General features: G+C 32.0%; 2 protein-coding genes and 2 long non-coding RNA genes across 9 annotated transcripts; 1 reads left to right on the top strand and 3 right to left on the bottom strand.

Moving 5' to 3' along the window:
- The first annotated feature begins 17,377 nt into the window (after positions 1–17,377).
- Positions 17,378–18,778, top strand: LOC110627544. The gene is made up of 2 exons (XM_043949161.1): positions 17,378–17,902; positions 18,010–18,778. The coding sequence occupies exons 1-2, from the start codon at positions 17,618–17,620 to the stop codon at positions 18,574–18,576; spliced, it is 852 nt and encodes a 283-aa protein (XP_043805096.1). The 5' UTR covers positions 17,378–17,617; the 3' UTR covers positions 18,577–18,778.
- A 2,788-nt stretch (positions 18,779–21,566) lies between these two features.
- LOC110628870 lies at positions 21,567–25,437 on the bottom strand. 6 transcript variants are annotated; one of them, XR_002490130.2, is made up of 7 exons: positions 24,999–25,437; positions 24,673–24,816; positions 23,496–24,590; positions 23,304–23,396; positions 22,322–22,423; positions 21,882–22,229; positions 21,567–21,752 (listed from the first exon to the last, which is right to left on the bottom strand). It is a non-coding gene; the product is annotated as an uncharacterized LOC110628870 (long non-coding RNA). The 6 variants fall into 6 exon arrangements; XR_006347900.1 differs by having other exon boundaries at positions 23,496–23,638; positions 23,812–24,590; positions 24,673–25,432; XR_006347903.1 differs by having other exon boundaries at positions 23,496–24,056; positions 24,566–24,580; positions 24,673–25,428.
- Positions 25,438–40,323: 14,886 nt separating this feature from the next.
- LOC110628128 (serine/arginine-rich splicing factor SR45a) lies at positions 40,324–51,836 on the bottom strand. Its single transcript, XM_021774635.2, has 6 exons — positions 51,679–51,836; positions 50,869–50,975; positions 50,677–50,785; positions 50,366–50,515; positions 41,272–41,335; positions 40,324–41,182 (listed from the first exon to the last, which is right to left on the bottom strand). The coding sequence occupies exons 1-6, from the start codon at positions 51,679–51,681 to the stop codon at positions 40,503–40,505; spliced, it is 1,113 nt and encodes a 370-aa protein (XP_021630327.1). The 5' UTR covers positions 51,682–51,836; the 3' UTR covers positions 40,324–40,502.
- LOC122721354 lies at positions 41,374–41,954 on the bottom strand. The gene is made up of 2 exons (XR_006347987.1): positions 41,812–41,954; positions 41,374–41,660 (listed from the first exon to the last, which is right to left on the bottom strand). It is a non-coding gene; the product is annotated as an uncharacterized LOC122721354 (long non-coding RNA).
- Positions 51,837–72,089: the final 20,253 nt, after the last annotated feature.

Genomic DNA, 72,089 nt, shown 5'->3' with positions numbered 1-72,089 from the left:
CTAAACTCTCAACAAGAACTCGAACCCTCTACAACCCCTCCTACGTACCCTACGAACCTGACAGGCTGACATCAAACCTCTAGGCATCCTACCCTGTCCTCTCTGAAGCCTACTTCAGATTCATCCTGAACTCTGCTCCTGGCTACCTTGCGCTGCAGACGCAAGTAGCACCAGCATCAAAAAGAGAAAACCAATCCATCCCCCGAATGACATCCAGACACTCAAGTCTAAGACCTCAAGATCAGGTGGAAAGTATCTATTCTCAAATGACACTGGACGGAAACTCAGCCACAGATGAATCCTACCCGGGTCTACTAACCCAGAGAGAACACTCTACACCCAGAAGCTATCAACTCAACCTCTCTACGGCTCCTAGAGCAACTACAGAAAGAGAAAAACACTAGGGTTCACAAAAACATACACATCAGAACATTCAAAAGTGAGCATACCTGGCACCACTGTGTTCGATGTGTCTGCCTCCTGCTGAGCTTGGGTGAAGATCCGAGCTGAAGCTGACGGACCTTCTCCACGGGAACCCTCAGAAGAAAAGGCTGACCCTCTTCCTCTGCCTCGACTACCAATCTGAAACATGGCTGGAGCTGCTGGCTGAGCTGTTCTTCCTGGAGCTGCTGGCTGGGACTGAGCCAACCTGGGCACAGTGGGACACTCACGTGCTATGTGCCCCTCCTGTCCGCACCTGTAACAAGCTGTAGTCCCCACCCGACAGACTCCTTTGTGTGGCCTTCCACACCTCATGCATCTTGAACTGCCTAAGCCAGAGCTTGAGCCACCAAAACCCAGACTAGCCTTCAAGTTCTGCCAAAACTTCTTCTTCGACCTTCTGAGGCCTCTGCCCCACTTCTTACTCTTCGTGGAGGCTGTACTCAAAGTGGAGGGATCAATCCCTCCTGAACCTGAAATCCTAGAATCCTGAGTCTGAGCATCCTCCTGAGAATCTCCCATGCCTTCCTCTGGCACTCTGATTCCCAAACTGAAATCTCTTCTCTGAACCTCCAACTCCACTTCCCTCATACTAGCTGACATCCTTCTTGGAGCCATTCCTTCTCTGCTTGCATCAAAAGACCTTCCAGGGTCCCTTGATGTTCCCCATCTGCTGACTCCCCACGACTGCGCTCTTGGCAGAGCAGGGGGAAAGGTGTCCATACCTTCCCTCTCAGATGGAACTCCAGTCGATTCCACAGATCGACGAGCACCTCGCATTCTGGCTCCTCTGAAGAACCACACACAAGCATACAATCAATCATTAGCATCATACGGTTCATATGAAAACACATGAACCTGCAACATTCATAGCCTACATACATACATAGCATAACATCATGGCATATCACATCATCATACACGACAGGACTCAACATCCTATCCTAGTGGACATGATTCTTCCTATTGTGCTTGCCCTTCTATGACCTCTAAACCAACCTCTTTCCGATGTGCAACACACCGTACTCTTGAGGCCCAAAGCTCTGATACCACTCTGTAACGACCCGAAAACCGATACCCCTCTGTAACGGCCTAAACCGCCACCGGCGCTAGGATCCAGATCGGCTTAAGGCCGCCGGGACCCGTAGCAAGCCAAACATACCTCCTATCACCTGGTCAAATCCCATACATGAACAAAACTTTAACATAAATACTGTAACATCTGATGTACAAACCGAGCCTGACCTGTATGCGACATAACTGAAAACATAAAAGGATCCCCTACTAGAGCCCTCAAAACTCTAGCTGGGTCAACATAACATACATCAAGCTGGGATACATCCAAAGAACTAGAACCTAACCTGTGCATGCATCAAACCACAAACCTAAGACCTCTACTAGGGTCCTCATCCATAACATAACGTGGTAAACAACACATGCTACAAGATTAGTTCAACACAACTCAACATCTAAAACATTACATACATCATGTATTGAACAGGGACTAACCAAGTCTCAGGGCCAAGCACAGTACTAATCCATAAACATAACTCTACTGTACTTGCATTACATTCTCTTACAAATCATTATCTCAATTATAATACATGTCCACACTAAAAGTGCTAATCTAAAACTATTACATAAGCTTAACCTCTGCTCTTGAGACTTCCCGATCAGCCTCAAACCTGCAACACTAGGGTTAGGGGAGAGGGGTGAGCTAAAAAGCCCAGTGAGTAGAAACAAGGAAAAACAATTCATTAATTACATGCTCTCATGAAATGCGTCATATCACAAAGAAATCACATAACTGTATCTGGTCCGTCTCGGGGCTCATGCAGATAAATATTCCCCACGGACTGTTTTTGAGAGTTTCTTTTTGCTAGCATCCTTTACTCTCAAGGATCGGACATGACCTCAAAATTCCCTCTGTCGGTGCCCGGCTCCCCCAAAGGAGCTCACACAGGACTTTCACATACATGACAGGGTACCTAGTCCACAGAGAGCGCACAGGGACTTTCCTATATGTACTTGTCTGGCTCTCAAAGGACTTACCCAAGACTCAATGACAGATATGGGCTATTGAAGTCGCCTTGGTCCAAACCTTCCTCCATCAACATGAAATAATGCAATGCGCCACCTTCGTGAACTAGTGCAAACAATCTACTACATATAATCATGATGCATGAACATGCTTTAGGCATTTGATTTTGTATATAAAAGATTAAGTGTTTAGTTCTACTCACCTCTGTAGCCGACGCTGACTGACTCGGCAACAGCTACCACTGATGGCCTCCTCGGTCCCTCGGGTCCGATCCTACACAGGTGGACTCGAATGAGGTGCCAACACACTTTAAACAACTCATAAACAACTCCCCAAAAACCCTCTAAAACATCACATAAACATGCATAGAAAACAACCAAGAAATGGCTGGACAGGGCACTTTCGGCGGCACCTTCGGCGGCCGAATCCTCCCTCCAGAGACGAAACTCGGGCACTTTCGGCGGCACCTTCGGCGGCCGAAAGTCCCACTCCAGAGACGAAAGTCAGGCACTTTCGGCGGCCGAATCCTTCCTTCGGCGGCCGAAAGTCTGCTTTCAAGCCAAAACTCAACTTTCGGGGGCAAGGTTAGGCGGCCAAACCATGCATCCAAAGACAGGTTCGGCGGCCGAAGCCACTTTCGGCGGCCGAACCTGAGTTCTTCCCAGAAGGGCAGAACTCAGCTCCACATGCATTCAAGCCTCCCAAACCTTCCAAACACCCCAAAACAAGCACCAAACTTCACTAAAACATGCATAAACCTTAACCATGCACAAAGGAGCTTAACAACTAGATTAAACTCCAAAAACAACATCAATACATACATAGATAGCTTATGACCCACATAGGCCAAAACCATCAAAACAACCCATAATCTCACATACTCTCTCCCCATCATGCATACTCACTCCCACAAGTATAAACTAGCTTAAAACTTCTTCATAACATCACATAAACATTCATTGGGCATAAAACCCACATAACTCCTAACATGCATATCTACCCATACTCAACCATTAAAACCTCTTAAAACTTACTTAAAACTTCATGAAACATAAAAGAAAGCATAGATCCGCACTTACCTCTTAAAGATCGAGGGCTGGTGTGACCCAAAGCTTGAGGTGTGGAGAATCCAAGCTCCAAAAGCTCCAAGCTCTCCAAACCTTGATCCAAGCTTTAAAACTATTCAAAATAACCATAAAACTCATGAAAACATGAAGGAGATGAAGAAAAACATGAAAACGGCCAAGGGAGGACAAAAACTCACCTGAGCTCGAGAATAGGGAGAAAACTCGCCCATTTCCGATCTGAGGGCCTTTTATAGGCGGCCAGCTAAACCTCCTTCGGCGGCCTAACGTGCCCCCTAAACTCATGCATGTTCGGCGGCCGAACTTGACTTTCGGCGGCCGAACCTTGGCTCGTTCAAACAAGACTTTCGGAGGCCAAAGGCGCTCCCGAAGCCTTTCCATGTTCGGCTGCCGAACTTCACTTTCGGTGGTCGAACCTGGCAAACGCCTCCTTGATCTTTTCTTTTCAAAACTCAATTCATTTTCATTTAAAACCATGAAATCATGTGAAAACATTTTAGAAAACACATTTTACCCCTCTAGAAACCTCTGGCATATTCAGAATTCTAGATTCCAACGGAGATTCCGCCGGAAGGTAGAGATTCCGATGCCGGAATCTAGCCGGGTATTACACCTGTAAACCTGTATAATCCCATACATGATCAACAACATGCATAAAAATTTTAAACTTTTCTTTCATACTTCCAACTCAACCTGAACATGCACTGCACATAAGCATAATCATAATCATGATCCCTCTGTGGGATCTCATCAATGCCCCAATGGGCGATACATCATAAGATGAGTTGGCTTACATCTGTATCATCAAATCTCTAAGATCATGCATCAACAAGGGATTACAATACTCATAGGGTCAAGCACATCTATAACCTCAATATACCTCATTACATAACATACTGTAATCTCTTACATTACATCATAGTACAATTGTCATGTCCACAATCTAACTATTCCATAAACATACTTCAAAACTCTGGCTAACCTCCTGGTCTACCCTGTACCTGCACAGCTGGGGTTAGGGGAGAGGGGTGAGCTACAAAGCCCAGTGAGCAAAATAGTGAAATCATATATTAAAATTTCATGCCATATGTAATGCAACACATCACAACAAATCACATCTCGGATGGTATTGTCACCAATAGTCCTCTACATAGTCCAACTGTGCCGGGACGTAGAATGGGTACAACCGGTCTTTCTCTTATCATAACATATCATAACATACCAATGTGCCAGGGACGTAGAATGGGTACAACATGGACTTTCTCTTACATCGTGCCAGGGACGTAGAATGGGTACAACCTGGACTTCCATACTATCTCATGCCGTGACATCATCATGCCATATGAGGACTAAAGGATCATCCAATAACCAATCCACATCAACATCATAAATGCAATGCAACATATTCGTGAATACTAATGCAAACAACCTACCGTATCTCATGGCATTCATGATGCATGGATCATGCTCAAAGTTCATATTTCATTTATTTTAAAACTTAAGGTTTATTCCACTCACCTCTGGCTAGCTCTGACAAACTCTGTAGCAGCTGGCTCACTGCTGGGGTCCTCAGTTCCTCGGGTCTGAACCTACACAGGTGGACTCCAATGAGGGACCAAACATACATAAACATAACTCTAATATACTCCCCAAAAACCCCCTAAAACATCAGGAAACAACTACATAAAAACATGCAAGAAAAGGCTGGACAGGGCACTTTCGGCGGCACCTTCGGCGGCCGAAAGTCCCTCCAGAGCCGAAAGTCAGGCAGGTTCGGCGGCACCTTCGGCGGCCGAAACTCCCAGACAGAGGCGAAACTCATGCATGTTCGGCGGCACCTTCGGCGGCCGAAAGTCCCAGACAGAGACGAAAGTCTCTTTTCGGGGGCAACTTCGGCAGCCGAAAGGCCTGCCTCCCCAGCCATGTTCGGCGGCCGAAAGTGCCTTCGGCTGCCGAACCTGGTTTCTGCCAAAGGGCAGAAACTTGGCTCCTTTATGCACATTTGCCTCCAAAACTAACCAATCATGCATAAACTTGTTCTAAAACATACATACAAGCTCCTAGGGGTCTCAAACTACCTTAAACCCCAACTACAACACACATACACAAGCATTTGCAAGCCACATTTGTATAAACTCAAAAAATCATCCATAACTCACTAAAAACCCACACATGCATTTCTACCCCATAGATCTTGCATAAAACTTATTTAAAACATATAATGAGTTTAAGATCGGCTCTTACCTCTTGAAGATCGAGAGAGAGACGACCTAAACTCGGAGATCCAAGCAAATGAGCTCCTGAGTTCCCAAAGCTCCAAAACTTGTCTTAAATGCTCAAAACTTGCAATGAGAGGTGAAAACTCAAGAAAAATGGAGGAGATTTGGAGAAAGAACACAAGATCTGGGGAGAGGGAGGTCGGAAGCTAGCTATGGCCGAAAATGGGAGAAAGCTGGCCCATTTCGGCTAAGTGACCCTTTTATAGTGGCTGGCCAGACCACGTTCGGGGGCCGAAAGTGCTTCCGCATGCATGCCATGTTCGGCGGCCGAACTTGGGTTTCGGCGGCCGAACCTGGACTTCCCTCACTCATGCTTTCGGGGGCCTAACGTGCCTCCAAAACGCATGCATGTTCGGCGGCCGAACTTGACTTTCGGCGGCTGAACCTGGGTTTTCCTCCAAAGACTTTTCATGCAAAAACTCATTAAATCTTCATACTTAAAACCATGAAATACCTTAAAACATTTTATGAAAACATGTTTCTACCCTACTAGAGGCTTTCGACATCCGAGATTCCACCGGACGGTAGGAATTCCGATACCGGAGTCTAGCCGGGTATTACATCAGCTGCCTTCTTTTGCCAGATAATTTTCACTAATATGTCGATTGCTTCATCCCATATAAAATATTTCTGTAAAAACATTGAAATATAATCAATAGTTATTTGATAATAAAAATACTTAAAAGATATATAATATTATTATTATCTTAAATTCTTCCCCATAGAAATCCTTAATGTCATTTGATACGATCTTTCATTAGTGACCTTCAGCCACCAATCGCTCTGTTATTATAAGAGTGATTCGATGACTACACAGCTCTGATGGATACAGCCTGTATTAATAAAAAATTAGTTTACTAACTATACTAATATATGGATACTTGAAAATTAAAAATTCATTATACTTACATATTATTATTAAGAGCAATAGTCTGTCAAAATGACTGTGTGCCTCCTAATGTAGTAGTGGAACCTACAGATCCTTTGATAGTTGGGTGGCCTACTGATGCAGAAGTTAGTGTAGAAGCTAGTGTAGAAGCTCATGTAGAAGCTAAGGTAGAAGCTCATGCAGAAGTTGGTGTAGAAGCTAGGGCAGAAGCTCGTGAAAAAGCTGATGCAAAAGCAGGTGTAGGAGCATATGCAGAAGTGTGCTGTTATGCACAGCAGCAGGTGCCTGCTGCTACTGTGCACATTAACAGGTGCCTAAAACTGCTACTGTGGCAGGTGCTTGCTGCTGATTTGTTGTTGTGGCAGGTGCCTGCAGCTGCTGGCCTCTACTGCAGCTTCTGTGTGCATAGCAGTAGGTGCCTGCTGCTGTTGTAGTGTGCTGTTGTGCACAACAGTATTCTAGTCACGCTATGCACAACAGCATAGCAGCATTCTAGTCATGTTTTTCATAGCAGCATTCCTTACATCAATTATAGTACATGTAAGCACAATTGTCTAAATACATTATTACAGCACATCTAGAAACTCAAGTCCAAATTACATGCCAAAATTGAACACACAAGTCCAGACTCAAGTCCAAACTCAATTCCTTAAAGATCTGGACACACAATTTAGGTACATCTAGAAACTCAAGTCCACATTACATGCTAAAATTGAAGCAATTACAACATATGTAAGCACAAAAAAAAAAGCAAAAGAAGCAACACTTATTGTCTAAATACGTTAACTACAGGAATGCAATTCAACTCAGTTGAAAGCTTAAATTTGCTAATGAAGCTGGATCTCATTGTTATTTTGATAAAAATCCCAATTTTGGATAAGAATCAATTATATTTAACAACCATTATGATTTCTCCAAATTATATAGTCCTGCAGTTTACTATGTAAAAACAATCAAAGGACAGACGATATATTTAAGCAGCAAAATTAACACAATATATTAACACAAACCTAGTTGAGCAGCAATATTAGCACAAAAAGGTTATCTGATCAATAGCAGGGTGATTGAGGAAATTACTTACTTCCGAGGAAAGGGAAGGACGTTGCCGAAGAGAGGAAATGAGAGGGAATGTGAACAATGTTGATGTGGTGATGGCAGCCAACCAGAGATAGACAAGCAAGTGATGTGATAAACGACCGCTATCATGAGTGAGATATTGAAAAGTTTGAAAGAACTTGCGCCTTCGAAAATTTGGGTTATGGACAGTGAGCTATCGTATGAACAATGCCGTTGATCAAGGTAGACAGTGATAGTGGTGATAGCAGCCGACCGAAGATACATAAGCAAGAGTTGCGACGGGTGACAACTATTGTTAGTGAGGAATCGATAAATTTGTAAGACAATTTTGGTTAGAAGCATAATGAAAGGCACCTTTGAAAATTTGGATTACAAGCCTATGAATGCAATCACCCAAATAAATTTGGGTAAAACAGATTTGGTTAGAATCAATCTGTTAGTTATTGGTATAATAATGGGATGTCAAAAATACTAACGGACATCAGTCTGTTAGTGATAGTAAGGAGAAAATGTCTGTCACTCATTTTGAAAATAAAAATACGACAATAACGGAATTTATAATAATAAAAAATCTGAATCTATGGTAGATACTAACATTAATTTATATATTCACTAATGATTTTTCTAATTGAAATTGAGTCTGTTAGTGTAAATAATATAATTTTAATTTTGTTAGCATTGCAATTATTATCATTAACGAAATACTTTCCGTTAATGATTTACGTTAGTAATTTTAGTCTTTTTTGTAGTGACAAGGGTTAAAGAAATTATAATTCAAATAAAAACCACATAAATAATTTTTTACCATAGGATATGATCTTTCCACTACAAGATTTTTCCGGATTAGTAACGGATTTTTCTGTTACTAATCAATGAAAAATCCGTTACTAACCAGTTTAGTAACGGATTAGTAACGGATTTACATCCGTTATTATGAACCTCGTTGCTAATGCAATAGTAACCGATTAGCAATCCGTTACTAATTTAGTAACGGATTTGTAATGAAATTTAGTAACGGATTTGAAATCCGTTACTAGTTTAATAAAAATTAAAAATATATAAATAAATTGCATCCGTTACTAAATTTAGTAACGGATAGAAATCCGTTACTAATCCGTTACTAATTTGATAAAATAAAAAATAAAAAAAATATATTAAATTTATATTTCGTTATTAAATCTATTGTTAATTTTAAAAAATATTTTAAATATTATATTAAATTATTAATTTATTTCATTTTTTTTGAAATGGAATTAATTTATTTCATTATATTTTACATTAGATAATAATTTAATTATGGTAAACTATTAATTTTTTCATTGTATTTTATATTAAATATTAACTTTAATATTTTAAATTTTATTAATTTTATGAGAAAATTATTATAAAATTACATGAGAAAATTTAAAAAAAGAAAAAATGTGAGAGAATAGAAAAAAATGAGATATAAAAGAGAAAATAACAAAAGAAAGAAAATAAAAGAAAATAATGATAAAAATGAAGGGCAAATAAGAAAAAAGGGAAAATTAAAAGAAATGAGAAAAAAGGAAGAAAAAATAGAAAAAAGAAAGAAAATGAAAGAAAGATGAAGAAAAAAATGAAGAAAAATAAAGAGAAAAATGGAGATATACAAAAGAATGTAAAAAAAAGGTTAGAGTATATATATGAGAGAAAAGAAAGTAAATGAATGAATAATGAAAGAAAAAGGAAGGGAAAATGATAGAAAGTGGAAGAGAAAATGAAAGAAAATAGAAGAAAATGAAAGAAAAAAATATGAGAGAAAATAAAACAAAAATCAAGTGATAAAAGGAAGATCAATAATGAAAGAAAATTGAAGGAAAAGAAAGAAAATTGAAGGAAAAGAAAGAAAATTGAAGAGAAAATTGAAGGAAATGAAAGAAAATTGAAGGAAATGAAAGAAAATGAAAAAAAATGGAGTTAATAATTAAGAAAAAAAATAAGATAAGGGAGAAATGAAGAAATGAGGAGAGGAGAGGAGAAAAAAATGAATGAAATGAAGGGAAATAAAATGGGGAGAAAGAAAATGAATGAAGTAAAGTGAGATAAAATGGGTGAGTGTATAAATACGCGAATTAGTAACGGATTTAGTAACGGATTTAATCTGTTACTAAATTAAAAAAAAAAGCGGGCAAACTAAAATAAAAAGGCGGCATTCTCCAAATTTTAGTAACGGATTTCTTAATCCGTTACTAATTTTTAGATTAGTAACGGATTTAGTAACGGATTAAATCCGTCACTAAATTTTAAAAAAAATTTGCGGGCGAACTAAAATAAAAAGGCGGTATTATTCTTCAAATTTTAGTAACGGATTTCTTAATCCGTTACTAATTTTAGATTAGTAACGGACTCAGGAACATATTTTTTCCGTTACTAAATTAGAAATAAAAATGTGGGAATTTAAAATAAAAGCGCGATATTTTATTTTCTAAAATTTAGTAACGGATTATAGAATCCGTTACTAATTTTCGAATCAGTAACGGATTTAGTGACAGATTATATCCGTTACTAACTTAAAAAGGAAATTAGGAATTTTAAAAAATAAAAAATCGATTTTTTTATTAAAAAAATAGTAACGGATTAAATCCGTTACTAAATCCGTTACTAATTATATAATAGATTGCATTTTGTTATTAAATCTGTTACTATTTTATTAATTTAATTTATTTATTTAATAACCGATTTAGTAACAAATTTATTAACGGATTGAGATCCGTTACTAATTTTTAGCTAATTTAGTAACGGTTTTATAACGGATCTCAAAATCCGTTATTAAATTTATAAATAATTTTATTAAGTAACAGATTTAGTAACGGATTGTTAATCCGTTACTAAATAATAAAAATTAGTAACGGAATATGAAATCCGTTACTAATCCGTTACTAATTTATAACGGATTTAAATCCGTTACTAATATCCGTTACTATTCCGACAGATTTTTATAGTGTTCACTCTAGCTTATAAAAAAAACTCCAAAATCTCTACACATATTTAAATTTAAATTACAAAAGTTTCGCATTTTCCTTAATATATATAAGATATTTTCAACATTAACAATATGAAAATGCCATATAATCCTACCATATTTTTGAGCTTTAAGCTGCAGTATTGGAGAGTCAAAATGCTATTCTATATTGTAATAGCAGATATAATAATTCTCAAATTATTATAATTAATATATAATTATAGTATATATATATATATATATCACGGTAATTTGCAGTTTGTTGTTTCTGATTATTAGCAGTAACAGTTAGACTAAGATAAGATAGATTAATTCAAAGTGTATTTGTATTTTGTAGATTTCTTAGAATCAGGAGCTTCTCTCTGTATTTAAATACTGTACACATTCATATCAAGATATACAAAATATACTCATCTTCCTTCCTAAGTTAATTTGGTATCAGAGCCATAGGAAAGAAAAAAAAAAGGCTTCAGATTCATCAACACCTTCCGATGTTTCTCATTCTTCTCCCCTTCAATCTTCGAATTTATTTTCTACCCCACCACACGCCCAACTTTCTTTTTCCTTGAAACTAAAGGAAACCAATTATTTAGCATGGAAGACACAATTTCTTCCTATCATCAAGTGTTATAATTTGAACCGACACATTGATGGAATTCCTGAACCAACACCAATTATCACAAATTCCACTACTTCTCAACCAGAGCCAAATCCAGAGTATCTCAAATGGATTCAGGAAGATCAGCTCCTTCTTAGCTGGATCTGTTCCTCTCTTACGGAGGAGGTGATGCCATATGTTATCGGTCTTGAGAGTGCTTTTGATGCCTGGAATTCTTTATCTGAAGCTTTTGGTACGAGTAATAGTGCGAAGAGGGTTCAATTACATATTGCCCTTCAGAATCTATCTCTAGGTGACAAACCTATATCTCTATTTTTGCGAGAAGGAAAAGTTATTGCAGATGAGTTGGCAGCGGCTGGTACTCCCATTTCCACCGATGAGTTCAATGCAACAATTTTCCGGTTACTGCCTTCTGACTATCATCCAGTCATTGCTACTCTATCTGCTAGCAAAACGAAGGTACCATTCTCTGACCTGTCTGCTCAGTTGATGTCTCATGAGATTCTCTTGCAAAGTAGCAATCGTTCGACCGCCACTACGCCTATTCTTGCGAATTTCTCTCGCCAAACTCAGTCTGGATCACGATCTAATCAGCGTGGTCCGAATGCAAGAGGTTCAGGTTCTAACTCTAAAGGGTCAAAGCGATGGTTTCCAAACCCTTGTCAGATTTGTGGCTTGAACAACCATCAAGCGAAATGGTGCCGCAAGCGCTATGATCAGGATTCTACTCCGATTACTGCCAATACAGCTACTACTATGACATCTGCTGATTCCACAACTTGGTTTGCAAACTCCGCTGCCTCACATCATATGACTCCCGATCTCTCTGCTCTTGAGATCACTGATGAGTATAAGGGACCGGACAAGGTTACTTTAGGTAATGGATCGGATTTGGATATTCAGCATATTGGTAATCATATTATTCAAACTCCTGCTGCAAAACTTCATTTGAATAATCTTTTACATGTGCCTACACTGCAATCTCATTTACTATCTGTTAATAAGTTTGCCAAAGATAATGATTGCACCTTTAAATTTGACTCTTGCGGCTTTGTTGTGAAGCACAAACCAAGTAAGCGGGTTTTGATTACTGGTCCAGCCGAGGATGGTATTTACAAGTTCAGATTTCCACCTCCTGTTTCGCATCCTACAGCTATGGTTTCTGCGAGGACTACGCAACCAGATTGGCATTCAAGACTTGGTCATCCTCAACACTCAACAATATCTTTTCTTATTTCAAAGTTTAATTTGCCGCATTCTTCAATAAAACAGTCATCCAACAGCCTTTGTGAAGCTTGCTGTTTGGGGAAGAGTAAACAACTTACTTTGCCTTTGACTGGAACTATTGCAAATAAACCATTAGCCTTGGTTCATGGTGATGTCTGGGGTCCTGCCCCCGAATTCTCGTTTTATGGCGATCGATATTTTTGTCATTTTTGTAGACGATTTTTCACGATATTGTTGGTTATTTCCTATTAAGAAGAAAAGTGATGTTTGTTCTGTTTTCATAAATTTTCATAAACTTGTTGAAAGACAGTTTCAAACTCCACTGCTTGAATTTCAATCGGATTGGGGAGGGGAGTTTCGCACTGTCCATAATTATTTGAAGGAACAGGGTGTTCATCATCGTATTACATGTCCGCACACTCATCAACAGAATGGTACAGTTGAGCGGAAAATTCGACATGTTGTTGACACTTGTCTTGCATTACTTGCTCACTCCTCGGTTCCCAAACGATTTTGGAATTTTGCAATGTCTACTGCTGTGTTCTTGATAAATCGGTTGCCAACTTCAGTTTTACAAAATATTTCACCATATCAGAGGTTATTTTGTAAAGCTCCGGCTTATCAGTTTCTACGGGTCTTTGGTTGTACGGTTTATCCATTACTTAGGCCCTACAATCAGCATAAGTTTTCATACAGAACTGTTGCTTGTCTTTTTCTTGGCTATTCTAATGATCATTTGGGATATCTTTGTTTTAATCCTAATGATAACAAGTTGTATGCCAGCAGACATATTCAATTTGATGAGTCCCGATTTTTATACAAGGAAACTCTTTCCACTGGTGCTTCGATTCTTGGTAAACCACATTCAGAAATAGATTCTGTTCCATGGCTCACACTTTCAGTGCCGACTTCTAAGCCAATTAATTCAGAAAAGCAACCAGCTACTGGACAAGTAGACACGCCATCTTCTGCTGGTCAGGAGAATCTTCTGCTATCGACAACTGATTCTGGATCAAACCCATGCTTGCCGCAGCATATTCAGTCTTCAGATAGTTCTCTACCGCAACAATCATCTGGAATAGGACTTGAACTTGCGTTGGTTTCTGAATCCAACATTGCACCAACTACTTCTTTGCCGTCAGAACAGCCACTTGATCCGATTTCTGCACCCACACCCCGTCCACATCCTACAATGGTCTTGAGACCCAATCCTAAGAAGAAAACATTTGCTTACACTACAACTGTAAGTTCCCACTCCTCGCCTATGGAACCTTCTTATTTTAGTAAAGCAATAAAAATACCCATTTGGAGAGACGCAATGAGTAGTGAAATTACTGCTCTAATTCAACATCAGACTTGGGAATTGGTTCCTAAACCTTGGAATATTAATGTTGTGAGATGTAAGTGGGTCTTTAAAGTTAAACGGCATCCAGACGGTAGTGTTGAACGATGCAAAGCTCGGTTGGTTGCCAAGGGTTATAATCAAGTTGAAGGGCTTGACTATGCTGCCACTTTTAGTCCAGTGATCAAACCACCAACAATCCGTGTTGTTTTATCTCTAGCTGTTATGCAAGGATGGGATTTGCGGCATTTGGACATTTCCAATGCATTTCTGAATGGGTTTTTGGAAGAAACTGTATATATGACCCAACCTCCTGGGTTTACTGATTCCCGATGTCCTACATATGTTTGTAAATTGAACAAATCCATTTATGGCCTTAAGCAGGCTCCTCGGGCGTGGTTTCAGAGATTAAGTTCTTCTCTATATGGCCTTGGTTTCTCCGGATCACACACTGATTCTTCTCTTTTTATTAAAGAAGCCAACGGAGCTGTTTTATATATTCTTTTATATGTCGATGACATTGTCATCATTGGTAGTTCTTCTACTATGATTCAAGATTGTATACAGCAGATTGCTCATGAGTTTAAATTGCGCGATCTTGGCAAATTAAGTTACTTTCTTGGAATAGAAGTCCATCATCACAAAAATGGAATTCTTCTTTCTCAACACAAGTATCTTCAAGATTTGCTTCAGCACACTAAAATGGAACATGCAGTGGCTGTAAAAACGCCTATGGCTACCAATTGTCAATTACATCTTGAAGATGGTGAACCCATGGCTGAACCAGATTTGTATAGACGAACGGTAGGTGCTTTGCAATATGCTTGTTTGACACGACCTGATTTGGCATTTTCTGTCAACAAACTTTGTCAATTTCTCTCGAAGCCAACGATGACTCACTGGACAGCATGTAAGAGAGTCCTTCGCTATGTCAAGGATACAATTCAACAAGGGTTATTTATTACACCATCTACTAATAGCAGACTACAAGCCTTCTGTGATGCTGACTGGGCAGGCAGTTTGCAAGATCGTCGATCTACCGGTGGCTTTGCCATCTATTTTGGGACAAATTTAATTTCTTGGTCTGCTAAGAAACGACCTACCGTTGCAAGATCTTCCACAGAGACCGAATATAGAGCTGTTGCGAATACGACAGCTGAACTGATTTGGCTTCGGTCTTTACTTAAGGAATTGCGACAACCTTTGCTTAACCCCATAATCATTTGGTGTGATAATATTGGCGCTTCATATTTAGCTGTCAATCCATGTTTTAAAGCCCGAATGAAACACATAGAAGTAGATTTTCACTTTGTTACGGGAGCAAGTCAAGGAAGGAAATATCAGTGTACAGTTTATTTCATCGGTTGATCAATTAGCCAATATTTTTACAAAACCCCTTAGCACCAGTCGATTTCAGCAGCATAAAAACAAGCTTCGACTTCTCACCCGAGATTCTAAGCTTGAGAGGGGGTATTAGCAATAACAGTTAGACTAAAATAAGATAGATTAATTCAAAGTGTATTTGTATTTTGTAGATTCCTTAGAATCAGGAGCTTCTCTCTGTATTTAAACACTGTACACATTCATATCAAGATATACAAAATATACTCATCTTCCTTCCTAAGTTAATTATGATCCATTACGTGATTGTATAAGTAATTGATTAATTGCAACACAAAGTCAATTTATTATGTTTTCATTATATTATATCGATAGTGATCAACCAATATATTATTTTAATATTTAAAATATATTTTACTTTTAATATTACATTGTGAGGTAGAGATTTATTATTTAAGAAACTTTTTTTTTTACTAAAGAAAACCTATATTTTTAACTTCACTTATTATACATAGTGTTTTTTTATAATCTGTAATATATATATATATATATTATAAGTGAAAAAGGCGGAAATAATGGAATTATTAAAAATATTTATTATTAAATTATTTAACCATAACAAAATACTCTCTAATTTAGTTAGCAATTTATTTTAACTTAATTCATGCTATTTTTATATTAATTATTATCTTTTAAAAAAGATTTTAATTAGTTTGAAAATTTATTATTTTTTAGTTAAAATTTATTGATTAATTAATGCAATTTTTTGGGAAAATTATTTATGAAGAAAATTAAATATCGACATGTACGAGCAATGTTTAATAAAATTACCTTTGAGGAGACAAAACTTATCATTTACCAGGCGTTGATCCGGTATAGGTATCGGTTTGAAAAATTGAAATTTTAGTATTTATAAAGTTAAATTGAATTAATTTTAATTAAAAATTAAATTAAATCGAATCGATCTGATTTGATTCGATTTATTTTGATTTAATTAATTTAAATTTTTAATATTTTTTTATTTTTTATATTTTATTTTTTATATTTTAAAATTTAGTTAAAATATTTTAATTTTAATATAATTTAATTTCTCGATATTATTAAAAATTATATATTATTATTACTAATCGATTTTATTTAATTTTTTTATTAAAATCATATCAAATTAAAATAATTAAAATTTTTAAAATTAAAAATTAAAACGAATCAAAATAAATAAAAAATTAAATTAAAATTGTACTGAAATAAATCATCACCTTTAATCAAGTTAGTATGAAAATTGGGCTGAAATAAATCAAATTTAAACCGGTTAAACTTGTGATTAATTTAAATCATCATTACATCGCACTGAATCCAAAGAAAAACTATTTTCTTTCATTTAAAAAAGATAAAAACAGTGAACCATCTAATTAAATTAAATCATTATCAAATTGGATTGAAACGAAACTAAAAGTTCAGTTGAAATCAAAATAAGAAATTTAAGGATTTTATGGGTCTGTTCAAGTTCTTGCTCCCACGAGTCACTAGTTCTATTTGTTTCATGAAATATATATATATATATTCATTTTATGGCACTTGACATAATTAAAAATTATTAAAATAAAATATATTATTCTAATTAAAGCCAAAATTAAATCATTTTAAAAGAAAATTGTTTCTTTCAAAAGAAAAGGTAACTCTTTTTTGTTATAAAATTAATTTTCTGTATATAAAAATAAAATCAAAACCATTAAACTTTATACATATATAAAAATTGGTTAATTACATTCTATACTTTTTAACATTACAACTAGAAAATAAAAATAAATTCTATTTAAAACTACTTTTTTTATAAATAAATGATTTTTTTCATAAAACAAACGGAATGAATTAATCAGTATTACAAAAACAATTCCTAAACTGAAGCAAAAATAAACAATAAAATAAAACAACACGAAATCTTTTGGACGGCAAGTTTAGATCCTGTCAAAATCGTGATCGTTAAACCCATTTAACAACATCATAAGACGCAACCAACCCATGAAAAGAAAAGTTGTCACTTCTCATTTCTCAGCTGTCCCTCACGGGCAACACAACACCTTCCAACCTTCTCCAACTCCAAAAACCAAATCTATTTCAAGAGAGGGAGAAAAAGATTGATTCTCTAATGTAGAAATAGTCCCATCTATGCCGGCCTTTCACTTCCAAAACAAGACAGGATCCTCTCATACATTTCTGAGTATATGTACATTGGAGCCCTTTAGCTTTCTTTGTCCATTACCCTTCAGGCTTTAGCTTCCTTTGACGTTAAATTATGAAAGACGTTTCAAAAAACAAGTTTATGCTATGTTTCCGACCAGTTGTCAACGTGGATGAAGTAGTGCCCGGTTCCAAAGCTGATGATAAGTGCTCCAACGATCAGCCTTTAGCATGTGTTGGCGTTGATAAGGGAAAGAATGTGAAGGAGCATTTGAAGTCCAATTCATTGATTTTGGATTATAGATTCTCAAAATGCTCAGGGAATTCATTGATAATTCATTCTGCAAGAAAGACATCCTTCTTCCAATCATTCAAATCTATCTTTTTTCTTTATTCACTGGTTAGTTTTATCAGATTTCTATTACCCATTTTGTCACCTTTGAAAATCTTTGTAATGATCATATATATTTGTATATTTATTATATTGATGTTCTCTTGTTTTCTCAGCCCAAACGGGTTCGTGATGGAAAAGGTTTGACCCCAGATTCTGACGGCTCAAAACTTGATTCCTCTTCGTCGAAAAGCACAAAATCTTTGGAAACAAGTGACGGTGACTCGGTTGACATGAATAATGCCCAAGTGATGAAAACGAAGTTGGTGTCTTCTTGTACTTCATCTTCATCAAAATTTTCACGCGGAGCTTGTTTAACTTCAACATCAGAACCAAATAATCTCTTAACATCTTTATCAAAAACGACGGATAATTCAAGGTCAAACAAAGAACGTAAATCCAGGTCAAAAACCAAGGGGAGCTTCGTGATATATCTGATGCTTTTTAGCCTGGCAGTGACTGTTTTCTGGGGAAAGGTCTGTGCAATACTTTTCACATCGATTTCGTTATATATTATGCAATATGTTTCGGACAATATTAGACCATCAGAAAATGCCACAAGTTTGCCAAAGAGAAGAGAGTGTAAAGAGTACAAGAAAAGGATCATAATGGAAGGGCTGCTTGAAAGGAACCGCCGCCATGTACCAGAGTCACAGAGGCGGATAGTTAAATTTCTGACATGAATATTCTTTTGTTATCTGCTAAACCAACCAAATGACGAAGTTTTAGCAGAGCAGAATACACAAATCACACCATTTGCTTGTAATGTTGCCTTTGGCCAAATTGTATCCAAACATTAATTTGAACAGGACATCAAGACGATCAATACATTTTAAGAATTCTTCTTATACACAACCTACCATAAACCCAAAGAAAAGAAATGAAACACATACGCAAAACAAATAAATGGAATCATATATTTTACATGTTAGATAGGACTTGTCAAGATTTTAGATAATGTAATATCTCTGATTAGTGTATAACCCTAAGATGCCAATTCAGATTGGCAAGCCATGTTTATATTGACACGATTTTCATAAAAACATGATCAATAATTAACACGAACACGATATAATTAATGAATTGTTACAAAAAAATTTAATATTTATATGATCTTTTTATTATATATTTTAAATTATTAAATTGTATTAAATTAACATCACGTGGTATGACTCATCTAATAAGATTTTATACGAATAAATCTATTTAACACATATGATTTGAAATGTTGTAACACTATATTAGTATACGATATATTTTGATAAATTTAATATTTTTAATATTTATCAAATAACATGTTATTGGAAATTTATATGAAGTTTACCATGCAAAATTTAATAGTATATAAAAATAGAAAAAAACTTAATTATTTAATATTAAACAAAGTGATATTTTAATATTTAACTAATTAATATGTTAAAAAAATTAGAAATCAATATGATAGTGTTTAACTTGATATAGATATATAAATTAAATAGATTTTAATAAAATATAAAACTAAATATTATAAAATAATAAAATATCTACTCGTGGATTTACCGTGATAGTTTAACACGTAATATGAATAATAAACTTTATTATAAATGTATCAAATCGAATTAATGTATCAACTCATAGCACAATAAAGTTATTAAGATACCATAATCGGATTGATATGATTTTGATGCGAGCACGAATAAGTCTAACCATGATCCTTTATTTTTCATGTTGTTTTTTGAATTCAATTCAAAATTACTAAAGAAAAAATTATTGATTTATTATATAGAAATAGAAGACTATTCTTAAATATCTTTTTAATTGTCAATTAAGCTCTTAAAAAGTTTGGAGTTAATATTTCTTAAGAAAATATTAGGAAGAGGGAGACAATATGAAAATACACTATATTATAAGTAATAAAAACACTCCTATAAAAACTTCACTCTTCACCTAAACACATATCATAGAGGTATTTATAGACACTCTTCAACGCTCTTAGACTCTTAACATTCTATATGACTCTTCACATTTCTAATGACTCTTGATATTTCATGAAATTAACTATATTTATGACACACATTAATAGTTAGATATAATGAATTTAGTCAAACACTAGTTTAAATTCATGCATCTAGAAATTACAAATTATTTATTATTTAACAAAAGCTGGAAATTGAGTATTGAGAATTGGAAAAAATGAAAAAGAAAGAGAAAGAAAATTTTTCTTTGCTTATGTTCTATTTTCTTTAATGAAATTTGAAGTTGATTTTCTCTCCATCTTTTTCTCTCTTTTGTTGTGCTTCTTTAAATTTAATCTTTTTCTCTTTTTAGTTGTACTATTTTTAAACTTTGATTATGTGTGTTTGTTAAAGTTGAAGTTCTAATTTTTAATTTTTGATTTTATTGCTAGACAGTTGATATTTTTTATTCTAAAATTTGTATGCTTTTTTTTTTCTAAGTTGATATATTCTTCATTTTTAGTTAGCTATTTTCTATTTTAGCTAACTATTTTTTCTTCTATTTCAAACAATAGTATCAGTTTATTTTAATTTTTTTAATATGTTATCAGAGCCCAAATGACCTTCAAGGGGATTCTTTAAAAAATATTTTAATTTTTTTTATTGAAGTGAAGTTTGTTTTTATCAAATTTATCATTTTTATCCTCTATATTCAAATTTTAAAAGAACTATGAGAGCTTATTTTCTTTTTGGTTGGGAGATTTTTTTTAAAATTTATGAGGGGATTAATATATTCAAAAACTGTAAAAACACTTATTTGAAGAGATCAACAAATTCATAGACTATAGAGCTACAGATTGACATATCTCACTACAACATTATCTATATCTTGTCACAAAATAAATTGTAGCTAAAAATAGAATTTTGGTAGCTAGATGCTTTTGCCACAATATATTTTTTCCGTGACATGCCGTAGCTAGAAGTGGCGTAACTAAAGTTTAGTTACAGGATTTACCTGTATTGTGGCTAAAATAAATATTTATAGTCACGCTTTTTATTTAAATGAAGCAAAAATATTGCCATTAAAAATAAATATTGTGGCTAGTTATTAGCCACAAGAATGGAATATTTATAACCACATTTTCTTTTTTGCCACAACAACTTTTTTTTGTAAGTGATTTTGCTATAATTCTGTTATAAAAAATAATAATGTGGCAATTTAAACTTATGTATAGTTACAAATTTAATTTTATGGCTAACATATCTAAATTTAGCCATAAACTTAATTGTATGACAAAAAATATTTACTATTAGCCACATTTAAATAATTATAAGGCAAGAATAAAATTTATAGCCACAAAAATAAGAAAGTGACAAGTTCTAGTATAATTGTTACACTTAATTTTATTTTATAACTATTGAATAAAGTCACAAAATTATTAAATTAGAAGCTATTCTAAATATAGTGCATACGGCTACTATTAATTATTTGTAACTAAAATGTAATATTTATTTAATTTATTATTATTTAATGGGATTATATTATAATTTACTATTACATATGTTATTTATCTATTAATAATTTTGGTAAAATTTATAATAGAATATAAAATTTATATAAAAAATTTAGCTAAAATTTAAATTTATAAAATAATTATATATTAATATTAAGACTCAATCAGAATGACAATTATAAAATAACAATAAATTTAATCCAAAATAACTAATATCCAAAATAAACTAATTTAAGTCATAAAGCAATCACACTAAAAATACTTGAAATTATAATACTATACTAACACTAATATTAATATCTAAAATTTCTAAAAGTAGTATTATAAGGCTGCTGGCTGCTTCAAAATACAAAACTTCAAATATACTGCAAATCATCCTCCAATTTCATCATCTTGGGAATCCTCCATAGGCTGTATAAAATTTTATTTGAAAATATTAATAACAAAATTATATAAAATAGATAAGGTTCATACTAGTTATATAGCTTACAAAAATTCTTATATTAGAAAAAAAATGAGACTTAGTTTTTAATCACTTACTGATGCAATATTATTGTTTTTCTCCAAAAGCATCTTGAATTTCTGCTCTCATATTCTATTCATCTCTGCAAGTTTCTCATCCATTTGCTTCTTAACATCATTTACTTGTTCACTTGCTTCTTTTTGAATTTGTTGGACACGCTTTGCTTCTCTTCTTGAAGTATCAAATTGTCTAAGTAGTTTTATCTTTGTAGGTCTAGCACCAAAATATTCCGTGACATTTTTTCCAGGACCATAAGCATGTACATAACCATTTTTTTCTGGCCCAAGTACATCAGCAAACATAGCATCATCATCCAGTGAAATTTGTCATTCTTCTCGTTGTTTCTTTAGTTGCTGAAACTTTTCCTATAGAGATATTTATATTTATTGATATTAAAAAATTAAAATATAGCATAAAATACATAACAAATAAATAAAACATATGTAAAAAATATTACAATGGCTTCTTGTGATATTGGATCAATTTCTTTGCCTTGCTTTCTCTTTCTGGATTCAAGAAAAAGCTCTAAGCGAGAAGGTGTTTTTCCATTTTTTTTCTTCTGTTCAAATAAATATAACAATTAGTATTAGTTTATCATAGATCTATATCAATAAAAATTTGAGTTCAAGCAAAACTAAACTTTCCGTAAAAGAGTCAATTGACTTAACTACAAATATACTGCAGATAAACAAAACTTGTATAAAAGAGCTAACATTTTTACAACTAATGATATCAATTCAAGCGTTAAAATTCATAATATTGTTGATTATTATTTACTCTACAAGTTTGGATACTCATAGGGTTGACCAATCATAATTCATTCCTATATTTAGAATATTAAACATGGTCAAATTCCACCATTAAATGAGTGAGTTATTAATGGTGTTTGCTGTCTAATCTAATACTACTAAAAAATTGACATATTTAACTTTAATGAGCATAAAGAAAAAGGGGATTTGTTTTGATGTGGGAAATGAAGGTTAATAACGGCAGTCTGAGTCTAATTAGACATTTATAGAAAGAATAGTAAATGGCATATCAAAAAGTTCTAACAATCATATGAACTTCAAAAGGCATTATTATTTATTTGTTTTTGATAAAAATAACTTTTATTAGAACTTTGAGAGTTATAGCAGAATACAAAGAATAACAAGCAGCTAGCTTATACCATTACAGGTTGACCAGTTATTGATTGTTGAGCTACTAAAAAGAATTTGGATTAAGAAATAAGGAAAGCTAGGCACATCTTAAACCAAACAAAAGATCCATAAAAGATCAAATCATAAACTTTCTCAAGCTCTAAACTAGAATTATCAAATACTATTTTGTTTCTTTCTAGCCATAGTCCACAAAATGACAGCAGTAAAAAGGGATTATTTATGTATCATTTAATTAATAAAAAACACTATAATACTAATAAAATAAAAACAAACTCATACCATATGATCTCTCAGCCGAGCAAAGCTTTTTGTCCCCGTGTATGGCGGCATAGAACGCTTGCATCTATTTGTCTTATTTTTGTTGCTTCTCTCCTAAAGAAAAACAATGAAAAATTTTCAGAATTTATGTTAGCTAACAGAAACTGAATTCATATAAAATAAATTATTAAATTTTACACGAATTTTTAATACCTGAAATGCATTTTCTGTCCAAAGATTAACCAAATACTTCCAATCTTTTACATCCATATATATCCTTAGGCTTGTTTTGGAGACGAAGTGAATAAGTTGCCTTTGAATCAAAGTACTTCTTCTTCAACTTATGCCTATAATACCTATATAATGCATTCATATGACCGAAAATTGCTCCATTTCTTGCATCAGAATACTCAAAAGTGAACTTTTCCTTTTAGCAAAGAAGTAAGAAACAAAGTGTCTCTATACTTAATAGAACTAAAAAAATTATAATCATTTTATAATGGATGTAATTTAATATAAATTTTTGTACCAATATGGTAGACCACATGTGGTCGAGCTTATCATCGGTAATCTTATTCCATTGTTTCACTTGCAATGGACAACACGACACACTTCTAATAGTTTGTCCTAAAAACCAAACAAATGCAGTAGCATTATCACCAATAGCTTGATCATCTTCATCAGATTCTACTGGCAATTTTTGCCCATTCTCCAATTATGTGATTTTCAAGCATCGTGTTGGTCCTCTAGTTTTTCTTTTAATTGTATTGGAACCTATTTCAAAACAAAAGTAAAACAATAATCATATAATAACAAGAATTTCTGTACATAGAACAAGTAAACATAATCAATTGTTTAAATAAAATTAAATGAGTAAACATGTTGCTGCAGTTGCATTTGGATTTTGAAGTTGATTAGAAGTGTGATCAATGGTAACTGCGGGTAGCTCGTCACCAAGTCCATTTGGTAAAATATCATAATCTCGAAATAGAGTGTATATATCAATGGGTTTCGAAGGGAACTTCTTATAACTATCCATCATATTTTTCACATCTGTATCATCTTTAACCTCTATCAATGCATCAAGATCACTAAGAGCTTTATCAGCCTTCAAGTAATAAAATTTATCTCCTTTTATAACATCAAATCCACAATCCTTTTTCAAGTCATCCAATATATCAAAAAATGAGATGAAATCAACATCAAAATTAGGTTTCTCCATAAACCTACCATTTTCATATATTCTATTTGGTGAAAATATAAAATGGCCTTCATAATGATACCTCATTGTCTTCTGACTAGTATTCCCTAAAAAAAAAAAATTGAAGTTATCCATCTAATTATTTACGAAAATAACTTAAAATTTATAAATCACATAAATATTATTTACCTTGAAAATTTGAAGCCTGATTTTGGTGTAACTCTTGAGTTTCTTGAAAGTTCTAGTTAACATTATTTTCAGTCTCATTTTCCAAGTTAATATTGATGGAATTCCCTTTCCGCAACTTGCATCGTCGAGCCATGATGTTTGCTTCTGCTTCATGGAAAAAATTGAATATTACACATAGAGGATAAATTAATATAAAAATAGTGAATCAAAGCTTTTTAACAGATGAAAAACGAATGAAAAGTAAATATCAGATGCCTTTCACGTGTTTAACCTAGAACAATTACAATGAAACATTAATTTTAAGGCTTTTCTAATTTTAAACGTACCTGATTGGATTTGATAGTGGGAGCTTCTCCTTTTGATAGTTGACAGAAATTGAAAACTGAATGAATCATGAGTGAGAATGAAAATTTATATAGAATTCGTAGCGGTAGCAGTAGCGGCTGTAGGGAGGGAATTTTTAATTTTAAGGTTTTCATTCCCCCAAGCCAAAAATATATATATTAGCAAGCTTATCATTATATTGCCGCCACTAATTGATAGGGTTCCCTTTATTAATTAATATAATATTATTTATTTTTACTTTTTTATAATTAAAATATTTTATATTTTTAATTAAATAAGCAAAATAAAATAATTTTAATTTGTTTAAGCAGATTCAAAATCAAAGCTATGAATGTTTTTTTAGAAGAAAAAAAATCATGACCACACCTTTGTAGAGCTGTATTTTTAACATCAAAATAAATTTATTTTCAAAAAAAAACTTCAAAATTAATTTATACGCAAAATACAAATATGTAGGTAAAAAAAATTCAAGTATGTAAAAAAAAAATTTTAAGTGTGCCAAATTTGGCATAATTGTGTTTTTTGATAGAATAAGACCCTAAAGGTGTTAAATCGTTGGTTAAAAATTTGGAATAATTTTGGTATAAATTTAATTTATATATTGTGGATAAAGAATTTTGGTTTTTTGGTTACCGATTAGTAATTATGTTTAGTAATTAGTAATTAGTAATTCTGTAAGAAATTTTCAATTACCATAATTTCCAAATTTGCTAATTGGTCAACTTGAAGGTTGTGGGTTTGTGAAATTTGTTTCACGTGTAGCTGCAGAAAGGATTTCAAAGAAATGCAATGGGACACAAATGACTGGAACTTAACAAACTTTTAGATTGAATTGGTTTTCTGTTGGCATTGGAGAAATGCCAAAAAATTATACTAATTCTTTTTAATGAAATATTCATGATGCTTGAATTTTTTGAAACTGGCATTTTAATATTTTTTATGTGCTAAGACTAATCGTTTGATTCTTGAAAAATGATTTGACAAAAAGTTTCCAACACTATTATCTAATTGTTTTATGTGCTGAAAATATATATACATAAAATTCTTAATATATGTATCTTGTGATTTCCAAATAGCAAAATTAACTCTATAAAATAACAATCAGTTTGAGAATGAAAAATTAAAAGATAATGCAAGTGCTCAATTTTTGTGCATCTTTTGTGGTCGCTACTCAAACCATGTTGATTAAAAATAAATTATCAGTTCTTAAACTATAAGTGCACTTGCTTCGTTCAAGGATATATTTTGACACAGATTACCATAATTTAAAAGCATCCTTCAACTAAAATTGATTCATTAATATGTAACTTTGTAAGTTAGAAAATAATTCTCAATAACTTTTCTATCTAAACAAATGGACAAATAAAGAAAAATTGATTGAGAGACAAAAAAAAACATATTATATGAAATTTTTTAGAAGCTCTAAGTATATTTTTTGAACTTGATAAACCAATATATAATACCTAGAGGACCTCAGAGTAATTCTCCAAATTATTTTATTAGTTATAGTATTTTATCGTAGTTATATAATTGTGGCTAATTTGATAGCTAATTTCATGACTCTTTGATAATTATAACTAAAATATCATAATACTCATACAATTCATTTAGCTACAATGTTGTGGCTAATGATTTAGTAATAGTTATGACAAACATAATTACATGACTAATATTTTTATGTTTCTGCCACAAATTTTTTGTAATGACTAATAAACTGTAGTTAATAAAATAATTATTACTACAATCATATTAGTTTTGTGGCTATTAAAATTATTACCTATAATATTAATGTGTTGTGACTACAATGCTAGTAATTGTTACAAAAAAATTAAATTTATAGCTATTATATCTATTAGCTATGATATTACTTTGTAGCTAAAATTAATTGTGGCAAATAGTCAACAAATAGTTACATTATATATAAAATAAAACAAAAAATACATATTAGTTATAATTGTTGCATTTTTGTTACTAAATAGTTTAAATTAGCCACAATAGGTTTTTAGCCGTAATAAAATAAATATATTAGCCACAAATAATTTTTTTTGTAGCTACGTATCGTAACTAGAGATGTAATATGTTGTAGTGTCTCTAAATTGTAGAATGCTTGTTTGAAGGGATTAATATGACCATAAACTGTATGAAAGGATATGCGTGTCCACAAACTATAGAAAATTGGTTTGAAGGAATTTTGTACATGTCCATAAGCTGGTAAAATTTGTAATTTTGTTGTTAAAAGTAACCTCTGTTTGTGAATGTTTAGTTGTTTTTAAGGAGGACTTTGAAGATTGTACTTGTAAAATATCTCATCAAGGAGGAGTACTGGACTTTATAAAATTTTTAATGTGAAGAAAAATATTTTAAATTTGATTTATCAGTTTAAAACAAATGGGTCTCCTTATTTGTATCTGAAATTAGATAAACCTGTATATCTTGTATATAGGTGAGTGGCTATTGATTTGTAAAGCATTATTAAATCCATGATAGAATATAGCCTAGTCATGAGATTCTAGAAATAGAATGATCTCACCATTGTACATTCAAAACTCAGAAAATCATGATTATTGACTTAAATGCCAGTGTAAACTGGTAGAGTTAGGGACATAATAAATTATAGTGATAGAATTTTGAAAAGAATAAGGGTTGAAATATATTAACTTGGAGGGCAAAAGCCTATTGAATACAACACTCAGTCTCTCTAAGGAATTCTAAAACAGGAAAGAAAAATAAGAAAAGAACTCCTACTAGCTCAAGCTAGCCCAGTACAATTAAAATACAAAAACAAAGATCAGAATATCCCCCTTACAGTAGGGCAACAATATTTATATAACAGTCTAGTGAATTAAGAGTTCCTTATAAGAATCTCTCTAACGGCCTTCTTACTCCCTTTTGTCTTTTCTATAGTTGTCCAATACTGGAATCTTCCATTACTATCTTTTTTGGCTTGCTATTCCTCACATTCCTTCTATAATACACATTCAAAGGCTTTGGAACTAGGCCTACATTACCAATATTTGGGCTGCTTGTATCAATTCCCTTCCCTTGGAGAATAATCTTATGCTTAAGGCTAAAGTTTGGGAATTGTTAAGAAAAATCAACAAAGTTCATCCAAGTAACTTCTTTTAAAGGGTTGTTTTTCCATTTAACTAAGACTAGGATAATCTAAGATCCATTTTGGCTTATAAATAGATATTGCATCACTATTTCAGGTTCAATTATTAACTTTGTTCCTTCCAAATATTTTGGCAATTCAATGACCGTAGGATGATGGCCTACTAATTTCTGCAACTAAGACACATGGAAGGCAGGGTATATTTTTGCATCAGAGGTAGTTGGAGCCTGTATGCAACCTGATATACCTGTTGAGTGATGAGGAATGGACTATAGAACCATGTTCTAAGTCTGGTATAGATCCCTCCCTTTATAGAACCCTATCTATGAGGAAAAAAGAATCTCCCACTGAAAATTCTACTTCTCGATTATGCTTATTGGCAACCCATACCATTCGTTGTTAAGCATTGGTCAAATTATTGGTTAGCTGCCTGATCAGCTCATCTCTAGTTGTTAGTTCTTCGACTGCTGCCTTTGCTTTGTTTTCCCGGGTAAGTATTGATGCAAACTAGGGGGTGGTCGACCGTAAACAACCTCAAACGGAGTCATTCCAACTGAAGTATGATGGCTGAAATTATTGTTAGTGTATTTGCCCTAAGTCATTATCTTGAACCTTTTTGTATGTCATTTTGTTTATTAGTAAAATATGTTTTTTATTATTATTATTTGTTTGCATGCTATATAATAATGATTAACATCCATGATTACTTATTATTATGATGATAACAATAAAATATGACTAGTATGATTATTGATTGATAATCATAAGATTATATGTGTATTTTGATATAAATCAATAATTATAGATACTTGTTAGAGAATAAAGTATTAGATGGACCCATATTGAGATCACTACATAGATTATTGTTATAAGTGAATATCAAGATAGTTATGTTTTAATCATTTGACTTGAGATTGTCATAGTTTTCAATATAAGGACTGTTATGTTTTGACATAACGAAATATTGTCTTTAATCGGATAATAATAAAGGTTATGATTGAGCATAATAGAAATTATGTAGAGGATATTGAATAATCAATATAGAATTTGTCCCTCTCTTTGAGAAAGATATCTTCTAAGCCCCTCGATAAGTGAGACTGAGAAATGCATGGTCGTGCTCAAATGATTTGATAATGTGATCAATATCATTTGGTTTTATCAGTCTATTTAAAGATTCAGAAATCATAAGTTTGAACATTATAAGTTTGACATTGACCATAACTTATGTTCAAACTAGATATCGTGTGACAAATGGATTAATACATGTTTTGTTTATTAGGCTTTATCAGACTATCGATCCTCATATTAATTGATAGTCATAATGTCTTGCTAGAGGCCACTTATGATTTATGGGTCTTGTGGGACTTGGCCTATTGCCAATTAATGTGAGTCTATTGGGTCACACACAAAAGAACATCGTTGATGTGTTGTACCATATTAATGGGATAAAAGTCCGTTAGTATAATTAATAATAATAAAGATGTTATTATTATTGTTAATATTAATTATTTATTATTATAAGATAATAATATTTAAAAGATCTGCAGTCTATCTATAACTGTTACAGATAATAGATTTTTCGTTTTTCTTTTAAAAAAAGACTTATTACATAGATATTTGAGTATCTGCGAGATTGTGATAGTTGGTTATAAGCACAGCTCTTTTACGAAAAGAGGTGTGAGAAAATAAAAAAGACTAAAAAACGAATAAAAGACCTTCTTGGAAGTGCGGGAGTAAGGTTTTTTTGAGTGATCATTTTTTTGGGTTGCAGATTGGGGAGCACATAGCTTATCCATTCATTGAGAAAGCTAGCACTCCAGAAGGAAACGTTCGTATGAATACCATTGAAGGTGTTTGTTTCGAAAGCAGCATCATCAATCTGGAACTGTCTCTTTTCATTAAGTCTAAAAGGTTAGTCTCTTTCCTTCCTTTCGAATTAAACGAAGCACTCGGATCCTAAAAAGGGAAAACAAAGATTTTTATTCTCCGCTGCATAATTTTGGATTGCAGTAATCTCTGCGTTTCCTTACAGTTATACCAAAATTCTTCCCAATACAACCATTTATGGCACTGTTTAGGCTATTCCGAGGTGAAGCATCACAGATAAGTTTCAAGACCATGATTTAATGCTTTAGTCTAGCCATTTGTTTCTAGATGGTAAGTGGTACTGATCTATAACTTGGTGCCTTGAAGATGAAAGAGTTCAGACCAGAAAGTGCTCATAAAAATGGAGCCGTGATCACTAACCATGGTTCAGAGCATTCTATGCAATCTGACCACTTCTTTTATAAATTTCTTTGCTAGTTTCTTTATTTTCTAAAAATATTTAAAAGTGATAAAATGAGCATATTTGGACAATCTATCAATAACTACCAGAATGACATCAACCCTTTGAGAATGTAAAAGCCCAATATTGAAGTCAAGGGATATATCTTCCTAAATTCTTGTAGGTATTGGTAGGGGTTATAAGAGTCCCGCAGGAGAAGCACTTTTATATTTATGTCTTTGCCAAACCGAATATTCATAAACATATTTTTGTACTGCTTTCATCATTTTAGGCCAATAAATATTGGAAGAAAGATGTTTGTAAGTTCGAAACACCCTAGAGTGTCCTCCTGTTGGTGAACATGGAATTCTATCATTAATTTGGAAATGCAAGAAGTACTAGGAAGAACTATACACCCCTTAGAAAACAAACGGCTTTGTATTAGACAATAAGGCCTTCGAGCTATTGGCTGCTTTTTAACTTTTGAATGAGGCCTTATAGATGTTGATCTTCTACAATTTCATTATGAATAATTCCCCAATCAATCAGAAGCAACTCAATAATTGTAATGTGGCTTCCCCATCCATTCTAGACAAAGCATCAGTAGCACAATTTATAATACCAGTTTTGTAAATAAATTTAAAATCATACCCCTAATAAGTTAGCTCCCAATTTTGCTGAAGCTAGAGTGGTTATTTGCTGGTCCATGAGATGTTTCAAACTACTTTGATCTGTGTGGACCAAAAATTTCCTTCCTAATAAGAAAGGGCGCTAGTGCTGAATGGCTAAGGCCAATGCCATCATCTCTCATTTATAAGTAGGCATTGCTAATTCCTTAGAGATAAAGCCTTGTTGAAATAGGCAATTGACCAACGATCCTACATTAATACGGCACCCAGTCCAATTCCTGATGCATCACACTCCATGAAAAAATTTTTGGTGAAGTCAAGTGTAGCCAATACTAGAGATGTGACTAAAGCTTGTTCAACTTAGTAAAAGCTTCCTTTTCACATTGAGTCCAAGTTAAACAGTTCTGGTGTTCTTTCTTTAACAACTGCGTTAATGACTGAGAAATATGCCATACCCTTTTATAAATCTTCGATAGTATTCAGTTTGAGAAACCCCCTAAATGCTTTGATCGACTTCAATACCGGCCAATTGAGTACACTAGTGACCTTGAAAGGGTCTATAGTTATCTTATGGTGAGAAATAATACGGCCTAATATTCAATCATTTTCCTTCCAAATGAGCTCTTCTTCTGATTGATAGGGAACTGGTTGGTTAATAGTATTTAGAGAACACATTGTAATTGTTACAAATAATCTAATCAGGTGCTGCTATATACCAATATATCATAAAAAAAAGGACAAAACAAATCGTTCATGATTTCTTGAAAGGTAGCTAGTGCATTGGACAATCCGAGGGCATGACCACAAATTCATAGTAACCAGAATATGTGCAAAAAGCAGTCTTAAAAATGTATAGTTCTTTAACCCATATTTGATGATAGTTAGACTTCAGGTCCATTTTTGAGAGGTATTTAGCACCATTAAGTTCATCTAGCATTTCAGTGATGACTGGAATGGGATATCTATGAGAAACAGTGACTTTGTTCAGAGCTCAGTAATCCACATAGAACCTTCGGCTACCATCCTATTTTCACACTAAGAGAACCGAGCTGGAGAAGGGACTGGAACTGAGGCGTATGATTCCGGCAGCAAGCATTTCCGTTGCTAATTTTTCAATCTCATCATTTTGGATATGATCATAGCAATATGGTTTGACATTTACTATTAAACTACCAGTTTTCAAAGGAATTGCATGATTAGTGTGACTATTGGGGGGCAAGGTTGTAATATCTCGAAACAAAGAACTGAAAGGTTGTAATAATTATTTCAAGTCTAGTCTCTATTTATTAGTAATTTTTTATTTAAATAAAAAAGACTGAGACTGAGCAAAAATTTTCCATAGTAGCCAAAATTCAATAACATCCTTCAACTTCTACAATTGGAAAATAGAAACTTCAACTCGAGTGAAGGAAGGATTATCCAATAACAGAACAGGGAGGTCCCATTGTATGAATAACATTTGCATGGTGGCCCAATTGACTTAGATGTTCCCTAAAGTATCCAACCATGCCATGTTGAGATGATGTCGACTCTACCCAACGAAAAAGGAAAGCAATCTTCTATAATTTCAACATTCTCCAGATCAATTTGAATATCTCGATAAACCCAGACTTCGAAATACAATGGCTATCATCGAGCTGCACCCTAAATATAGATGTCAATTCTACTGGAAGTTGTAATTTCAAAACCAAGGCACTAGATATGAAATTATGCCTTGTGCCATTATCAATCATTACAGTAATAGATTGTTGTAGAAGCCGGCCTTGTAGCTTTATAGTTTTTGGTGACAAGATCCCTTCCACGGAATAGATAGGAAGTTCCAAGCTAGCAAAATGGGCTTCATTTGGAATTTCAACAAATGGAGTGTCAGAATCAAGGATAGCGAAGCTCGAATCATCATCTGGTAGGGGCTCTTCATCATCATCTAGGATAATAGTTCACATTGATTTATTTGGATACTTATGTATGGGATGGAATAGTTATTTGTATTTATGATAGAGAACTTTAGCTTGAAGGTCAAGAAATTCCTTATAAGTATATTGGCAAGAGGATTTTTTTTTGGTATAAAAGGGTTGGTGTTTGAGGTTTAATTGAGGATCAATGGATGGAGAAGTCTTCCTGGAGGTAGGAGCTTGTCTATTGGGTTGTTTCACCGCAAGCAGTTCTAGGTATTTGGATTTAGAAGACTGGGTTGTTATTGAAGTAAAAGGATTAGGTGGTTTAAATGAATTAATTGGGTCAACCTTTATAGGAATGCCAAAAATAGTGTTAAAACAAGGCCCAAAATCATAGAGAGATTGGCCTTGTAATCTAGAAGGATGCAGAAACTGATTTTTCAGCTCTATTTCACACGCGATAGACATTGTGCGACATAAACCAATCGATTCATGGGATCGTATCTTTATTTGTATATCATCTCTCAATCCACTTAAGAAATATCCTAAAGACTACTGATCGGAAAACCCTTCCACCTGCGAAATAAGAGCAATAAAAGCATCCATATATTCATTAATAGAAGCATCTTGCTTGAGTGTTGCAAGTTGCTCATAAGGATTGGTGCACATATCACCTCCATAACGACCTAGAAGTTCTTACTATATCTGAAACCATGAAATATTTGGGGATCTATTTCGCAGCCATCAGATCCAATCTAGAGCTGGACCTTGCATACAAACTAAGGCCAATTGCACTTTCAAATATTATCGAGCGTTATTGATGGCAAAATATTGTTCTGTGTGTGCTAGCCATCCCACAGGGTCAACACACTCAAAATCTGAAAGCTCAACTTTTTTAATCACAAGTGAAGAATCATCTACCACAACAATGGTAAGGACAATAGGAATCATAGTGTGAATTCCTTTTGTGCGAGTAGAAGCCTCGGCAACACCAATAAGTGTTTTTCCCCTGATTAAAGAAGTGAATGTTTCTATTTGGGTGAAACGTTGTTCCTGCTTAAATTTTATGATTGCTAGTAACTCCTCTAGGGTTGACATGCTCCTCTCTATCTAATCAATATATGCTTCAACACCTCTTTCCATTCTAGTTTTGGTCATGAGGTATAATAGCAGGTTGGAGACCAAATTGTTAGGCCATCATCCTGTAGTCACTGAATTGCCAAAAGGACTGAAAGGAACAAAGTTAGTAATTGAACTTGAAATAGTGTTGTAGCATCAAACTATAAGCTAAAATGGATCTCAGACTATCCAAGTCTCAATTAAATGGAAAAACAGCCCTTTAGAGAAGCTATTTGGATGAACTCTGTTGATTTTGCTCAATTCCCAAACTTTAACCATAAGGACAAGATTGTTCTTTAAGGGGAAGGTATTGATACAAGCAGCCCAAATACTAGTAATATAGGCCTAGTTCAAAGCTTTTGAATGTGTATTACAGTAGAAATGTGAGGAATAGTAAGCCACATAAGTTAGAAATAGAATGATCTCCTTGTTGTACATTCAAATCAGAAAAACATGATTATTAACTTAAATATCAATGTAAACAGATGTTTTTTCTTTGAATTGATTTCAATCTGAAATTATTTTGAAGTACTCATTGCTATTATTAATATCGTAAAAAACATGATAATTATATAAATTTATAAAAAGAAAAAAAGAAAAAAAAAAAAGAGAAGGTCAACTTTATTATTCGTCTTTACCTTTAAGTTTCGATTTATAAAAAGAATTTGTATGGTCTATGGTTGTATGATCTACTGTTAAAATTTGTATAAAGTTAAATACATACTTAACCTCTTAAATTATTAAAAATTTGTCTATCAGATTAAATACTACTTAAACACATAAATTATTTAAATTTTTTTCTATCACAAACTTATGCTAAAATTTCCATTAAACACTTAAACCCACAAAATTTAAAATTATTAAATAAAAATTAGTACAGTCTATAACTTAAGTAAATACACGTGCTCAAGAGCATATAAACCGTATAAAATTGATGCTAACATGGAATATATCCTAATTTAATATCATTATATTATTAATAAATTAAAGAACTATTATTTTACAAGTACGTGGCTCCTACATATGCTTTCACAAAGATTAATATGCAGTAAACTTCCTAAGTTAGAGATCGTTATTGGCTAGGGAGGAAATGAGCTACAGTAGACCATAAAAATTCTTCAACTTGCCTATGTGACCACCACCATAGTAAGCTCCATCTCCCTTAAGAATCTTGGCCCTCAGCTACAATTCCTATGGCCATGGCCTTAGATCTAGCAGCTTCAATGTCCTTAGTTCCCAAGCAGAGAGTGATTCCAGTTCCCACAGTCTTCAGTGCAGAGTATTCTCATAAGTTAACATTTGTTGTCACCATTTTGTAGGATAAGATTGTAGAGTATCCATCAAAGCATATGTTGTTAAAGTCCTCTAATTTCCAAGCATTATGAAGATCAAGGTCGTAGCACCGCTACTGAGACAGTATAGTGTTTGCCTTAGAGGCATAGCGTTTGCATTGGAGGATCTATCCTTGCATGCCTCAGCACATTCCAGTAGATGTGAATTTCAAAGGAGAAGTATGATAAGTCTAATCCATCCATCGTCCACAAAAAAGCTTAGATGGCGAGTTCTTTTATTGCATTTAGTTCGCTTTTTTTGTGTCAAGATTTCATGAACTTCAGTATGAATCTTGGTCTCGCAACCCTCCCTCCAAAAATTTGCAGTAATTTCAATATTCATGAAGCTCCACTTTGCCTCAGCTTATCTCAATCTAGATTCCAATGTCGAAAGAGATGATATCTCTCAGTGCATGCATTCCTCAACTTCTGTTGTTGTTGACCGAAAGGTCTGCGAGTTCTATTGCCTCATCTTAGACTCTAAATTGGATATCTCTCGTGGATTGGTAGAGCTCCAATACTGGAAGGAACAAATTTGAAATTTTTTATTTAATTATTTAAGGACTAGGATTTATCATTCGAACAGTTCCAAAGGAACCATGGGTTGTAGCAGGTTGGTTCTCCTGAGAATTGCCTGTTTGTTAAGGTTAGTAAGTTTGGATACAGGTTTAACTTTTTTTTTTTTTTTTCGATTATGGGTTTTAAATTTAGACAGGTAATTTTTTTTTTTTTTATCAATTATGAGTTTTAAATTTAGACATGCGTTACATAGAAAATATCACATCATATTTTTTTTCTTAGACAGTTGGCGAAAGAGATACACATAATCACATGTATTTAAGTTTGTAGCAGACTATATTTATAATTAATGATTTTAAGGAGTTTAGATGTCTTTATGAGATTTATTTATGTATGAGATAAATAAAAATGATATAATTTAGGTGACTAAGTTATTTATATATTTGGCTTTATTTTTTTAAATTAAAAGCAGTTTTTTAATTTTTATTATTTAAAAATTATTTTCTAAAAATTATTTATATAAAATTAAGTTTATAAAATTTTATATAAAAATAAGTAATAATATATTTTTTAAATATAATATAAATAGTTATGCATAAAAAATTTATTAATTAATCTTTTAATTTTAAAAAATAAATTAAAATATTTTTAAAATTTTAAAAATTTACTAACTAATTTATTCATTAATTTTTGTTGTTGAGTGTTGAAAAATAAAAAATTATTATTTAATTTTTTTAATATTGGAAAACTCACTAATTTATTAATTAATTTTAAAAAATATATTAAAGCGTTCTTAAAATTTTAAAAAATATACTAATTAATTTTTTCTCTAATTTAAATTATCAAGGGTATAAAGAATTTAAAATGTTCTCGATATACAAAAAAATTAGTTAATAGATATTTTTATAAAATTGATTTAAATTCTCGATATACGAAAAAACTAGTTTATAGATGTTTTTATAAAATTAAAAAATCAATTAATAAATTTTTTGTACTAAATAATAAAATATTTAATGACTAAACTAGCAAATCACTAATTAGTATATTTTTTAGTATTTGAAAAATATTTTAATGTATTTTTTAAAATCGAGAAATCAATTAATAAATTTTTTATAATATAGAGATTAAATAATATATTTTTCTTATAAAAAGTTTAAAATATATTCAATATAGAGATAATAATTGATAGACATTTTTACAAAATTAAAAAATCAACTAACTATTTTTTTTATATTATAAGGATTAAATAATTAAAAACTTAACAATTATAATTAATAGAAAGACTATTTAGCAGATTTTTAAAATTTTAAGGATATTTTGATATATTTTTTAAAATTAAAAAGTTAATTAATAAGTTTGTTCATATTATAAAAACTAAATAATAAATTTTTTCACAAAAATTTAAAATATGTTCAATATGGGAAAATAATTGATAGATATATTTACAAAACTAAAACATTCAATTAATAAGTTTTTACATATTATAAGAATTAAAAAATAAAAAATTTAATAATTAAAATTTAAAAAAAAATTAATTAATAAATTTTTAAAATGATGTTTTAATATTTTTTAAAAATTAAGAAATTAATTAATGAGTCTGCTTATATTTGAGAAACTAAATAATAATTTTTTATAATAATAAAATAAAAATATATGTTATAAATTAAGAATATATATTATTTTTTAAAAAGAAAAAATTTAATTGATGGAAATGAAATTTTGAAATTGTTAATGATAATTTGATAAAAATTAAAAAGAAATAATGGTTTGATAGTATATATAATAAGATTAATATTTGTAGTTTTTGATTTTTAGTTTTTTATTTTAGAAATATTTTTTAATAAGGAGTAAAAATAAAAATGTAATATTAACAATTGAATAAATTTTTTTATTTTTTTATCAAATAAAAAATAAAAAAAATTATAATAAAAATAAATACACCCAAGTGTCTGTTCGGTAACACAACATATTTTTAATTTTTAATTTTTTAAAAACAAAAAATTATCAGAAGATTTTTATTATTTATTTTTTATAAATTTTGTTTGAATGAAATGAGTATGAAAGCAATAAGATTGTGGTCTTAAAATTTTTGCCACAACAACAATTTTATTTAAATAATTTTATCAAATAATTTGATTGAATAATTATAATAATAAGTTATAATCTCTCTTTAAAATAACCCTACATAATCAAAATAAAGATCTAAGATCTAATTATGAAAGAAATTTTGTTAGAAATATTCTGATTTAAATAAATAAACAAAGAGATATTAAAAGAAATTATAGAGTAATTGAAATAACATGTTAGATGTAAATTGAAGAAAATAAAATAAAATAGAGAAAGTGAAATTCATTTTTGTGGTTTTGTATTAACTTTTGAGATGTTGAAATTCCATTTCCAACATCCAAACCCCAATCCCCAATCCTCAATTACCATCTCCAATTTCCATTTCAAGAAAAAATAAAAACAACAATGTAGCTTCCAAACGTACATGTTTTTAGTTTTTGTTTTAATAAAAAAACAAATAAAACATAAAACAATAACTTTTCCCAACGCAGGCCTAAGATTTCCATCTCCACTCAAAACTAATGAGATCCAAGAGTTTGTTTGGAGATGGAAGTCAAAATATCGTTACCGACCATCATAGAAGAAAAATTAGTAGCTGACTTTTAGCTTTTTCATGGAAATCTAATTCAGAGTGGGATCATCATCAACGGCTATGGAGGAGATCTAGAAAATTCAAGCTGTGGATTTAGTGATGGGAGGTTGATAACGAGGAGTTAATTTTGGAGGATTTGCAAAGAAAGCATGTGAAAGCGAAAAAAGAAACGATGAAGTAGCCACGGCAGTTGATTGAAGAATGGAGGTTCATTTTGAAACGTTTAAGAGATTGATAATTTAATGAATACTTCAAACAAAATAGAGTCAATAGCAAATTTGTAAAACATCTATTACACAATATATATATATATATATAGTTTACGGTTTTTATATTCATATTTTAATCTTAAAATTTAAATAATAGACTTAAATTTACACATATTCCTTAATTTTAATCATTAATTTTAATTAAAAAAAATTTTTAAATTGACATAAAATTATGTAAATTATATTAAAGAACTCATTGAATAAAAAAATCAAACATTTATATTCATAATTAAAATTTTAAATTTTAAATAATAATAATTTTTAAATTTGAATGATTAAAAAAACTAAATTGAATATGAAAAAATTAAATACAAATTACTATATAATTTTTAAAATTTTATATTAATAAAATATATATTTTTTAATTCAAATTTTATTTAAAAAGAAAATTTATTTTATATTAATCATAATTAGGATTATTTATATTATATTAAATAAATATTTATTACAAATAAATTTTCATTCATAAATATCAAATAAATGAAGTATTTTAATATATAAAAAATTATATTTTATATTAGTAATATTAACTAAATTGAAATAATATATATTTGAGTTTATAATTTTTTTTACATTTTAAATTTTATATTAATTTATAATATATATATATATATATAAGTGCAAAGTAAATAATAAAACTGATAATAAGAATATAATTAAAATAAAAATATATATTTTAAAATTTATTTTATTAATTAAATAAAACGGTAGAAATTATATTATAGTTTATTATGATTTTTTTAATTTTTATATTTAATTTAATTTTATTATCAAAACTTAGAAGTTTGAATATAAAAATAAATTAATATAAAAATTAATATTTTTAATCCAGTAGACCTTAAAATAATAAACTAGCTGACATGGAGATTAACAAAATTTACAAATAGTTAACATTGAAGCAACTATGAAAACTTGAATTTATTTATAAACATGAAAATTTGTAAACCAGCCATTTGTCAACTATTTCTTGACTTTTTTCCTCGTAATATTTGGAGAAACAAAAAGTAGCGCCGTTGTTTTGTCCCTTCTTCCTTCCTTTTTTCTTTTTTCCCGTAAATCCTCAATTTTCTTTCTTCCTTTTTCTTTTTTCCCGTAAATCCTCAATTTTCTTTCTTCCTTTTTTCCCCAGGGAACCCCCTTCGACCTATCTATTTTAATTTTATTGACATAGCGCACTTACTTCGTACCCCCGGGAGTCTATTTCCAGCCGTCAGCTGACCCTCACCAATCAAAATTTAAACAATTTTTTGTTCTCCATTCATACAAGTAAACAGCTGTCAGTCCACCTAAAATCTTGTTCACTCAAATTTTAACCCTCCACTCCAACTTAAATTTCAACTTTTTTGGTCCTTGATTTATAGAATTAGGAGCGGGGGAGCGGGACATCCTACGCAAGAAACAGCCACCGAATCAGTTCAATCTAGGGCAACTTGAAGAACCCTTGCCTCTCAGGGCCGTTGGTACTTCAAAACCATTACCAACCATTCACAACCAAACCAAGACACCATTAAAGCAACAACTGCCAAGCATTAACCCCTGCTATTAATAAATAAAAGGTACAGCTACTTTTAACAATAAAAAAAACCCTCCAATGTACAGCAAACCGTTTGTCATGCGGGGACTATAACACCTAACGAGGATGGCCGCTTATCCTATAGAGCCACCATCTGCACACTATTCTACTTTTCAAGATGATGGCGAAGCAGACCTAGGGGTAACAGATCTAGAAACAGATCTGGAAATAGGACTCGCACTTGCGCTCCTAGAGTACGAGCCACCGTGAGATAGACTCCTAGATTTCTTCCTACCCCTTGGGGAAACACTCCTAGAGTAACTCCTCCTTGAGCTCTTCCTGACCCTTCGGGAAGGGCTTCGAGAGTAACTCCTCAAGCTTCTTTTTGATATTGGAGAAAAGCTACGTGAATAGCTCCTTCTTGAGCTCTTCCTCGGGGAAATGCTGCTCGAGTAGCTCCTTGGGGAAATACTGCTCGAGTAGCTCCTCATCGAGCCTCTCCTCCTCTGTGGGGTAGGGCTACGGGAGATCGAGTGATAATGGTGTCTTCCATAGTATCTGTAATCTGGCAAGTGATATCTAGAATCATAAGGTGAGTGTGACCGATCTCGCCTACTTGCAGGGGACCTACTGTAAGTAGACCTGGAGTATGATTGGCGACGGCTGTAGTAGTATGATGAATATGACCTGTGACGGTAACAAGGAGAGTAGGATCGATGCCGGCTGTAGCGACGAGAATATGACCTGCTCCTACTGCGTTCAGATGAATAGTACCGTGACCGACTCCTGCTCCTCTGATAAGGAGAGTAGCTGGGAGATCGACGGGGAGAATAACTTGGAGTCCATCGTCGCACTGCAACAAAAGGTCAAGAAAATAAATTAGAGAGAGATACATAAAAGCCAAAACTAAACACAAATTAAGATATAATGTGGGATCCTTGCCTCGAATAGTTCTTAAGCCCAAATACCTTCCAGGAGTAGGAGTCCGTCCTCTCCGCCTCTTAGCCTAAGATGAATTGAGAAAGTTAGTTCATGGAAATACAAAACAACTGTAATAGAAAGATGTTAATAAAATTTACTCCTTTCCAATGTATACATCCATCCCTATGTATTAAGAGAGTAAAACATTCATAACAAATGAAGTGATAACAAAATTGGTATGAGATATAACTTAAGCAGCACAATATTTAATTGCTAAAAAAAGGAGAGAAATGCAGGGCATACAACCCTAACAGTCTGAAACTTCTTGGTGTGTTTGATTTGTTTGTTTAGTTGTGGTAAGAACTTTGGAGATTGATGAAGAGCTGCTACACACAGCTAACCTGCTGAAGCTTCAAGTGGAAAGAAGCAAACAACTTTCAAACTCATAAGAACTAATAGCAAACCATCTAGAATTCTTCACACAAATTTAAGCAGTACAAATTAACCAAGATCCAATAAACTTGAGTTGGTCACCGTAAACAAAATAAGTGAAGCTTTTACCTTCTCCACCGTGATGACACGGCCTTCAAGAACAGATCGGTTCAAATACTTAATACATCGATCAGCCTCATCAACGTTGGACATTGTTACAAAACCAAATCCACGAGATTCTCTAGTCCATGGATCAACAACGAGATGAACATCGACCACCTGGAAAAATAAAGCCTAAGGGTAATACAAAATAAATGAAACATACTAAACCCTGTTATGAGCACTTAAACTATTAAACCATTCCTTTGAATTCAACATGAGAAACTTCTAATCTTCCCAAATTGGCCAATAAAAAATAATTCTAGTTATTTTAGGCATACCGTTCCCTCACTTGCAAAATGCTTCTCAAGGTCCCTCTTGGTGATCCGGGCTGAAAGTCCAGTCACATACAAATTATTACCAGGATTTTCCACATCACTTGAGGGGCTCCTACTTATCAAACCAAAGCAGACATGTTAAACTATGCATTGAGAGACCACAATAACGTAATCACCTGAAGACCATGGCAATACCTTGACCTGTCCCTCGACCTTGATACAGACAAAGACCTCGACACAGACCTGTATCGCTAAAACATGCGATATACGATAATACGAATACAGTAAACAGTATTTTAATTAACTATAGTAACTATAGTATAATAACATCTACAGGTATAACAATAATAAACAGTAATTTCAATTTCCATTTTCAATTAATTTTAGTCAAATGAGCAACGCAATTTCTGATGTGGAAGATCAGTCTAAAATGCAACCACAGAGCATACTTATCATGAATGCAATATTTTAATGTTGGTTAGGGTTCCTGCAACCTTATCTTGAGATCCTCAAAGATAAGTCAGAGCGGTAATCGGAGAGAGAGAGAATAGTTGCCGTCAACACGGACTTATATAGTAACAGTTGATAAAATAAAAGTATATTAAATACTGAATACAAAATACAAACTTACTTGTACTACAAATAATTATACAGAAACTGCTACAACCGAGTTGTTGTAAACTTCGGTTTCCTTACAAATTGTTGGAATATGAACTAAACTAAACTTTGAATACATAGAAAGAAATTTTGATTGTGAGAAATTTCGGTGTGTCTTCAAATGAACTGGATGCCTCCTTTTATAGACGCGGACTTCAAATTTTATCTAATTTGGTTGAGCGGTCTGGACTTCAAATGTTTATGTAATCTGACTGAGCGGTCATCTGGTAAGTGCTCTGTGGGTCCTAGGTCTTTTGTCTTTGTCGGCCACTTGTCTGCATAATGCTCTGTGGGTCCCAAACCTTTTGTTTTTGTCTGCCACTGGTCTGTGTATTGCTCGGGTCCCATCTTTGTCTGCTGTGTCACTTCTTTTGTCGTTGTCGGCTGAGTCATGTTTGTCTTTGTCTGCTGAATCAGAATGTAGGTCCATTGTGGGTCCTACATCTCTACTTGTGTGAAAAAATCATCATTCTCATTAGACAAATCTACTGGTGAGGGTGATGTCGTGGAGCTCCTTGTTTCTTTGAGTTCTTCAAGTAATTTTTCATATTCTTGTTCAGAAGTACAAGCAGCCATTTGTGACATGATTTGTTGTTTTCTGGCTAAAAATATTTCTTGCTTGGTTATGGAGGATGGGCTTGGGCTTTTACAATATTGTGGATAGGTTATAAAAAATTGTTCTATGGCTGTGGGGCCACAGGCTTGAAGGTCTGTTTTGGTCCACCATTTGATTTTGAATTTTCGAATAAGCACAGGTATCTGGAAATTATCAATAGTTTAGTCTTTAATCTGATATTCAATCATAAAGATCCATGGTATATGGAAATAGTGGGAATATATGAGCCATTTGGGAGAACAAATAATGGTGTCTGGTAATTTATTTTTCTCAAAAAATTGGTTTTGTGCAGTTTGGATTTGGTCAGGAATAATGTTTTCATTGAGTCCAAATTTATTCCACCATTGGTGAAACCAAAAAGGTATAGGATATGTAAAATTGTCAGAAATATAGAAAAAGAAAGAAATAGATAATTGGTCATTCTGCTTTAGGAAGGCTCTTTCCCAAGCATTCTGGTAATCATAGTAATTATATTTTGTATTTTGTTCATTGGTCAAAGTAAATTCTTTTGTGCGATGGGGCTCTTGTCCCCACTCAGTAAGAGTCCATACCTTTAACAGTCTGACCTTGCAGTATCTGATTTTATTATGGATTTGAGGGTCATAATTGTTTTGAATCAGAATAGAATTGGTATGAATGAGAATGGCTTCATAATATGATTGGGATTTTTGGAAATTGTCTGGTATGTAGTAATGAGTTTTTGGAAAAATGGATTCACAAAGTTGGTAAACATTTAAATTGGGATTTTGGGCCCAATATTCTGGTTCTATAGTGATAATATGGTCTTCAATGGGTTTATATTTATATTGGGCTGGATCTATTTAGTTTGAAGAAGATGGGCTTAAAGAGGCTATTGGATTTGGAGAAGATGGTCCTGTGACTATTTGTTTAAAAGTAGAAGGGGGTATTGGTTCTGTTTGTAATGGGCTAAATCTATTTAGTGAAGTGAAATTAGGCCTTGGTGATCTGGGCCTTGGATATTTTGGTTGTGTAATAAGAGCACTTGATATATGACCTATTGGTCTATTTATAATACTAGTAGTATTAGTATACAATGGTCTAGGAACAGATAACTGTCCTGTAATATTTTGTCCAGAAGAGCGACTTTGTATAGGACTATGTCCTGAAGTAAATAATTGTAATTTGATCAAATTTGTCTTAGAAATATTGGTCTGTGATCTCAAAGAGATCTTTTCCACTTTTTTGCCTTTGTCAGTCATCTTCCCTGCAAAAATTCTCTGGTTAAAAAATCTGCAATAGAATTGTCAGTTCCTTTAATATGTACAATATCAAAGTCAAATATGGATAAAAAGGCTTGCCATCGTGCAAAAATATGTTTAGCCGCTAAATTTTTTACATCTTTGGTTAATACATCTTTGGCAGCTTTACAATCTACTCTAATAGTGAATTTTTGGTTTAATAAGTCACTTTGGAATTTTGTAACACATAAAACTATTGCTAAAATTTCTTATTTAATTGTGAAATATTTCTCTTGTGTTGGATTCCATATTCCAGAGTAATATCTTATAATATAATGTTTGTTATTTATATGTTGTTTAAGAATTCCACCATAACTTTGGTCAGATGCATCAGTTTCAACTATTTTTGGATAATTTGGATTACAAATATTTAAACATGGTAAATTTTTAACATATTTTTTAATTTCTTGAATTATTTTTGTGTGTTCTTCAGTCCAAGGTTTAGGATTTGTTTTTAATCTATTATATAATGGTTTGCAAAATATTCTTAAATTTGGATAAAAATCAGAAATATAATTTAATGATCCTAAAAATCTTTGTAATTGATTTTTATCTTTTATTACATCAGGAAATTTGTCTGCAAATTCAATGCTTCTATTTATTGGTATAATCGTATTTTGAAAAATCTCATGACCTAAAAATCTAATTTTTGTTTGAAATATTTTCATTTTTGGTTTAGATAACACCAATCCATTTCTTTTTATTGTCTTATAAAAAATTTGTAAATGTCTAATATGTTGGGAGATATCTTGACTAAATACTAAAACATCATCTATATATGTTATTATAAAATCATATGGTGTAAAAATGTCGTTCATAATCTTTTGAAATTCACTTGGTGCATTTTTTAATCCAAATAGCATTATGTTCCATTCATATTGTCCAAAAGGTACAGTAAATGCAGTTTTGTATTTATCCTTTTCATCTATTTGTACTTGCCAAAAACCTGATTTCATGTCAAATTTAGAAAAAATTTCAGCTTTGTACAATCTATTTAAGAGATCTTGTTTATTTGGTATTGGATATCTAATCCATCTCAAAACTTTATTTAATGGTTTATAATTTATTACTAATCTTGGTGCACCTCTTTCTATCTCAGCATTTTTTATAACATAGAAAGCTGCACATGACCATGGTGATTTACTAGTCTAATTAAATTTTTTGTTAATAGGTCTTGAATTTCTTTTTTACAAAATTCTAACATTTCTTGGTTCATTTGGATAGGTCTGGCTTTTGTAGGAATATCTTGTTCTTTAAAATCTGGTTCATATGGTAGAGTAACAATGTGTTGTTTCCTATTCCAAAAAGCAGTTGGTAAATCTGAACATAAATCTTTTTCAAATTGTTCTTGAATTTCTTTTATTTGTTGTTTCTTTAATTGTTCTTCTATTTTTACAGAATGTAAATCTTCTTTTAAAAATTTAATTTGATTCTCTATATTATTTATTTTACTTATACTTTTTTGTTGGAATAAATTTACATCATGGTAATTAATTGGTGATATAAATTTAAAAATAATATCTTGTCCTAATACATTAGTTTCTAATCCTAATTGTGTAACTTTAAAAGGATATAACATTTGTAAGAAAAGATTTCCTAATATGATTTGTGTATTAAGATTTTTTATTAACATAAAACTAGTTTTAAAGCAGATGCCATTGTTGCAAATATGTGCACTTGGTATTTTATAATCTATTTTTACTTTGGTTGAATTTGCTGCAGATAAGGTTTGTTTGGTTTTATGGAAGTATTTACTTGGAATAATTTCTTGGTCCATACAATTCATATCGGCTCCTGAGTCTAACATAGCAATGGTTTCTAACTTAAAATCTTTAATTGTTAAGGTTATTTTAACATACCATTTCTGAAATTTAATTCTAGTAATATCATTAAATTTTAATTCTTTGTCACTTTCATTATCTGACGTAATTTCCTCTATTTTCTCTTTGTGTTTTACATTTTGATTTCTTTCTAATTGATCACATCTTAATTTTAATTGTCTTACTTCTAATTTTAATTGTTTAATTTCTGATTGCAAATCTACAGAAGAAATTGTTGTTACTGGTTTCTTATGTTTAAACATTTGCTCTATATCTTCAAATTTTGTTGGTGGTTCCATTTCTTGTTTTATTTCTTCATTAATTAATTTTGTTAATTTTTTAAAAAATTTTCTTTTAATATTCGAATCCTGTACTTGTTCTATCTGTTCTAATACTTGATTATATTCTGTTAAAACATTTATTTTAGTATTACAATTACATATTTCTCCTTTACAATTATGGTCACTATCTGAGTTGTTTATTGAATTAGAAGAATGATCACTACTATAATCATCATATAATTCTGAAGAAGATAAGCTGATTTGGTCTATTTTATCTAATAATTGGTCAATATTGTCTATCTTCAATTCTAATCCTAACTCATGTATTTTCTTTCTAGCAGGACATTCTTTAGCATAGTGTCCTCTTTGATTACATAAATAACATGTTATATTATCTTTATTATTTGTTCTTTTATAATTATTTTTCTTGTTATAAGTTTTCCTCTTTTATCTATATATTTGTTATGTTTGTTATTATAATTTTTCTTTGGATAATTATACTTTTTGTAAATTTTATCTGTTTTAAAAGGTTTGTATTTTTTATGTTTTTTCCGTTTTATGGTTCCAAAACCAAATTGTTCACACCAATTTCCTAATTCTTTTCTAGATTGTTTATTTTTTAATTTTAATTTATTTTGTAATTTCATGTCTCTACATAATCTTATTCCTGTTAAATTCACACATGTTATTAAATCACCGTAAGTTAAATCATCATATGCAATGTGTCCAAACTTTTGTTCAATTGTTTCTTTAACTTTTGTTGAAAATAGTCTTGTAATCCTGTTAGAAATTTTTCTTTCCAATGGTAAGCATTTGGGTCTGCTAATGCATAAACTCTTTTTAAGAAATTGTCTTTGTACCATCTAAAATTTTCTAATTTTCTACATTTAAGGTTTTGTAAGATTTCACTATTTCTTTCTGTATATAAATCTAAATCTCCTATGAAATGTGATATAATGTTGTAAACTAAATATGCTAAAACAAAAGATTGTTGTTGTCCAGTTGCTGGGTCAGTAACTAATTCCCCTGTTGTTGTATTAATTCGTCTAGCTGATAAAATATTTTCTTTTATTTCATTACTCAATAACTTATCCCACCATGTCCTTAGTTCACCTGTGAATCCTAATATTATGTTTTCAGCTGCTTCTTTTTCAATAATTCCTACTCTTTATTTATATATATTTCCTACAATTACTATTTCTTTTGTAATTTGTATTATCTCTACTTCTGATCTTTCGTCTATATTCCATTCATATATATTTTTTGCATTGTATTGGTTTTTGTTTTCTATCTAAAATTTTTAAATCATCTGGTTTGGTATCATATTGTCTTTCTATAGTATTTAAAGGAATGTTATCATTTTGGTTAGAGTCTGATATTTCTAAAGGATTGTATATTGTTTCAACGTCTAACGAAGAAGTTTCATTATACTCAGTTAGAATAGTAATTTTTCTTTTATCTTTACTAGTACTTTCTTCTTTTATATTATTTTGGGATTGTAATGGTTCTTCTATTTTAATACCTCCTGAGATACTAGTTTTTGGAGATGTGTTTTGTTCATTTATTATTTTTTGTAATAATTTTGACATATCACTTAATTCTGTTTTTTGGATTTATTGTTATGTCTATAGGATTTTGTGAGGGTGGTATCATTTTTGTAAAGGGTTTATTTATTTGTTTTTTAGCAGGATCTATACTATATGGTTACGCATTAGTATATCTTTGAGATGTATATGTAGTATTTGGTTTATACTCTATGGGAGATGGTGTCTTTGGTATTTCAATATGATCTATGTCTGTTATAGCTTCATGGTTTTGTTCTACTTTTTCTTCTATTCTGTCTAACTGTTGTCCTAATAAATGTAATGTTACATTGGTCCAATTATTTTGTAAACAAATATCTTTTATTTCACTATTTTGTATAGTTTATGTTTGCACAATTGGTTGCATCCCATTATAAACATGATCTTTTTTAAAAAATGCTCTATTCATTGGTGGCCTCTCTGATTCATAATATTGGTCACTTGGTTCTCCTATGTCATTTACTTTATTCCATTTATGTATTTTCTTTTCTAATACATTTAATCTATTTTCATGGAAATATTTTAAGTATGTAAAAAATGGTATTGTTTGTTCAACTTGTTCACAAAATTTAAAAAATTGAGTTTTAATTTTCTTTTGTTCTTTTAGAGAATATGTGTTTTTAAATATATCTCTTTTCCCCCGGTTTTTATCTGACATATAATCAGCTTGAATTTGATCTTTATCTAAAATAAAAGTATTTGTTAAAGTATTTATAGTAAATTCACTGTCTTCATACGGTTGACTAAATTGTCCTTGTCTAAAAATACCTTCTTGTATTTTGATTCCTTTTGTAGTATTTTGTGGTTTGGTTTGGTGGTCAAAGGTTTCTTCTACAGGCTTGGTTCCAGAGGTTTCTCCAAAATAAGGTGTTTGGTATTGAGGAACAGTAGATTCCTCAGATATACTTGTATCTGTTTGTATATCTATATTATGTCGTCTTCTAAAGGATTCTAATGAATGTCGAGAGGGTTGGTATATACTAGAATTGGTTTGCCTAAAGGAATTTGATCTTTTAAATTTTAATTCTACTGATCCATCATCATTTTGTATAATATAATCGATCTCTTTATTCTCTTTTGGAGGTAAACTTGGTATTGTTTTAACTGAATATTTCCAACTCTCTGGTAGACTAACATCTTTCCATTGTATAGTTTTTGGTATAGTTATATTTGCTTTTGTTTGGTCAATTTCCCAAAAAATTGTTTCTCCTGTTAATCTATTATGGTCAATAGCATTTGGACATAATCCTGTATTCATTATTCTATAATTTAATCTATAAAATACTTCATATATATGTGATCTTTGTGATCCTTTTAACATGTTGTAATTATGTGTTAAAATATCTAATGTTAATATCTTCATAATATGTGGGTCAGTTAAGGATATTGTAAAATTAGGAAAACAATTCGAATATATTGGTCCATTTGTTAAACTTGTTTCAAATAAGCCTAATAAGGAGTCTTTATAATTTATATGTCTACAATCTCTTAATGCTACATGCATACTTGTATTTAAACCTTCTACAGTTAATGGTTTGATTGCAATTTGTACTAAGCCTATATGCATAAATCTATAACCTTGGTTAATATATTTTAATATTGTCTTTTTACTTAATAGACTCATAGATTGGTTTTCAGAATATAACGGTACAACTTTTTCTTTGGTCTTAATTGCTCTAGCAGCTTTAAAATCTAATATACCTTTCTTATATATTGTTGATATAGGTGTGGTAGGTGGTTTCCAATTAGTTAATTGTTGACTATTCCAAGTACTTTCTCTAGACAGCATTGTTTTATTATTATATGTATTAATATTTAAATCGTTCATAAGTTCTTCATCTGATTGTCTGGACCTAGAAGATCTATTTCTCCTAAATATACTCATTGTAAAATCTTTAGGGTTTCAACATACACTTCCTTCTCGAAACATTTCCGCAGGACTTACACTCTCTCTGCCTAACTTACGACAATCAAGACACAGTCTAGACCCTAAAACTTTAATTTGAGTTTAAAATAAGTGAAGCTTTTACCTTCTCCACTGTGATGACACGGCCTTCAAGAACAGATCGGTTCAAATACTTAATACATCGATCAGCCTCATCAACGTTGGACATTGTTACAAAACCAAATCCACGAGATTCTCTAGTCCATGGATCAACAACGAGATGAACATCGACCACCTGGAAAAATAAAGCCTAAGGGTAATACAAAATAAATGAAACATACTAAACCCTGTTATGAGCACTTAAACTATTAAACCATTCCTTTGAATTCAACATGAGAAACTTCTAATCTTCCCAAATTGGCCAATAAAAAATAATTCTAGTTATTTTAGGCATACCGTTCCCTCACTTGCAAAATGCTTCTCAAGGTCCCTATTGGTGATCCGGGCTGAAAGTCCAGTCACATACAAATTATTACCAGGATTTTCCACATCACTTGAGGGGCTCCTGCTTATCAAACCAAAGCAGACATGTTAAACTATGCATTGAGAGACCACAATAACGTAATCACCTGAAGACCATGGCAATACCTTGACCTGTCCCTCGACCTTGATACAGACAAAGACCTCGACACAGACCTGTATCGCTTGTATGGAGAAGGAGAGGGAGAATATCTTGACCTTTTAGAGTATGACATCTGAGAAATAAGAATATAATTAAATGAGAAAAAAAAAATTACAACTAGAATGAGCAAAAACATGTATTACTCTAGGATCTATTGGTAGACACAAGAATCAATCCAAGGAGAGCCATAAAACGATAAAAACCAAAAAAGAACAGATTTCTGCTCCCTTATGATAATTAAAACCCAAAAATTGAAGTTCTCTTTGCACCCAATTTATAAATTTAATTAAATCCGACAACAAAGGCCAAGAAATTAGAACACAATCAGATCAGCACAATTTATATGTAAATTAAAAATATATATATCTTTTACAGAGAAAAGATTCAAAAGAGAGCATAATTCCCAATGATATAAGAAGAAGAAGAAGAAAAAGTTCAATAAACTGCAAAAATTTTCAATCTAAAACGCTGACCATAATTATATAAACAACAATGCTTATCAATAAAACGCACTCTTAAGAAGTAAGAACCCACAAAATAGATATTCACAATCGCTAGAAACAAATAACACAACAGAAAATTAAGAAAATTCATCAAAAACTAAAAAGAACCCAACAAATAGCCATTCAAGTTCGGTAGAAACAGAGAATTAAGAAAACTCATCTAGAACTGAAACGAGCATAACAAGGTTGGAAAAAGTTCAATCTCTGAACACCATTCGTAATACATAATTGAAAAATCAATCGAGATTGAAAATCGCAGAATTGAAAGCTTACCATGAGAAGAAAAGGGATCTACCAGTCTGTTTGTGATTTGTTGAGTGATGAGATGGGGTCTCGCGATACACTGAAATGATTTTAATTGAAGAAATAATCAGGAAGAGAGAAGCAATAATAGATTAAAGCAGAAGTTTCTGGAGAGGCGGACACCAGCGGATGTTCAAATCTCATTGAATCCTACCTTCGGGTCCGTGGCATTTTTGTCAAATCAATTAATCAACGCAAGATTCTCATTCGCTTTGCAGTTTCTAGCCTTATTATTCGGTGACTACGACCGGGCCCGGCAGCCCACGAGATTGAGCCGAAGCCCTCCATATGATTAACCCTAAACTTTATTTGAATAAAGGTAAATTATAATTTAATTTCTACAATTTAATAAATTAATATATTAATTTTTAGAAAACTATTTATTTATTAATTATAATTTTAAAATTAAAAAATTATTCTGTACAGATTTTTATTTTATTTATAATCTTTAATAATTTATCTCTCCATAATTTTATATATCTAATGATTTACTATGTATATTTTAAATATATACAACAAATTAATTAGTAAATAAATAATGTCATAATAATGATTTAAATATATATTTCATACTATAGAATAATTTATTATTTTTCAAAAATTACAAGTACTAAATCTCTAACTTTTAAATCATAAGGATAAATATATAAGTTTAATTAAATTAGAGGACTAAATTTTTCAGTAATTTTTAATTTTTTTAATTATTTAAAAGAAATATAAAGTTTTAATCATTTTAATCCATTAATTTACTTTTTTTTTTGGAAAAAATTAAAAGATTATATACTTTTTTCAAACATAAATTCAATATTTGTTTATATCATAAATAATTTCTATAGAGAAGTTTAATGGTAAATTTTTAAATAAAAAATATAATATTTTGGAAACTTACTTTAAAAAAATTATATGATGATAATTTTATAATTTATATAACTAATTGAATTTATATTATAAGAAAAAATATTTTTCATGAATTATATATGTTGAAATTCATTTTGATAAATCATATTTACTTCATTATTAGTTATAAAAAAAAAGTATTATTAGTTATGTAAGCGTTAAATATCTCATGATAGGGTAGAGCTATTGCATGTTGAGTGGTCTCAATCGATCTACTCATTTTTTAATGATTTTTAATAATTTAATTACATTAAAATTAATAAAATATAAATTCAATCAATTATGTGTGTGAATATATGTTTTTGTTTACGGTTCATCATATAAATTGATGTGATAAAAAAAATAAAATTGTGTTACAATTAGCTAAACTTATAAGAAAGAGAATGTAAGACGGAGAGTGTTCATGGCAGCCACTTTGATACTTCAGTAAATTGGAAAATAGAGTGAGTATAAAAAATTATTTAGAATTCAAGTGTAATTGTGTAAGAATTGTATAATTTTTGTCTCTGTGATTGTTGATACGATGAAGATGTGGTCGGCTATTTAATAAGGGATCTCGTCAGTTTAACTAGTCAGTGGTCCCGTGATTACAAGTGTAACAGGAGTCTGCTGGATTGTGTCTACTAACGGTAACTTCATGTGAAGGTTCGACTTTTTCGGAAGATGACGAGTTTTAATAAAGAATCAAGTGTAATGGTGTTCGAATTTTTTTTTTCTTTAAGCGGATCTATGCATCTGCTTACGAGAGATCTTATTTTGCAGTGACAATTTATAATTCATTTTAAGCGATTCTTTATTTGTACAAATTAATTGTTATAAAGAATTTATATTTCAAAGATTCAGGTGACATTCTTAAATTCTCATAATAGTTCATTATTAAATAGTATTTTCTGAATTGTTAGTATGTTTAATAGCTATGAAATTTGACCTTGCTTTTTACTATGATATATTAGGGTAGACAATTATTTAATTATAGAGATCAACATACAATAAAATTCTCTAGATGCATCTAAATTTAAATTTTAAGGGAGACTCTCTCAAATTTTAGATAGAAAATTTAAATATTAAAATAGTTTAATGATCGGTAATACATGAAAATTTTTCATGTTTATTAATTTTAGATATATTATATTTGTTAATAAAATAAGAAAATAAAAATTAAATAAAAAATCTTGTGATAGTATACATCTAGATTCAATTCCAATGAAATCTTTTTTGTCTCGCTTTTCCCTCGTTGATGATTTTTTTTTACTTAATTAAGACAAAAGAAAATGAGTGATTTTTTATTTAATTTTTATTTATTATTTTTCTCATATAAAATATTAAAATTTCATAGACTGAGAGATTAATTTGCCCTTTAGTAATTTCAATATTTAGTAATTTCAGTCTCAACCTACTTATTAACCACTTACTAACGTAATCCATTGCCACAATTACAAATTTTTTTGACCTAATTGTTTTTAGAATGGGCCAAAGATGTCTAACCCCTCTTAAAAGAAAGGTCAAGGCTTCCAAACTCTACTTATATCACTCCAGGAGGAGTCATTGGAATGCTTGCATGCACTTGATATCAATGACACCTTTGGACAAGTTCTTTTGCATCTTATATTATTATTGGCCAATAGTATCCCTATCTGAATGCTTTTTGGGCGATCGTCTGAGCTCTTTCATGACTTCCATAATCACTTTCATGAATGTGTTTAAGGATTTTTCGGCCCTCATCTTCTGTTACTAATCATAGCCATGATTGAGTTGAGAATCTCCTGTACAATCAATCATTAATTAGTGCATATTTAGAGAACTTTTTTATTACCTATTTAGCCAATAATTTATCGGCCGACAGTTCATTCTCTGTCAGAAAACTTGTGCACGGGTGTCATCCACGATTCTCCTTCCTTTATGGAGAAAGATTCTTCCTCGTCGGTTGCAGGATTATGTAGCTCATCAAAATAAAATGGTTGGGTCAGGTGTTGTTCACCTACTGTTGCATTTTGGCCAGAAAATTAGCTGATATCAAAGGCTGATAGTATTATCGCCTAGGTGGACAATTGCCTTGATAGTTCCAGCCTATATAATACTCCTCTTAAGGGATAATCTATTCTGACTTCTATGGTGTGTGACTGAAAATAGGGATGCAATTTCGTTGCAGACATCAGGATTGCAAATGCCAATTTTGTAAAGAATGGGATAATTCAACTCTGCCCTCTTTAAAACTTGGATGGCGTAATAGACTAGGCTTTACTCTCCTTTGTCCTCTGGAACGAGTATCAAACTTACAGTTTCCTACGTCATAGATCAATACAAATACAAGACTTTGCCTTCAATAAGCAAGCTTATAAGAGGGGGAGAAGATAAAAAAGTTTTCAGGCTTTCAAATGCCTCTATACACTCTTTCCCCATATAAATTTATTTTTTCCTTTTAAGGCTTTAAAGAATGGGAGGCACCTCCTGGTCGAACATGATATAAACTGACCAAGACCTGTAACCTGCCCATTCAACTTTTGCACATTGTTTATGATTTTCGCACCTCCATATTTTAGATGGCATTAATGTTTTCAGAGTTTGCTTCTATGCCCCTTTCTGATACTATATACCCTAAAAACTTTCTAGTTTTTACTCCGAAGGTGCATTTTTTAGAGTTTAGTTTCATACCTGCCTTATCCAATATGTTAAAAACTTTCTGGATATCATCTAGATGATCTTCTAAAGATTGGCTCTTTACCACCATGTCATCCACGTACACCATTACTGTTGACCCCACCATGTCTTTAAAGATATCTGATACTAGCCTTTGGTGAGTCGCCTCTGCGTTGTTTAGTCCAAATGACATCACTTTGTAGCAGAAAACTCCTACATTAGTAATGAACGAAGTTTTTTTTACATCTTTAGTATCCATCATGATCTGGTGGTAACTAAAATTGTAATACCCGGCTAGACTCCGATATCGGAATTTCAACCGTCCGGTGGAATTTCGGATGTCGGAAACCTCTAGAAGGGTAAAACCAGGTTTTTATAAAATGATTTCATGTATTTTAATGTTTTTAAGTATGAAATTAAATGAGTTTTGCATGAAAAGTTTTTGGAGGAAAACCCAGGTTCGGCAGCCGAAAGTCAAGTTCGGCCGCCGAACATGCATGCGTTTTGGAGGCACGTTAGGCCCCCGAAAGCATGAGTGAGGAAAGTGCAGGTTCGGCCGCCGAACCTCATGTTCGGCCGCCGAATATTGCATGGATGCGGAGGCACATTCGGCCCCCGAACGTGGTCTGGCCAGCCACTATAAAAGGGTCCCTTAGCCGAAAACGGGCGAGCTTTTTCCCATTTTCGGCCAAGGTGAGTCTCCGCCGCCCCCTCACCCATCTTTGATGTATTTCCTCTAAATCTCTCAAGATTTTCACTTGTTTTCACTTTATTTTGAAGATTTGAGCTTTTGAGCAAAGTTTTGGAGCTTGGGAGACTCAAGAGCCCATTTGCTTGGATCTCCGAGTTTAGGTCGTCTCTCTCTCGATCTTCAAGAGGTAAGAGCCGATCTTAAGCTCCTTATGTGTTTTAAATAAGTTTTATGCAAGATCTATGGGGTAGAATGCATGTTTAGGCTTGCTGATGAGTTTATGGGTTTTGATGTTTTGATGAACAATGTATGTTGATTTTTATGTGTTTGAAGTGTTGTAGATGGGGTATATGCTAGTTTGGGACCCCTAGGTGTTATGTATGCTGTGTGTGTAAGTTTTGGATGAGAGATATGCATGATTTGAGGTTTGGGAGGCAGGAGGTTCATGTGAACCAAGTTTCTGCCCGTTTGGCAGAAACCAGGTTCGGCAGCCGAAGGGAGTTTCGGCCGCCGAACCCCCTTTGTGGAGGCAGCATTCGGCTGCCGAAGTTGCCCCCGAAAAGAGACTTTCGTCTCTGTCTGGGACTTTCGGCCGCCGAAAGTGCCGCCGAACCTGCCTGACTTTCGGATCTGTCCAGGACTTTCGGCCGCCGAAGGTGCCGCCGAAAGTGCCCTGTTCAGCCAATTCATGCATACTTTTATGTGATGTTTTCATGATGTTCTAGGGGGTTTTTGGGGAGTTTATTAGAGTTATGTTTATGTATGTTTGGTCCCTCATTGGAGTCCACCTGTGTAGGTTCGGACCCGAGGAACCAAGGACCCCAGCAGTGAGATAGCTGCTTCAGAGTCTGTAGAGCTTCAGCCAGAGGTGAGTGGAATAAACCTTAAGTTTTTAAATAAATGAAATATAACTTTTTGAGCATGTTCATGCATCATATATGCCATGTGATATTATAGGGTGTTTGCATTAGAAATCACGAATATGTTGCATTGCATAGTATGATGTGGATGCGGATTGGCTATTGGATGATCCTCTAGTCCTCCTATGATATGATATGATGAGGATACGGTATGGATTGCCAGTGAGGCCCATTCTACGCCCCTGGACTATGTTAAGAGAAAGACCAGTGAGGCCCATTCTACGCCCCTGGCATATTGGAATGTTATGTTATGTTATGTATGTAAGAGAAAGACCAGTGAGGCCCATTCTACGCCCCTGGCACGATTGGACTATGTTGAGGACTATAGGTGACAGTACCATCCTTATGTGATATGTTTGTGATGTGTTGCATTTCATGGAAGCATGAAATATTTTAATATATGTTTTCTCTATTCTGCTCACTGGGCTTTTTAGCTCACCCCCCCCCTCCCCTAATATCAGATGTGCAGGTACAGGGTAGACCAGGAGGTCAGCCAGAGTTATGAAGTCATAGATAGATTGTGGACATGACAAATGATTATGATGTAATGTAAAGTCTAGTCCAGTTATGTTATGTAATTTGAATATTGAGGATAGAGTTGTGCTTGACCAATACAGATTGTTAATCCCACTTGTATGTACATGTTCTTTATGATATGAGATATGAGGTTATGTTTCAACCAAGCTTATGTATGATGAGATACCCCATTGGAGCATTTGATGAGGGCTCCAGTGGAGGTTTATGATATGTTTATGTTTATGTACAGGTTGAGCTTGGTTGTTATAGGAAAATGTTTACAGGTTTATGAGTATTGTTGATCATGTATGGGATTAAACAGAATTACAGGTTATGTCAGGCTTGCTACGGTTCCCGGCGGCCTTATGCCGATCTGGATCCTAGCGCCGGTAACGGTCCGGATTTCCGGGGCGTTACAGAGTGGTATCAGAGCCCTAGGTTCATATGTTCGGACCTAGAGTGTCGGGCTCATAGATGTTATAGCAGGTCAAGCACAATAGGAAAGGTCATGTCCACCAGGATAGGATGTGGAGTCCTGTCTTACATGATAATGTGATATGCCATGATTATATGCATGTGCATAAATGATATGTTATGTATGCGATGTATGTGATGAGGGTTCATGTGTGCCCACATGAACCATATGATGCTGATGTTTGTGCTATGTGTGGTTTTTCAGAAAACAGGATGAGAGGAACCCGTCGATCTGCAAGATTGACTGGAGTGCCACCTGAGGATGAGGGCATGAGCGCCCGTCCTCCAGCATTGCCTAGGGCAATGTCAAGTAGGTCCAACAGGGACCGAGCAATGAGAGACCCTAGAAGGTCTCTGGATCTGGGTAGAAGCAGGTCAGTAAGAGGAACAGTTCAGGGAGGAATGTCAGAAGACGTGGGAGATGACATGGATGTGGACCAGAGGAGGGATGGCAGTTTGGGGATGAGTATGTCAGAGGAAGGTATGGGAGAATCCCAAGGAGGCACTCAGGCCTCGGGTTATGTTCAGCCACCTCATTACCCACCTTTCTCACAGAATCCCGGGTATTCGATGGGAGGTACATCGGATTACCCTAGTTTTAGCCCTTACCCCACACAGATGCCATACCCACCATATTACCCACCATACCCACAGTATCCTATGTATCCACCACCACCCTACCATCCAAATCCAGTAAACCCTACCACAGAAAATGTTGCACCTCCTCCACCACCAGCAGCACCTACTGTCCCAGAAACCCAAATACCTCAACCTAGCTCATCTGGAGGGAGCAAGGTCAGAATGACTGATTATATGAAGTTGGGTGCTCCCCAGTTTGAAACCGGTGATGACCCGTTCGTGTACCTTGAGAGGGTCAAGGCGATAACAGATGAGATAGGGGCGGATGACAGTAGAGCCATTCAGATGGCTGGGTTCACACTAAAATGCAAGAAGGCCCGTGAGTGGTTCAAGAGCTATGTGAAACCGAGGGTGGATAGTCTATCATGGGAGGAGTTTGCTAATGAATTTGCAGGGTGGGCTTTCCCTGATAGTTCAAGGGAAATGAAGATGATAGAATTCGAGCAGTTGAGGCAAACTGATGACATGAGTGTAGATGAATATACTGACAGGTTTATGGAGTTGCTGCCATTTGCTGGGCAGAACCTTGATACAGACCAGAAGAAGTCAAGGAGGTATATCATGAAGCTCCATTCCAGGTATTCCTCCTTGATACAGTCAGCAGATAGAGAGAGTTTTCATGCCATAGTAGACATGGCTAGGAGGATGGAGGCTAGTGCTATCATCGAGGGAAAAGTCAAACAGTCAGCAGCACAGCCTTCTGGTTCCAAAACCCCAGGTAGGGGAAAAGTGGATCCTTCTTCCTTAAGCTCAGGCAGTAAGAGGTGGGGCAGTACCACCAAGAAGTTTAAGAAGAACAAGTTCTGGAACAAGATCAAGTCAGGTCTGGGACTAGGAAGTGGCTCGAGCTCAGGTGCAGAGAATGCAGTATGTAAGAAATGTGAGAGACCGCACAGAGGAGTATGTCTGGTTGGGACATCAGCCTGCTTCAGATGTGGGCAGGAGGGACACATGGCACGAGAGTGTCCTAGAGCAGCTTTTGTGACACAGTCTCAGCAGACAGCTTCTGGTAGTGTGGCACAGCCAGTAGCTCCAGCCATGACACAGGCCAGTGGCAGAGGCAGAGGGAGAGGGTCAGCCTCTTCTTCAGCAGGGTTCAGAGGTGAGGGTCCGTCAGCTCCAGCAAGGATCTTCACCATGACACAGCAGGAGGCAGATGCATCTAACACCGTGGTGGCAGGTAATTTAGTCATTGGGTGTTCTGATGTGTATGCATTAATGGACCCTGGTGCATCTCATTCTTTTATTGCTCCGAGGGCCGTAGAGAGGTTGGGATTAATGGTCTCTGGGTTAGAGTGTCCTCTCTGGGTCAGTGGACCCAAGTGTGATCCATCAGTGGCAGAGTCAGTCTGTCAGTGTAGTCCAGTTTTTGTTGAGGGGAGATGCATGTCCGCCGACCTTGTGGTTCTAGATTTGACCGACTTTGACGTCATTCTAGGGATGGACTGGTTATCTACCCATGGCGCTACCTTGGACTGCAGGGACAAGGTAGTCAGGTTCAGAGGTCAGGATGGATCAGAGGTCGTCTTCAGAGGAGACAGGAGGGGTACACCTAGAGGTATGATCTCAGCTCTTCAGGCTCGTAGGTTGCTTAGGAAGGGATGTCAGGGGTATTTGGCTCATGTGAGAGAGCTAGACAGTCAGATTAGAGAGCCCGCCGCAGTGCCAGTGGTCAATGAGTTTTTAGATGTGTTCCCAGACGAGTTGCCAGGTTTACCACCTGTTAGGGAGATAGAGTTCGAGATTGAATTGATGCCTGGAACTAGACCGATCTCTATCCCTCCCTACAGGATGGCACCAGCTGAGTTGAAAGAATTGAAAGAACAGTTGCAAGAGTTGGTAGACAAGGGCTTCATCCGACCGAGTACCTCACCCTGGGGTGCTCCAGTGCTGTTTGTAAGAAAGAAGGATGGATCCCTTAGACTTTGTATCGACTACCGGCAGTTGAACAAAGTCACTACCAAGAATAAGTACCCATTGCCAAGGATCGATGATCTATTCGACCAGCTAGCCGGAGCGGGTTGTTTCTCCAAAATAGATCTGAGATCGGGGTACCATCAGTTGAGGATCAGGGAAGAGGACGTTCCAAAGACAGCTTTCAGGACCAGATATGGGCATTTTGAGTCCCTTGTGATGCCGTTCGGGTTAACTAACGCCCCTGCAGCATTCATGGATCTCATGAACAGAGTGTTTAGACAGTACCTGGACCACTTTGTTATTGTCTTTATAGATGATATCTTAGTGTATTCCAGGAATGCAGAGGAGCATGCCCATCATCTGAGGATAGTTCTGCAGACCTTGAGGGAACATGGCTTGTATGCCAAGTTCTCCAAGTGTGAGTTCTGGTTGAGGAGCATCTCGTTCTTGGGGCATGTAGTGTCAGAGAACGGAATTGAAGTAGACCCCAAGAAGATAGAGGCTGTGACTAACTGGCCTAGACCCACCTCAGTGACAGAGATCAGAAGTTTCTTGGGTTTAGCTGGTTATTACAGGAGGTTCGTTCAGGACTTCTCGAAGATTGCAGCTCCTCTAACCAGATTGACCAGGAAGAACCAGAGGTTCGTATGGACCGATCAGTGTGAAGAAAGTTTTGAGGAGCTCGAGAAGAGGTTAACTTCAGCACCAGTGTTAGCTCTGCCGACTAGCAATGATGACTTCACAGTGTTCTGTGATGCATCCAGAGTAGGCTTGGGTTGTGTGTTAATGCAGAATGGTAGGGTGATCGCTTATGCTTCCAGACAACTGAAGAGGCATGAGTTGAATTACCCCACACACGATCTTGAGATGGCAGCAGTCATCTTTGCACTCAAGATGTGGAGGCATTACCTCTATGGGGTAAAATGTGAGATCTTCACAGATCATAAGAGCCTGCAGCACATCTTGAGTCAGAGAGATTTGAATTTGAGACAGAGAAGATGGGTAGAACTGCTCAGTGACTATGATTGCAAGATTCAGTACCATCCGGGTAAGGCGAATGTCGTGGCAGACGCCCTAAGCCGGAAGTCACTAGGCAGCCTATCCCACATCATGGCAGAGAGGAGACCAGTGGTGAAGGAGTTTTACAAGCTCATGAATGAAGGTCTACAGTTAGAGTTGTCTGGTACAGGTGCTTTGATAGCCCAGATGAGAGTGACACCTGTGTTTCTGGAGCAGGTGGCTCAGAAACAGCACGAGGACCCAGAGTTAGTGAAGATTGCCAGGACTGTTCAGTCAGGCAAGAGTGAAGAGTTCAGATTTGACAATAAGGGGATCCTCCGCTATGGGAACAGACATAAGTGCTGTTTTCTATTCCAAAATGCTGTAGGTAAATCTGAACATAGGTCTTGTTCAAATTGTTCTTGCAGTTTTTGAATTTGTTGTTTAATGTTGGGATTTTGTAACTGTTCTTCTATTCTAAGAGAATGTAAATCTTTCTTTAAGAATTTTATTTGGTTTTCTAAGTTATTAATTTTACTTATGTTTTCTTGTTGAAATAAATTGACCTCATGGTAATTTATTGGTGTTATGAATTGAAATATAATATCCTGTCCTAATACATTGGTTTCTAATCCTAATTGTGTGACTTTAAATGGATACAACATTTGTAAAAATGGATTTCCTAGAATAATTTGTGTATTGAGATTTTTTATTAACATGAAACTGGTTTTAAAACATATTCCATTGTTACAAATATGTGCACTTGGTATTTTATAATCTATTTTTACTTTAGTTGAATTTGCTGCTGATAGTGTCTGTTTAGTCTTATGAAAATATCTACTTGGTATTATCCCTTGATCTATACAGTTCATGTTAGCTCCTGAATCTAACATAGCTATGGTTTCTAATGTAAAGTCTTTAATTGTGAGATTTATTTTTACATACCATTTTTGATATTTAATTCTAGTAATATCATTAAACTTTAATGGTTGTTCTTCTTCTGTGTCAGTTTCTATTAATTCTTCTACTTTTGTTTTGTCCTTTCCTGAACTTTGTCCTATATTTTGGTTTTGATTTTGCATTTTTTGATTTTGTTCTAGATAATCACATCTTATTTTTAATTGTCTAACTTCTGATTTTAATTGTTTTATTTCTGATTGTAAGTCCATGGAAGAAATTATTGTTACTGCTTTTTTATTTTTAAACATTTGTTCAATATCTTCAAATTTAGTAGGTGGTGCAGTTTCTTGTTTTATTTCTTCATTGATTAATTTTGTTAATTTTTTAAACATTTTTCGTTTTATATTGGAATCTTGTACTTGCTCTATTTGTTCTAACACTTGTTGATATTCTGTTAAGACATTTATTTTATTATTACAATGACAAATTTCTCCTTGACAATTATGGTTACTATCTGTACTATTAATTGCACTTGATGAATTGTCACTACTGTATTCGTCGTCTAGTTCTGAAGAAGATAATTTAATTTGGTCAATCTTATCTAATAATTGATCTATATTGTCAATGTTTAATTTTAAACCTAATTCGTGTATTTTCTTTCTTGCAGGACATTCTTTGGCATAATGCCCCTTTTGGTTACATAAATAACATGTTATGTTATTTTTATTATTGGATCTTCTAAAATTATTTCTTTTAAATGGTCGCTTGATAAATGATTTTCTAGTGGGCTGTTTATCATATTGTTTCTTATAAAACTTCTTCCTAGGATATTTATAGTGTCTATAGATTTTGTCTTTAAATGGTTTATATCTTTTATATTTTGGTTTCTTTATTGTTCCAAAACCAAATTGTTCGCACCAGTTACCTAATTCCTTTCTAGATTGTTTATTTTCCATTTTTAGTTTTTGTTGTAGTTTCATATCTCTACATAATCTTATTCCTGTTAAATTGACACATGTAATTAAGTCTCCATAAGTTAAGTCATCATATGATATGTGTCCAAATTTTTGTTCAATTGTTTCTTTTACTTTTGTAGAAAATAATCTTGGTAGTCCCGTTAAAAATTTCTCTTTCCAATGATAAGCATTTGGGTCTGCTAATGCATAAACCCTCTTTAAGAAATTGTCTTTATACCATCTAAAATTTTCTAACTTTCTACACTTAAGATTTTGTAATATCTCACTATTGCGTTCTGTATATAAATCTAAATCTCCTATAAAATGTGAGATAAGATTATAAACTAAATAAGCTAATGTGAAAGATTGTGGTTGTCCTGTAGATGTATCAATAACATATTCTCCTGTGGTATTATCAATTCTTCTGGCTGTCAATATATTCTGTTTTATTTCATTACTTAATAGTTTGTCCCACCAAGTTCTTAATTCTCCTGTAAAGCCTAATATTATATTCTCTGCTGCCTCTGGTTCAGTGACTCCAACTCTTTGTTTATATATATTTCCTACAATTACCATTTCCTTGGTTATTTGTATAATTTCCATTTCAGACATATCATCTATATTCCACTCATAAATAGTTTTTGCATTATATTGTTTTTGTTTTCTATCTAATATTTTTAAATCATCTGGTCTTCTATCAGAATTCCGTCCTATAGTATTTACAGGAATATTGTCTTCTTGGTCAGAGTTTGATGCTTCTAAAGGATTGTCTATACTGTCATCTTCAGATGAGGAAGTTTCATTATATTCGGTTAAAATTGTTATTTTATTTTTATCTTTACTAGTACTTTCGCTTGGTATATTACTTTGAGTTTGTATGGGTTCATTTATTTTAATACCTCCTGACACTTTAGCTTTTGGTGAAGTACTTTGTTCATGTATGATCTTTTGTAATAATTTTGACATATTATTTAATTCTGTTTTTGGTTTTATAGTTGTTATATCTATTGGGTTTTTAGAAGGTGGTATCATTTTTGTAAAAGGTTTGTTTAATTGCTTTTTAGAGGGATCTATATCATATGGCTTTGCATTACTATATCGTTGCGATAAATATGTAGTGTTTGGTTTAGGAGTTAGAGGTGATGGTGTTTATGGTGTTTCTATATGTTCTATATTTGTGATTGCTTCATGGTTTTGTTCTATTTTTTCTTCTATTCTGTCTAATTGTTGTCCTATAATATGTAGGGATACATTGGTCCAGTTATTTTGTAAAGTGACATCTCTTATGTCGTTACTTGGTATATTTGTTGTATCTACTATGGGTTGCATTCCATGAGCTATTTGGTTCTTTTTAAAGAATACTCTATCTATTGGTGGTCTTTCACACTCATGATATATTTCACTTGGTTCTCCTACATTATTGACTTTGTGCCATTTATGTATCTTTTTTTCTAAAACATTTAGTCTATCTTCATGGTAATATTTTAAGTAGGTGAAGAATGGTATGGTTTGCTATACATGTTCACAAAATGCAAAAAATTGTTTTTTCATATGACTTTGTTCTTTCCTGGAATATTGGTTTAAAAATGTCTCCCTTTTCCCCTGGTTTTGATCTGACATATAGTCAGCTTGAATTTGGTCTTTATCAATTTCAAAACATGAAGTGAAGGTATTTATAGAATAACCACTATCTTCATATGGTTGACTAAATTGGCCTTGTCTAAAGACACCTTCTTGTATTTTGATACCTTTGGTAGGTTGTGAATTGGTTTGGTGATTAAATGTTTCTTCTACAGGTTTGGTTCCAGAGGTTTCTCCAACGAAAGGTCCTGTATATGGTGGGATAGTAGTTTCTTCAGAAATACTAGTATCTGTATTGATCTCAATATTGGGTCTTCTTTGGGAAGATCCTATTGAATGTCTAGATGGTTGATAAATGGTTGAACTGGGTTGTCGAAAAGAGTTTGATCTTTTATATTTTAATTCTATTGATCCATCATCATTTTGTATAATGTAATCTATCTCTTTATTTTCTTTTGTGGGTTGATTTGGTATCGTTTTGCTAGGATACTTCCAGCTATCTGGTAGACTAACATCTTTCCATTGTATATTTTTTGGTATTGTTATATTAGCTTTGGTTTGGTCAATTTCCCAAAAAATTGTTTCTCCTGTTTGTCTGTTATGGTCTATTGCATTGGGACATAATCCTGTATTCATTACTTTATAATTTAATCTGTAAAATATCTCATAAATATGTGATCCTTTAAGCATATTATAGTTATGGGTTAAAATATCTAATGTTAGTATTTTCATGATATGAGGATCGGTTAATGAGATTGTAAAATTGGGAAAACAGTTTGAATAAATTGGTCCATTTGTTAAACTTGTTTCAAATAATCCTAACAAAGAGTCTTTATATGTGTGATGTCTGCCATCTCTTAAAGCTACATGTATACTTGTATCTAAGCCTTCTACAGTTAATGGTTTGATTGCTATTTGTACTAACCCTATATGCATAAATCTATAACCTTAAATAATATATTTTAATATTGTTTTTTTACTTAGTAGACTCATTGATCGGTTTTCAGAATATAATGGAACTACTTTTTCTTTGGTTTAAATTTATTAAATTTAGCCTTTCTCTCATTAGTAAATTTATAGTATAGGTTAGAAAGATAGAAATTTAAAAATCACATAATTTTGACTAAATAACCATGTCATATTAACTCAAACCTCAAATAATTATTTAAATTTTTATTCGTTAAAATAATTCATAATTCACTTTTCAATCAATATTTAATATAGTATAAAATTAATTTAGAATATTATTTTAAATAAAAAAATTTAAAAATAAATTTAAAAATTGACGGAGAGGACATGTGATTTAGAAAAATTACAATTTAATTTATATTGTATAAAAAATTGTATTAATTAATTATTTAATTTTAGAAATATACTAAAATATATATATGAAATTTTAAAAGCTTTTACTGTTAATAGTAATGAATTTTTTTCGTATCACATCTATTAAATAGTAAGTTAAAATTAATAAAAAGATTAATTAATAAATTTATTTATATTATAAAGATTTAGATAACAAATCTTCCAAAAGATTAAGCCAGGAGAGAAGGGTGGATGCGGACATTGTAGACAATAGACATCAATAGCCTCCTAAGAAAAGATATCTAAGACCATGCATGTGTTTCTTTCTTGGGCATGCTATGTCTTATCAATTGGTTGGCATCACACACATGCATTGCATTAGCATCCGGTTGAGATTAACCTTATTTAAAGGCTTCTTAATTTCTTTTAGGTTGTTTTAGCACGCAATTTTTGAACATGGACTATAGAGTTGCTTCTTTTCTTCACCAACATCACCCATGTGCAGAAGCTTGCGTTCAATCCCAAAATTTTGAAAAATATCTTATCCCATTAAAATATATAAATACCAAATCTCTATTTTTATAAGTAAGTCTCTATTTATTTAAAAATAATAATTTGTACTTTAAAAATTTAAAGAAATAACTTTTTTTATTATTTATTTAATTTAAAAAATAAAATTATTGATAAATTTATATATAAAGATTTTAATAAAAATATGAGGGGATGGAAAATGAGTTTATCTTTAAAAAAAATAAAGTTATTTTTCTTAAAATGATTTATATTATTTTTTGACAAGCAAAATATTTCAATTGACTAAATTTTTATAGTATTTTAAACAATAAAAGATATAAAAAAATATATTTTTTATAAAATAAATGAAACCTAAATGCTATTGTATTTTAGTATATATGACTTTTTTTTAATTGGTTAAATGTATATATCTGCATCTTATCCAAAAAAATTTCTTATGCATATATTTGGTTCAACACAATCTTCTAGATCATTAAGAATTGATTTGATTTTACCATGACTGCAACTTTAGAGAGGCACGAAAGAAAATCTAATGATAAAAATTTTGGGTGATTAAGAATTGATTTGATTTTATCATGACGGCAACTTTAGAGAAATATGAAAGAAAATCTAATGATAGAAATTTTGGGTAATTAAGAATTGATTTGATTTTACTATAATTGTAACTTTTGAAAAACACGAAAGAGAATCTAGTGATAGAAAATTTGAAAATTTAAAAGAAAATCATAGCAATTCAAAACTAAAATAGTTTGTTTTATATTAAAAAACACTTTATTGACTCGATCAGGAAAGGAGTGTTTTATACTAAAATTGAAATATTACTTAAACGTTAAAAAGTTATGCTAACTTATCTCACACTAATAGATAAATATTAGCACAAAATCAAATATTTAGAGTCTAAAATTATAACATTAATTGAAAAATATGATATTATCTTAAAAAAATCATTGGTTCTCTAAAATTTGATAAAGTTGATTTTTTATTTACATTTTAAATTTGGTTTGATGGTTAATAATAAATATAAACAAAATAACTCATATACAAAATAAAATGAATTATAAATTGTCTAAACCTGCTTAATTTAATGGTTAAAAAATATAATTACTATAAGTTAAAAGTCGTTTTTTTTAGAAAAAGTCTCCATTTCTACGATTTCATAAATTATTGTAAATCAATAAATTGTTGCATGTCAAGAAACTAATCATAGTTTTTTTTTTTTAATAATTTGAATATTTCTGCATTAAAAATTAATAAAATTTATTTATTATGATAATATGTTAAAGTAAGTATTCCATCAGTTCATTTTAAAATCGAATCGAATCAAATAAATTAAAAATTAAAATTTTACTATTTATAAAAATCAAATCAAATTAATTTTGAATAGAAATTAAATCGATTCAAATTAATTTAATTAGATTTAATTGGTTGAATTTTTTAATGAATTTTTATTTTTTTATATATTATTTTTAATATTCTTAAATTTAATTGAAATATTTAAATTTTAATTATGATCTAACTTCTCTATATTATAAAAAATAATATATTATTATATTATCATTAATCGGTTTGAATTTTTCAATTTATTTTACTAAAATTGAATTTAATTAAAATAATCAAAATTTTTAAAATTAAAAATTAAATTAAATTAAAAATAAATAAAAAATAAATCATTTTTTTTTAAATTTAAACTAAATATTGAGCGTATTTTACTTTTGATTTATAGGTTTCTTCTACGAAATTGGAGCTTTGCTACGCGTGATTAGCTACCACTACGTACAATAATTAGGTGACCTCAAAAAACAAGTGCACATTGTCAAACATCTTGGATCATTTCATTTATTCAAAGCTCGAAAAGGACAACACCATCTCAATTTCTTATATAGTCACAAAAAGAAAACTATGATGTTTTACAGGCAAAGGCAAACACATCCTAAACGCACAAACACTTTTGAATTTGAGTACTAAAGATCACATGGGAAGAAAGGAAGGTAATGAAGGAATAAGAAGAGCACCCAAGGGCCATTTTGTGGTCTATGTGGGAGATGAACTTAGCAGACACATTGTTCCTTTATCATACTTGAAGAATTCAACATTTCAGCAACTCATGCAGAAAGCAGCAGATGAGTATGGATTTAATAGCCACACAAGCATTGTCCTGCCCTGTGATGAATCATTCTTCTTAAGGGTAAAATATTTCGTGTCAACATATGCTTTTTGATAAATTAGCTCATTTTTAGGGAATTGTATTATATAACATGTAAATTCCTAATCTGATAATAAATATATCTGAATAAATTTGAAAGATATCAGGTTCTACTCTCTCAATTTTTAATTTTCATTTAAAAAAATATATATATAAAGTCCAATTAAATTTCTTATAATATTTTAGGCCAAACCCATAAGATATATTTTGAATAAAATCAGTATAAAAGTGAAATGATTGGTTGAAAAAAAAAAGTACCATCTTATTTCATTTTATGTAATTTATTATATATGTTGTGAATATTCTGTTTATGTATATGAATAATTAAATTCATTATATTACATAAATTTATTAGGAGTACAGTTCTTTATGTTTAATTTCACTGTAATATAATTAGCAAACATATATATATTTTGGGTGACCCATTCTTAAAAAATATGATATCTTATTTATCAATACCCAACCAAACAATTTGTAGTGCATATTTTTGAATGATGTCGGTAATTAAAATAAAATTGTGCAAGGATTCAAGAGGATTTAATTTATCCATACAAATATTAATAATTTTATTGATTTTTTTGAAAACAAATTTTATTGATTAAAAATATTCTTAAAATTATAAAATATTCTTTTCAAACACTGTTAGGTGCGACATCCACATAAGTGGATAGAATAATATCAAATAATAAAGTGTTATTATAGTATTGTATTCATAAGAATTGAAAATTAAATATCAAAATATTTATAAATGTAATTATTATTTTAATTATTAATCGTGAAAAGTAATTGTAAAATTAAAATAAAATAAGATAATAAAATTAAACAATTCAATAAAATAGAATTTGAAAAACCATTAATATTAAATAATATGTATCTTAATTCACTGATTTAGTTATTTTATTTAGTTAACAATTTAATTTTAATTATTAAATTTAATGCAAATAATTAATTTTAAGATAATTAATTTTATCTAACAAGTAAAATCAATTTAATTAATTAAAAAGTTATTATCTATCTCTCAATAATCTGACAATACTTTAATTAATTTTTTAAATAATGTGATTATTTTATTTAAGACTTTATAAGTTAAATCTTTATTTTTAATCTAATTAATATTTCTATAATATTCAATTTCCTATTCGGTCCTAAAATGTTCCCTATCAGTATTAATCTCAGAATAAAATTATTCAAGTGTTCCAAAAATACTCAAAAGCATTAATTTTAAGAATTGAATAATAAATAGGTAAAGAAAATAAATTTAAATAAATTAAAAAGAATAAATAATTTAAGTTATATTAAATCCCTTAGCAAATGAATTTAGTTGCTCGTATTAAAAAATTCAAGGATAAACTGAAATGAGAAATTATTCAAAATCATTCTAACAAATTAAAGTATAAGGAAAAAAAATAAAAAAAAAACTCTAGATATTTGGATTTCTATTTCTAGATTTTTATTTCTTTGAGTTTATTGCGATTTTCGCTGTGTATAGGTGTTAGCAAGTGAACAAAAGGTTTTTCATTCTCTTCATTATGATGCATATATACCCTAATTAAGATTCCTATTTTGTGGTCCTAGAGATAAATTTAGAGAATTTAGACTTTTGGCAAAAATATAGAGGATTACGTGTAAAAATGAGTGAAATACATGATAGACCATGAAAATACAAATCCACTCCGTGTTTTTCACCGTGTGTTTTCTCCTTTACTTTTTCGTCCAGGGAGAAATATGGGATAGCCTGAAAAATAGCCTTATGTTTTTGTCTATTTCTTCAAAATCTCTTCGAACTTTTCTAAATTTCTTTTCAAAGTGTCTCATTCATTCCTTAACTTGCTTTTAGCCTATAAAATACTAAAAATTATATAAAAATATCAAATAATAGAGTAGCACTTAAAATCATAAAATTAAATATTAAAATCTAATAAAGTTAAGAAAAATCAATAAAAATAAACCAAAATGGTTCTAAAAATGTATAAATAAATATATAAATTATCACCGTATCAAATATTCCAAATTTAAAGTGTTACTTGTCTTCAAGCAAAATAAATAGAGAAAAGCAAATAAGAGTATTAATTTTCTCAGCAACATGATAGACAGAGTTCAGTCCAACTTTTTTCAATAAAACTCAATAAAATAATATAATTTTAACTAATAACTCATTAAAACTCAATTCATGCATTAATGTTCAGTAAAATTTAAATATCTACTTGTAAATAAATATTTACAAATAAATCATATGCATTATACAATCAAAGGATAGACATGCATTTACTGACATCCTAGCCATCTCAAATCAATTTCTATAATTCAAAAATTTTCTCATTCTCTAGTCTTTAAGCAAATTCACAACTTTTTAATTATTATAATACTCACAAATAAAGAGATCATGAGGATTTTATATGAAATAAAGATAGATATATGGTAAAACTAATTTATAGAAAGAAAGACAAAGAGAATAACATGAGGACTTTATACTCACAAAGAATAGACATGCATTTTATTGATATTCTATCCACCTCAAATCAATTTCTATAATTCAAAATTTTTCTTATTCTCTAGTCTTTATGCAAATGCATAACTTTTTCATTATTATAATACTCACAAATAAAGGAATCATGAGAATTTTATATGGAATAAAGTTAGATATATGGTAAAACTAAGCTATAAAAAGAAAGACAAGAGGCAACACAATTGAATGGAAATCAAACACATAACTTAAATATTTATTTATTTATTTTATAATATCTTTTATAAGTTGACACTTATCTTTTTACGTGAACATTTGTAATGTTGGTACCCGGTTATTCAATAAATTAAATTGCTCAGGGTGTTTTACTTGCTCTTATTTTTAGCTGTCCTTGACGTAAAAGTAAACATGTGGCTCATATCTACTCCTAACTACTAAGAAACTCAAAACATTGGAGTAAAAAGTTATTATTTTTTCTTGTATATCCAACTTCCATTCAAAGGGTAGGATTTTATATATATAGATATATGTATAGTTTGGTAGGTCCTAAGGTAAAAAGAAAAACAAGCTAAATGATAGATGTTCAAAATAGTGAACAAAAGATAACATTAAATGGGTAACTACGGCTTAACACTACAAAATAACATACTATCAGCGACGGATTTTTCCATCGCTGATAGTTAAAAATTCGTCACTAATCTCTCGAAAATAATCAGAAATATTAACACATTTTAATGAATATTCTCATAAATCC

The sequence above is a fragment of the Manihot esculenta genome, chromosome 12 (assembly GCF_001659605.2).
Source record: "Manihot esculenta cultivar AM560-2 chromosome 12, M.esculenta_v8, whole genome shotgun sequence".
Taxonomy (NCBI): domain Eukaryota; kingdom Viridiplantae; phylum Streptophyta; class Magnoliopsida; order Malpighiales; family Euphorbiaceae; genus Manihot; species Manihot esculenta.
The sequence above is the reverse complement of the archived record's forward strand: the minus strand, read 5'-3'. Positions and strand labels throughout refer to the sequence as shown.

Coding starts and splice junctions, on each gene's coding strand:
- LOC110628128 (XM_021774635.2), bottom strand. Junction 50,786..50,868: donor AGGTCGAGGGACAGGTCAAG/GTATTGCCATGG, acceptor TTTGATAAGCAG/GAGCCCCTCAAGTGATGTGG. Junction 50,516..50,676: donor ATTTTGCAAGTGAGGGAACG/GTATGCCTAAAA, acceptor TTATTTTTCCAG/GTGGTCGATGTTCATCTCGT.
- LOC110627544 (XM_043949161.1), top strand. CDS start 17,618: ATGAAAGACGTTTCAAAAAACAAGTTTATGCTATGTTTCCGACCAGTT. Junction 17,903..18,009: donor TCTTTTTTCTTTATTCACTG/GTTAGTTTTATC, acceptor TTGTTTTCTCAG/CCCAAACGGGTTCGTGATGG.